Genomic DNA, 72,089 nt, shown 5'->3' on the forward strand with positions numbered 1-72,089 from the left:
GTTAAAGTAACATCACCATAGGAATAATTTGAACTTTCATATGGGTTATCCTAACTGCACTTAGGTTCTCTGCCAGTGAAGCGCATCCAAATGCCACTCTTGGATATTTTCCACGTTACAGCTCTCGAACTTTTATTTCCCAATCCTGCTCCAGTTTTGATCGTGCTGCTGTCCAAATCCGGCTCGGAACAGGAACGGGAGACCAAAATAGTCCCCCCTACCTATTAGCACAGATGTGCAGCATTCACCTCGCACTTTTCGGATTTGAAAAGAACAACTCAGATACCAGATTCAAGACTTTTAACGACAGTCTTGATCGAATTAACACCTCCACAGTGTGTGACACAGCTCACCCAAAGACCAAACAGGAAGTTAGTTCAGTGCCAGACTGTTTCTTGCTTACTGCTGCTGCTGGCTGGCAGCTTTGTGTTGGCTCATCAACTTGCGTTTATATAGCGCTGCTTCTGAAATAGTAACCTTTCCCAAAGCGCCGGACAGGAAGGTCATCAAACAGGGTTGGACGACCCTCCCTTTCAAAAATATAAGGATTCCCTGTTCCACTCCCACAGCACATTATAACACTAGCGCTGGGTTTTAGTCAATGGGACGTGCTGGGAAAAGACAGAGTACATCTTACTCTCACTGGGTCCACACACAGAGCCCCAGCCGATTGGTGCTTTCAACCAGAAACTGATTGGCTGGGCCAATTCGTCTGAACTTTATTGGTCAAATCTTTGTCCCGGTCAATTGCCATTGGTGAGTGCATTATTTTTCGTGCTTTCTGATTTGTTATGCCAAGAATGGGCTGTAATGGAGCGGAAGTGCTTTGAAACATTGTAAAGAGGTGGAAAGTCATTGATCCCTTTCATCCTGACAGGGGAGGCGAGCTCCTTGAACATAGGCGAAAAAAAATGGATTTGGAAAACAAAGTGAAAAAGGTAGGACGATTGAGCATTTTGTTTTATCCCCGCGATGAAAACGCCCTGGAGCCTCTCAGTCTTATCTGATCAAGGAAGGGGACTACACCCAGTTGGTCGTTCTGCTTGATTTTATTGAATAAAACATGTCTCAACCTCCGCTATAGGTGAATATGTTGTAAATGCCGGCGACAGCATATATACTAAGAGAAGCTCTGAGTCGTTAGATTGATGGTGAATAGGCTGTCAGGAAAGTATTGTAGGACCTTGAGAGGATTGTTATAGCTTTTTGAGCACATTTTTTTTCTACTCATGGACGTGCAAAAGAGCTACCTTTGAAACGGAAGAGATTGAAATAAAACAGTTAACTGCAGTTGCCCTCAATAGTGCAGTATCCTCTTCTGACTTTAGTTACTTCACTTTTTTTCCAGTTATTAGTAACTCCCTTTTCTTTCTATTTGTTAATCACTTGCGTCATTTTCAATCTGTTAGTCATTCATACCATGTTGGTTTACCTGAGTGGCAGATTGTAGGGTCAAGGTTTGCTTCAGGATTTGAGCATTTCCCTTTAGGCAGTTCCCTTTAGTGCTGCACCTCAGGGATAGTGTAGCACCAGAAGTGCAACACCTTAAATGAGACATCAAACCAAGTGCTGATTCATGTGGCTAAGATAAAACCTGTATTCATAACCTAAGGGTGTCCCAATGCACTTTCCGGCTAATTGCTGGAAAGCACTTATTATGTGTAGTCATTGTGAACTGTTGCAACTAATTAATGTGTAACAAAGGCATATAAAGAGTATTCTGATACTTTTCAGGTAATCCACTTTTAGATGTTCATTGAGGATATCAGGGAGAACTCTGCACCTCGGGGATTTTACATCAACTCAAGTGGTCAGACAAGACTACTGTTAATCTGTAATTGAAAAGTGCATTTCTGACAGTACAGCTCTTCCCCAGTGTGTTTGCACAAGAGTATAATCCTAAATTTTGTATTGAAGTCTGTAGAGGGGAACTTCAATCTACAATCTAGGCTTACAAGAGTTGATCTGTAATTAATACCACCAGTAAAACAAATTCATCGATCATTTATCTGGACTTGCTATATGGTGATGACAAGAATTACAAATCAACGTTAAAATTGCCAGAATGTAGCATTTTGACATGTTGTGAGGGCGTGAAATTGCAGAATAAAAGTAAATTCTTGATCTGTCCAATAAACCAAATTCCTAGTGTCTTATTTTAATATTCTAGCTATCAAATAATGGAAAAAGAAGCCATGTTAACTAGTTTATAGAAGTTTTGAAGAAAATAAGGAAAAGGAAACGTGAGCCATATTGAAATCAATGTGTGCTTAATAATTGTGATCTTAATTTGGATATTTCCACAAGCTAATATTTCAGTTTCCTGGATGTTCAGGATCTCCACCATTATTAGTATAATAGTGAGAAAAAGAAATGAATGCATTTAAACTCCTTGGGTCCATATTTTGGGGAATAATTAAATTATATTATACAACAGTTATAATTTTTCAACATAGTATCATGAGTATATTGTTATATTTCACTTATAATTTTTCAAACTTCAGTAAAAGTTGAATCTGGTTTATTCGTCTCAGTTCTTTACAATATAGTTTGGTTTCTGTTATGCATGATTCTTTGAAACATATGAAACTTACTTGGCTTTTAGAAGGTGTTTTAAAGCATTGTAAAGTGTCTCCTTATCTAAAAAGGAAGGGAATTGGTTAATGATAAAAATGATCACTACATGACTAAATTAGGATATATTGGCCATAAGTACACCCCTCACATCTGTGGACGTCATTATGTAGCTTGATAGATGTGACATATTGAAATGTGCCAACAAAAATAGAATAATAGAATATATTAATCTGTTGTAATTCATTTTATTCCTCCTCTGCCCCATTTCCACCACATCCCCCCAACACCACAACCCCCCCTATCCTTAAATAATTAGTCTGATTTACTTTAAGTCACATTAGTTGTGAAGTTGGGCTCAGTAGCAGCCACTGTTTTGGTAAATAAAATGACATCTAATGTGCATGCACACATTCACCAAGAAAGGTTTGGACACAAACTCAGTTTGGACATTACCACTTGTATATGACCAATATTCACCAGACATATATAGAACAGGTTGATAATGATGTTAGTCGTGGGAGTCATAGAGATATACAGCATGGAAACAGGCCTTTCAGCCCAACTCATCCATGCTGACCAGGTTTCCAAAACTGAACTAGTCCTATTTACCTGCATTTGGCCCATATCCCTCTAAGCCTTTCCTATCCATGAATCTGTCCAAATAAATATCTTTTAAATGGTGTAATTGTACCATTTGCCACTTTGTCCAGTTCATTCCATATATACTCCACTCTCTGCATGAAAAAGTTGCCCCTCAGGTCTTTTTAAAATCTTTCCCCTCTCACCTTAAATCTTTACCCTCTACCTTTGGACTCCCCAACAAATACTTTGGCTATTCACCCTTTCCAGCATAGTGGCCCACTCAACATGTGTTTTCTCTTGATTACTTACAGCTTGGACATGTGTTAAACAATGGGCAGGACATACTGAAAAAAATATTCTAATCAACCTGTTTAGTGATGCTATGGCACACCTCTGGAGGAGATAGGACTTGAATCTGGACCTCCGAGCCCAGAGGTCAAGACATTACCCCAGTGCCACAACAGACTTCCCATTCCTGCCAGTATTGTTTAAAGATTAGTTACTGATTGATTTCTATTGGCTATCCAACAACTTTACAAATGCATTAAACATTCAGGAGTTAGGTAAAGCTGCTAAAGGCTGCAGGCATTTTTGGGGTTAATACTAAGCCATTTTTGCTGCAGAAGCCATTTGCACCCTGTAACATAGCACAACTGAGAGATTGAACCAAGGCCATACAGACTATATAAAAGTGCTTAAGAAGAAGGAAGAGACAGTGGAGTAGTGTTCTCAGTAAGAGGCTGTATATACAACCAGGATAGTTAAGGAATAATTCTTCAACCTGAACCTTATCTAAGAACAATGTTTGAGACATCAGCCAAAATCACAATCTCTGAGCAGGAAAAGGATCATATTTCTACAACATTTTGAGCAACAGACTCCTTTATACTTGCAACATTTCACCGTTTGCCATCCACTTACATAGGGAGGTCATTGAGGATCTCTGCTGAAAGAGGATTAACTTTGTTATTTGCTCATCTTGGGAACCATAAATTGGAGGCAGGACACAGCTTTGGTAGAACTGAGGGCTTCCCATGATGTCACTGACTGCATTGACATCACTTTACAGGTGCCACATGTCAATGTAGTACAAAGCAATAGCAAAATATGCAAAACCATAGGTGATTTCTCAATGTACAGCTCGCGTGCAACCATAGCCAGTGAATTTTCTGGTATCCTGATGCCTTCATTCTGCTCACTAGCTGCATTTGTGCCACCACAGCAAACTGAGGGTGGCTACTGAGTGGCAGGACAATCCTCATTGTTCATGGGTGAAGTGCAGTTTCCCCGTGAGTATGCATACAGTAAAACCTGTTCTGCCTGACATGAAATCTGATAAAGGAAACCATGGACGGGTTGTACATTTCTATGACCCTAATGGTGAATTCTCACAGCAGTCTGAATTGCTGTGCGGTGCCTTGCATTACTGAACAGTGTAAGTATCAGTATGTAAGTCTGCTATATATTGCGCATTGCTATGATTGGGCAGTCTTTGCCACTGTCCGAATAGTGGGTAGTTGAGGAGGGGACAACGTAGATGACCCATTCCAGATTGTACTTTCTGTCATCAGCTCATCTGGCTGCTGTTTCGAACTACATTTTCCCATAGACACTCTCCTGTCTTACACCAACCATCACAGAAACCAATTGACCATAATTCAAAACTAAAAGCCTGTTGTAATGCTCCTGGTACAGTAGCTGCACCATGGTTGGTGGGAGGCTACTGACATTCAATAAGCAGCTCCGGATCTCTGTTCCAGCTCGGCTGGTTGACCAACAGGTAGCAGTGGAAACACAGATGTCGTGACAAGGTGGGAGAGTGAATGCTGTGAACCCAAGAGAAATCAGCAGGCCTGTTCTCTGTAGAACCAGTATCATTTCCTCCACTTCAGCGTGGTCATTAGACTTCAATCTAATCTCTTAACTTCCCTGGAGTATGAGTTTCCATTGCAGCATTTGAACATCACGTTTGTGATGGGGTGCAGTTGCTTGTCCTGCAGTAGAAGTTTGACATTGTGTTAGGTCAGGGGTTGGGTCCACAAGGTGCAAACCAAGTTGGTTACTATTCCACGCTGGAAAGAATAGGGACCTGGTTCTATCAAGTTAGTGGTGAATTCCTCCATTCACCATAACATTGAACAAAGGCTTTCTTCATGTTTTCCAATGCAAAGCAAGGGTTGGAGCGGTGCTAAATGTAGGAGGTGATTCTATGAATTTAAAGTTATGAATGCTGATTATTGGTAGAGGAGTGAATGGGGGATGGTGAAATGAGCAATGGTTAAGTCTAGTTCTGGTGTGCTGATAGCAGTCGTGATGCCTTCATTCTGCTACACCAGCTGCATTTGTGCCACCAGAGGAAACCCTGGGTGGCTGTTAAAGATGCAGCCTCTGACGTAATTTACATATGTAAAATCACTGAACTTGGAGGACTATATCTGCACAATTGTAGTGTCCCTACCTCTGGATCAGAAAGTCTGCATTCAAATTCCACGTGCTTCTGAGATGTATCATAGCATAGTCATAGAGTCATGGAGATGTACAGCACGGAAACAGACCCTCGGTCCAACTCATCCATGCCAACCAGATATCCCAACCCAATCTAGACCCACCTGTCAGCACCCGGCCCATATCCCTCCAAACCCTTCCTATTCATATACCCATCCAGATGCCTCTTAAATGTTGCAATTGTACGAGTCTCCACCACTTCCTCTGGCAGCTCATTCCATACACATACCACCCTCTGTGTGAAAAAGTTGCCCCGTAGTTTTCTTTTATTTTATTTTTTTTTATTTTATTATTTTTTCTTTCCCCTCTCACCCTAAACCCATGCCATCTAGTTCTGGACTCCCTGACCTCAGGGAAAATACTTTGTCTATCCATGCCCCTCATGATTTTACAAACCTCTATAAAGGTCGTCCCTCAGCCTCTGATGCTCCAGGGAAAACAGCCCCAGCCTATTCAGCCTCTCCCTGTAGCTCAAATCCTCCAATCCTGGCAACATCCTTGTAAATCTTTTCTGAACCCTTTCAGGTTTCACAACATCTTTCCGATAGGAAGGAGACCCGAATACCCAATATTCCAACAGTGGCCTGACCAATGTCCTGTACAGCCGCAACATGACCTCCCAACTCCTGTTCTCAATACTCTGACCAATAAAGGAAAGCATACCAAACACCTTCTTCACTATCCTATCTACCTGCGACTCTACTTTCAAGGAGCTATGAACCTGCACTCCAAGGTCTCTTTGTTCAACAACACTCCCTTATGTATAAGTGTATAAGTCTTGCTAAAATTTGCTTTCCTAAAATGCAGCAGCTCACATTTATCTGAATTAAACTCCATCTGCCACTTCTCGGCCAATTGGCCCATCTGATCAAGATCCTGTTGTAATCTGAGGTAACCTTCTTTGCTGTCCACTACACCTCCAATTTTGGTGTCATCTGCAAACTTACTAACTGTACCTCTTATGATCATATCCAAATCATTTATATAGATGATGAACAGTAGTGGACCCAGCACCGATCCTTGTAGCTTTCCACTGGTCACAGGCCTCCAGTCTGAAAAACAACCCTCCAACACCACCCTCTGTCTTCTACCTTTGAGCCAGTTCTGTATCCAAATGGCTAGTTCTCTCTGTATTCCATGAAATCTAACCTTGCTAACAAATCTCCCATGGGAAACCTTGTCAAACACCTTACTAAAGCCATATAGATCACATCTACTACTATGCCCTCATCAAGACTTCTCCTTTGAATCTCCTTAATTAAAATCACTAATATGCTCTCAAAACTACGCCACCCTCCCAAGTAACTGCAGAAGGAGCAACTCCTGCCCCATCACCACCTCTTTGCTCATCATCCAAGGGCCTAAACAGTCTTTTCAGATGAAGTAGCATTTCACCTGTCCCTCTTCCAATCTGGTAAATTGCATTCACTGCACCCAACGTGGCCTATTCTACATTAGAGAAACCAATTGCAGACTCGGTGACCACTTTGCAAAATACCTCCAAGGAGGCATGACCCCGGCCTTCCCATAGCCAGTCATTTTACCACAGCATCCTGCTCACAAGCCCACATGTCTGTCCTCGGCATCCTGCAATGCTCCAGTGAATCACAGCGCAAACTGGAGAAACAACATCTCCTCTTCAGGTTAGGCACTTTACAATCTTCTGGACTTAATACTGAGTTCAATACCTTCAAATTGTGAACCCACTCCTGTTCCTTTCCTTTACTTTAGCTTTATTTGTTACATTCTCTATCATCATGTCCTCCTTCTACCACCTCCCCATCCTAGTGGGCCGGTCTGTCCTTTTTCAGTTTTGTAGTTAGACACACCATTGTTCTTCCATTCTCACATTCTAATCACTTAATCCGTAGCCTATCAACAGCCTGTCTCCCTGAGCATGCCACCCCCTCACTATAGCATAAAGCTGCTCTCTCCACACTTCACTTCAGTTCTGATGAAGAATCATCTAGACTCGAAATGTCAGTTTGCTCTCTCTCCTTGGACACTGCCTGACAAGTTGTGATTTCCAGGATTTTCAGTCCTTTTGAGAGTGCTCGAGTTTTAGGTAATACCAGCAAGTCACAGTTTTGATTAGTCAAACAGGAGGCTGGATGAGTTATCTGAAGATCCCCTTGCACCCACCCCCAGTCCTGAAGAAGGGTTACACCCAAAACATTGACTTAATCATCGTTATCATATCACAGAAACCCTACAGTGTGGAAACAGGCCATGAGGCCCAACAAATCCATACTGAACTTCCGAAGTGTAACTGACCCAGACCCATTCCCCATCACTCTACATTTTCCCTGACTAATACACCTAACCGACACATCCTTGAACAAATGTGGGCAATTTAGCATGGCCAGTTCACCTAATTCACCTAATTTGGGATTGTGGGAGGAAACCGGAGCACCCAGAGAAAACTCACATAGATGTGGGGAGAATGTGCAAACACCACAGACAGTTGCCAAGTTGATAATCCAATCCGAGTCCCTGATGCTGTGAGGCAACAGTGCTAACCACTGAGCCACGGCTTCTCTACCTCCTGATGCTGCCTGGCTTACTGTGCTCTTCCAGCCTCTTGTTTGGCTACTTAGATTCCAGCATCTGCAGTTTTTGTTTTGTTTCTATTCAAGTTACAGTTTTGAGCCCCCTTCTGATTTGTCCAGTGAGTGAACAAGATGATTGTTGGCTGCATGCAGAGATCGCTATAACAGAAGTGCAGGAGCCTGCACATCAACCAACAGGAAAAGCTTAATTGTGCATTGTGATCCCCACACCCATTTCTGTGTTGTATCAATTTAACCCGCAAGTTTTAATTTCCATTACAAGGGAAGTTAATAGTTTCAGAGTCAACACAATTAAGTTCTGTTTCTTTGTCCAAAGTTGCTGCCAGACCTGTTGAGTTTCTTCAGCAGTTTGATTTTGTTTCAAATTTCCAGCTTCCACAGTATCTTGTTTTAATTATTGTTTCTAACCTCCCCCGAATCAAATTCTAACGATAGACTAAGGCTCTTGCTCTCTTTTTTGCCTTCGACTCAAAATAATTATTTCAGAAAATTTTGGGAGCAGTCATATTTGACGATAAAAGTCTTAACTGGCTAAAGTTCTAAAAGTATAAATATAACATTCTGAACTGAGAAACAGTAATACATACGTCTAACTGAAAAGAGAAAAGACTGACTTTTGGGACCTCAAGATATCCTTATTAATAACATTTCAAGTGTAAGAAGAAGTAATTTGTGCACACCATAGGTCTACACTTAGCATTGAGCTGGATGGCCAGTTATTGTGTCATAGTCATAGAGTCATAGAGATGTACAGCGTGGAAACAGACCCTTCGGTCCAACCCGTCCACACCAACCAGATATCCCAACCCAATCTAGTCCCACCTACCAGCGCCCTGCCCATATCCCTCCAAACCCTTCCTATTTATATGCCCATCCAAAAGCCTCTTAAATGTTGCAATTGTACCAGCCTCCACCACATCCTCTGGCAGCTCATTCCATACACGCACCACCCTCTGCGTGAAAAAGTTGCCCCTTAGGTCCCTTTATATCGTTCCCCCCTCACCCTAAACCTATGCCCTCTAGTTCTGGACTCCCTGATTCCATGGAAAAGACTTTGTCTACTTAACCTATCCATGCCCCTCATAATTTTGTAAACCTCTATAAGGTCACCCCTCAGCCTCTGACGCTCCAGGGAAAACAGCCCCAGCCTGTTCAGCCTCTCCCTATAGCTCAAATCCTCCAACTCTGGTAACATCCTTGTAAATCTTTTCTGAACTCTTTCAAGTTTCACAACATCTTTCCAATAGGAAGGAGTCCAGAATTGCACGCAATATTCCAATAGTGGCCTAACCAATGTCCTATACAGCTGCAACATCTCCTCCCAACTCCTGTACTCAATAGTCTGACCAATAAAGGAAAGCATACCAAATGCCACCTTCACTATCCTATCTCTCTGCTACTTCACTTGCAAGGAGCTATGAACCTGCACTCCAAGGTCTCTTTGTTCAACAACACTCCCTAGGACCTTACCATTAAGTGAATAAATCCTGCTAAGATTTGCTTTCCCAAAATGCAGCACCTCGCATTTATCTGAATTAAACTCCATCCGCCACTTCTCAGCCCATTGGCCCATCTGGTCAAGATCCTGTTGTAATCTGAGGTAACCCTCTTCGCTGTCCACTACACCTCCAATTTTGGTATCATCTGCAAACTTACTAACTGTACCTCTTATGCTCGCATCTAAATCATATATGTAAATGACAAAACGTAGAGGGCCCAGCACTGATCCTTGTGGCACTCCACTGGTTACAGGTCTGCAGTCTGAAAAACTACCCTCTGCCACCACCCCCTGTCTTCTACCTTTGAGCCAGTTCTCTATCCAAATGGCTAGTTCTCCTTGTATTCCATGAGATCTAACCTTGCTAATCAGTCTCCCATGGGGAACCTTGTCGAACGCCTTACTGAAGTCCATATAGACCACATCTACTACTCTGCCCTCATCAACTTTCTTTGTTACTTCTTCAAAAAACTCAATCAAGTTTGTGAGACATGATTTCCCACGCACAAAGCCATGTTGACTATCCCGAATCAGTCCTTGCCTTTCCAAATACATGTACATCCTGTCCCTCAGAATTCCCTCCAACAACTTGCCCACCCCCAAGGTCAGGCCCACCGGTCTATAGTTCCCTGGCTTGTCTTTACCACCCTTTTTAAACAGTGGCACCACGTTTGCCAACCTCCAGTCTTCCACCACCTCACCTGTGACCAACGATGATACAAATATCTCAGCAAGAGGCCCAGCAATCTCTTCTCTAGCTTCCCACCGAGTTCTCGGGTACACCTGATCAGGTCCTGGGGATTTATCCACCTTTAACCGTTTCAAGAAATCCAGCACTCCCTCCTCTGTAATCTGGACATTTTGCAAGATGTCACCATCTATTTCCCTACAGTCTATATCTTCCATATCCTTTTCCACAGTAAATACTGATGCAAAATATTCATTTAGCATCTCCCCCATTTTCTGTGGCTCCACACAAAGGCCACCTTGCTGATCTTTGAGGGGCCCTATTCTCTCCCTAGTTACCCTTTTGTCCTTGATATATTTGTAGAACCCCTTTGGATTCTCCTCAATTCTATATTCCATGTCTATCTCATGTCCCCGTTTTGCCCTCCTGATTTCCCTCTTAAGTATACTCCTACTTTCTTTATACTCTTCTAAGGATTCACTCGATCTATCCTGTGCTTTGGTGTTGGTTAATATATAAGTGATGGTCAGGGTTTTAGAAAAATTGCTGTGCTGTCTCTTTGAAAATAATGCTGTGGAATCTTTTACCACCACCTGAACAGTTCAGATGGAGTCAATTTTGATCATTCAGCCTTGGCTGAACACCCATATAGTGCAGATATCCTTCACTACTGTGCTGATGTGTTAGCCCAGATTGTGTACTGAAGTCCTGAAATGGGGTTTGAATGTGCAATCTTTTGATGCTGGCATGTGTGTGTTATCAATGAGTTATGGCCAACAACTAACATCTTGTGCACTCCTGTAACAGATAATTGAATGTGAAAAGCACTGTACCTAGTGGAATTCATTTTAACTTTTATTATCTTGCAGGAAAAGGGAAACGGTGTTTCAACTGTCAGTTTCATATCCTGCCTACTTAACATTTCTATTAAAGGCTTTGCGTGTAATAGTTTCAGTTTGTCCTAAGATTCTCAGCCACTGTACCAAGCCTAATCAGTGGTTAAGTTCCATCTTAGGAGTGTACATTGTAGAAAGAGGTGTCTTTGAAAAGAATTAGTTAGCTTGTACCTTTGGGAACGTTCTTGTTTTACAAGTCATTGGAGCCTTCAGCCCTAGTTTTGCAGAAGTTGTCGTACTGACTTTTTAAGTACAGCTGGGCCACAACACACAAACAGAAATTGCTGAAAAAGCTCAGCAGGTCTGGCAGCACCATCTCGCAGGACTCAAAATGTTAACTCTGCTTTCTTTCCATAGATGTTACCAAGCGTGCTGAGTTTTGTCAGCAATTTCTGCTTTTGTTTCAGACTTCCAGCATCCGTAGTTTTTTGGTTTAATTATTGTATGGTGCTGTGCAGTCAATGGGCCTTGGCCTGTGTAAATATATGTCCCTAGAGCCCGATGGGATAACTGTAACTTGAGCAGGCCACAACGGGGAGGTGCTGTCAGCAGTGATACTGTAATTATTCCCTTGAGATCAGTAGCTGAAATCAGGGCATAAAGTGCTGTATACGGTGTAGTGTGGTAATTTGACCTTAAGAAACCATAAAGCTAGTGAATTTGGATCGGCTGAGGAATAACTTGAATAATTTTCAATGTTTTCAGTTTGAAGCATATCCAGGTTGTGTTAATGATTTGCTAGTTTTCCCCTTCCCGACAGCAGTCTTTGTACTTTTTGTGAAGAAAACCTGTTGTCAAATAGGGAAATACTTTGGCTATGTGCCAGCAGCGTGTGCTTAAACTAAAAACATCAGTTAATTTCTGTCCCTTTTTATTTTAAACCGTTGATCACAATCCTATTCTTTTCAACAGCCATCCAATTTTAAGGGAAACAAAACATTTTTATTCCACGTAGTATTCACTTCCGATTCCAGAGGAAAACCAGTGGATCACATCGGGAAATTTTGTGTTTGACGTTGGCTTTTATTTAACATGACCCTAAAAGGAAAAATCCTGACTGCATTGCAGACTTTCAGACTAGCTTGTTTGACAGTTCAGTAAACTCTTCTTGTTTATGAAATAAACTTTCCATTTTTAAAATGGTTATATGACCCAAAATATAGACACGTCCATGCAATTTCACCCAAAAGAGACCAGCTGTAATGTGTTTTTGAATTTTTTGGGGGGAGCATTTTTCAATCAAGCATTAAATGTTCTCCTGTGGATAAAATTGGCACTCTGAAATTCTGCATTTAATAGGAGCTGTGGCAAATGCGAATACATGTGACCGAAGGGTCTGTTTCCATGCTGTACATCTCTAAGTCCTTATAAAATGTAAACTACAATCCACTTGACTCACAGAACAGAATCAAATTAACTGACCATTCATCTTATTGTTGTTGTCCTCACAGTGACTGCCACATAATAACAATGAATTGACAATCTTATTCATTGCGCATGAAGCGTCTCCTTCACAGCATATTCATTGATGCATGAACTCCTTCGGTTCATCAAAATTAATCCACCCAGAATAATATAACAGTTTCCGAATGCTGCATCTTAGTCTTTTTTGCCAGGATTTCTGCCTCAACCATTTTGCCTAGAAGTCCATTCAAAGAGTTGATTGTCCTTTGAATGGTCAAGAACATCCTGATGTCAGTCCTTTTCTTTTATAAATTTGAACATCTCTTGCTGTATCACACTGCCCACAGTTTAATGTCAAAGTAGTATTCTGGACAGTATTACCTCTCCAGTATAACAAGACTCTAAAACATAGAAGCAGAGGTAGGACATTCAGTCCATCAAGTCTCCTTCACCTTTCAATGAAGTCATTGGCTGATCTGATAATCCTCAACACCACTTTCCTGCCTTGATTGAGTTATGGATTAAAAATTTGTTAGTCTCAGCCCTGAGTAAACTTAAGAACCAACTTTGACAGCCAAATTCTACTTTCATTCATTACCACCTTGGAGAAATATAACACCTCCTGTCTCTCAAATGGGTAGTCCCTTACTCTGAGATTATGCCCTCTGGTCATAGAGTAAGGAATTGCAGATAATAAGATATCAGTGTCAACTTAAATGAAAAGCCCAAGGGTCATCTCTTGACCGGGACATAAAATGAGCAGTTATGGATTAGCTGCACATCCTGAATGTATTTTCTTTTTCACTGAATTTAATGGAATAGCAAATAGGACAGGGTGTGTGATGGACAGCTGCTCCGAATCAAAAAGCCAAACTGACTGCTATTAGGCAGATACTCACATTCATTCTTCATAATCAATTGTGTTACTTTACAGAAAATGTTGTGCAACTCTTTTCTTCCCAGTGACTGAAGTGTTTCTTTTCTATAGATGACCCTGGGCCATGAGCAGGGAGCTGGGGCCCCATGTCTGAAATGCAAGGATAAATGTGAAGGATTTGAGCTCCACTTTTGGAGGTAGTGTACATTTGATTGAAATTTTCATTTCCTCTTGATGTGCTTGGGAAAATCTAATGCGTTTAGTGTTTCAACTCTCATATTTTATCTGTTGTTTTAATAATAAGTGGGGTTTAGGTAATTGCTTCATTCACTCCTGTCTTTATAAGTTTTTAAACAATTTATTTTGGAACTTCGGAATAGATGTCATTTTGAAAGCATTTTTCTCTATTTTAAGTTTTTTTTGCATGAAGAGAAATTAGTTTAGTATTGATATGGTATAATCTATATTAAAAATAAAAATTCCTTTTCCTTGTTTCAAGATTTTAGTCAATTAAAGTGATCCAACTGTTCCTTCCAACTTGTAGAATAACTTGATCATAAAATCCAATGCATTAGTCATGCCTCAATTTTGTAGTTATAATTTGGATGGTGCCGAAATGTCTCAAGCATAAATGTATACCAAATGTTTGCAATAATTTGTTATAAAATTTATTTCCCAGCATATTTTGCTCTGAGGCCATTGTTTGAGTTATTTTGAATGTATAAAAGTTCTCAATTTTCACTTTTAATTTGAATATTTACAAAATCCGTAAAATTATTCCACTGAAACTTCATTGCAAGAGGAGTTAATGGTATTAATTGCTACAAATGATTGACAATAAACTTACCTCAAAAAATATACAGTTGAACCTTAAGATGGTCCTCTCAAAAGATCAACTTATGTTATAAAAATATATTCCTAAAATACTGCTCCCACCCCTTTCCATTTTAAGAATTGTGACTTGTGCTTTTGCTTTTATTAACATACATAATGTTTTTGTTCCCTTTGTTGCAGTATTTTCTGAAACTAGATATAACACCACATTTTTTTTTCATTTCATCACTTGTTGTTTACTTTAGGTGGCAAGGGCAGTCATTGATCACAGGGCTGATTTATTTTCTTGACAAATATATAGTCAGTAGGAAACAACACAAATGTACCACTCCTGAGTAGGTAATCAGCCCACAGTGTGACAAGTATTTATTTTCTTCTAATGGGATACTTTTCTTTGTCAAACACTTTGGGTTGTATGTAGATCTTAGAATTATAGATTGTTCCTACACTGTAATAAGTGGTTGGGCTCATCAAATCTTGACTTGTATGAGCTGCCGAATTTAATCACAGTTATACTACCTCTACCATAGTCTATTATTTCAATGTTATTCCTTTATAAGCAACAACTTACTTTTTAAAAAAAACTCTAAGAATACAGCCTCGGATACAGAAGCAGTCCATCACTGTATGCAGCAAGAAAACATTCAGGCTTGAGCTGATAAATATGCTCCAGATAAGTGTTAGGCAGTGATGATCTGCAACAGGGCAGAATGTAACAATCTCCCCTTGATAATCAGTGCCATTGTCCCCACTGAACCTCCCATCCTTAACGTTTCAGAGATTAGCATTGAGCAAACCTTTTGACTGAATCAGCCATACGTTTCCCAATTTTTTGGCAGTGTTTATTCAGTGAAATTGGCCCCCTCTTCCGTGGCTTTTCTCCTACAATCTTCTGCTGTTCAACTCATACGTGATGCAACTGACTTCATGTGGTAGGAGAGGCAGAAGTGCTCACTGCTGTTGGGACTTTGAAACATTCACACCATTGGTGTCATATTTAAACCCTAGCTCCACTGTACTTGGGCTAGCTGCAAGTCAGAATCTGCCCTTCACGCTGTGATGTTCCAGCATTATAACTCAGCAAGCTTGCACCCCATTTTGAGGTGTTGATGGACAAAGTGGTTGGGAAAAAAACTGTGCTTTCTGCTCCAGACCACCAAAGGAGGCAGCAGACACAGCCAATGTTAACAAATATAATGACCCAGGTCAGCGCAGTGTCCCAGGTTAAAATAAATGCCCAGCAATTTTGAACGTATTTCCATGCTCCATTTTCTCTCCCCTACCTCACCCACAGGGCCCATCACCACTTACTCTAACTCTGCCACTGTACATAGCTCTCACCAAGGCCCATGAACTGCAACTCTCACTACTGCATACAGCATGTCCACACCAAGAGGTTGAAGAATGGTGGTGGACCTGAGGCTTCTCAGCCCACAGAAGGAGAAGAAAAGGCTGGAGAAGAAGGTGACTGTTCCTCTGGAAAACCCATTGAGTGAGCTTCATTGTGCTGTGCTGCTATCCCGTTAATGCCAGTGCTAACTCATACTTGACTTAAAAAAGCATTTATTAATAACTAATTCCCTGTATTCTCTTCTGCTAGCACTAGTGGGATCCAATGAATGACTGTGAGAAAGAGATTTGCACCACCTAACCTTAGATGAACCTCCACCTTAAGTAGAACCCATACGTCCCTCAGAGGATGCAACAAAATGGCTTTCACCTGACCCTCCACCAGCTCAGAGACTTTCACTTCAGTGGGTTCTCTTTCTAGATCAAAAGAACAGTCTGGTGAGGATCTCTGCAGCTGCTCGGGGAAGAAATGCCTCCGGTCTATGCACTCCAAAGACTGCTAAGACCAGATATCTGCTTAGCCCTAGCCAGAAAGTGATCCCATGGTCTTAGCTGTTAATTAAACATTGACAAAATATGCAGAGAAGGTCATAGAACATCAGGCAGGTTTGTCAGAGACAGTAAACTAGATTAAAACTTTGGTGGATTTCCCCATTCTTTCAGTACCACACTGGCTCCAACATGAACTTACCTGACTGCCACAATGATTAGGTTGGTGACTGATGTGGGGACCTAGGTCCAGCATACTCTGTATCTGCCGGATACACGCGTGCACCAGCATTACATTGTTTTATTCATTGCTGCTCGGTATCCATGGCAAAGTGAGAGGGAAATGAGGGAACTCAAGCTCATGCCAGGTATTCCCTCCACCGCCCCCCCCCGGCTCCTTGAGATTGGATGGTATAGGCAGCCACTCAGAGGCAGTAGAAGACACATGTAGAATTAGAATTAGAACCAGAATTAACTTTGCTGTCAAATGCTGCGAAAAGTGTATAAGTCGCCACTTACAGTGCAAGGTCCCTAGGTACAGCTTCTTTCTTTATTAGAAAAATAGAGTAGTAAAAAGTCTGACATTGCAGATTTTAGGAATGCTCAGGGAATGTAGGATGCTCAGAAGCTTTCTTTTAAGGTATTTCACAGGTGCCCAATGCCTTTGCCAGCCCCTGCCTGTGATGCCAAAGCTGCAGAAGACTAAGCAGAGGGTAATGACCCTGCATCTGGGCAGGATTCTGATAGCAAGCCTGTGTCCTCTAAACCCAAACACCATGAGGACAACCAGCTAGGTCTTCCAACAGAACCTAACTACAGAGCAGCCTCTCTGCACCCCTGGTGTGGGTATCAGGACTGCACTGAGAAGGAGGGGAGGGGAGGGTGGGTGAGGAAGTAAGGGAATAAACCACTCTAGGTACATCAATGGTACAAATGACACTTTGTTGTAAGAAATCCTGCACTTTTGTAAATGTGTGCTCACTTACATTCTTAAAATGTTTCCTGTAGTTTCTTTGTCATTGTTTGACCTAGTGAAGTCGCATCCATGTGAGAGATGAATAGCATCTGGATGTTCCAAGGATGAAAGAAGTTGTATTGCCTCAGCTTTGCTCATCTCTGTCAAGCAATCAACTGCTTGACTGCAGAAAACCTCAGATATCACAGATACTTGAACCAACACATGGCTGACTGCTTCCATCAGCACAGCACTGAGGCTACAAGCAATGTGCAGACTTAGTGCCTGTCCTCCATTGCTCACCCGCAATTGGATCCGCCTTGTGAATGAGAGGACGCGATCAGTGATGAATGCACGAACCTCTGGAGGCAATGTTTCATTCTATCTTCCAACTTTTCAAGGGAGCACGCTGCCATTTAAGTCTGGGAGATGTACAGTGGAAGTTGACATCTTCACTATCTCCCATAGCACAATGGCCTTTTGAGAGCAGCTGCACAAAGCTCTCCCTCTCTCAGGCTAAATGCTGTCCCAGAAGATGCTTAAGCATTTCAAGTCAATTTAGCAGCTGAAGCCAACTCTGAAATATTGAAGGTTCATTGATGATGGAAAGGTGAGAAAGAAATTGGCTTCCAATCTACTGCCTATCATGAGAGACTCTACTGCACAACACTTGGATGTTGTATGCTAGCTGAAGTGTTGAAAGCCATTACCCCAGTGCCCAGTCTCAGTGACTCCTGCTTTCTTGCAAACAGTAAAGAAGACCTTTTTAAAAATACCAGATACGTTAAGGCAGTGTTAGCCAAGTTACCCTGCATACAAACATTTATTCATCAACAGAAAAGTTCAAAGAGTGTAGTAATTACCAAGCCCAAAAGTAAGTCCAAACCCAGCCGTTTCTTCCTGGAAGTGGGTTTCAATTAGGTTCTGTTTAGCCTCGTGTGCTTGACAGTACATAATTCTCTCATGGTGTCTTGGTTGTCCATCCCAGTCAATATCCTGACCCTCATCCTCAGAGGATTGTTAATTATCCCTTATTTCATTTACATTCAAGATCTCCTAATTGTGTCAGCTGCAACTGGGAAGGGCATAGCATGCCACAATAAATGTGGCACAGCCTTTCTAGGCTATACTGATATAACCTGGTGGAAATATGGGCTGCATTGTATCTTTGTATTGATCTCATGATTTCGTAAAGGTATCATCAAGCTATGTTTGGAGGGGAAGCACTTGTGTTCCAGCAATCGTTCCTGTATAGTCTGAGAACGATGGAATGACACAGGAGCCTGGAAGTTCTCCAATATGTACACATCAAGATAGTTCACAGAATATGTGCCACACAGATTCAAAATCCAACACAGAATATGACCATAATAGTAATAGAATTTTTCATTATGTTTAAACGTTTGATAGTTCATTCTGAAATAATGATGTTAAATTTGAATAAGAGGCATTGTAAAGGCATGAGCCACAAACTGGCTGAGGTGGATTAAGTAAATATATTAAAAGGGAATGGATAGTCCTTAAAGAACCATTACATGTCTTAAAGCAGCAATATGTTCCTCCAAGGTACACAAACTCAAAGAAGGTCAATCAAACCAACAAATAACAAATCAAGTTCAAGATTATGTTAGATTAAACGAAAGTTGCCAGAAGATACCATGAAGTTGCCAGAAATAGCAGTAATCTGAGGATTGTGAGGTTTTTAGAACACAGCAAAGGAGAACCAAGACAGCAAAAAGGAAAGTAAGAATAGAATGTGAATGTGATGTAGCTAAAATCAAAACTGACTGTAAAAGCTTCTATAGGTACATAAAAATAAAACATTTGGGTCCATTACAGGCAGAGTCACAGAATCTCTACAGTGTGGCAGGAGGGCATTTGACCCATTGAATCCACTCTGCCCCTCAGAAAAGCATCCTACCCAGACCCCCTCCCAACCATGCATTCCACTTGGTTAATCCACCTAACATATGGGCAATTTAGCATGGTTAATCTACCTAACCTCCACACCTTTGGACTGTAGAAGGAAACCAGAGCGCCCAGAGGAAACCCAAGCAGACATGGGGAGAATGTGCAAACTCCACACACAGTCACCCAAGGCTGGAATTGAACCTGGGTCTCTGGTGCTGTGAGGCAGCTTTGCTAATACTGAGCCACTGTGCCAGTCAAAGTAATAAGAGGAATAGAGAAATGGTTGAGAAGGTACATTATTATTTTGTTCCTCAATGAAAACAGAAACATACCAGAATTCTCCCAGAATTACATATCCTAATGACTAGGTAGAATGAGAAGTTGAAAGAATTTGTAAGGAAAATTGTACTGGAGAAATCAGTTATGCTGAAATGAAAGTCAATCAATCCTCAGGGCCTTCTATTTTACATCCAAGGGTGTTGAAGACAGTGACTACTTAAACAGTCAATACATTGGTACTTAACTTCCGAAATTCTGTAGATCCTGGAATGAGTCATGCAGATTAGATGGTGGCAAATGTAATCTATTTAAGAAGGGAGCGAGAGAAAACGGAGGACTATTGACCTGCTAGCCTTCTATCAGTAGAAAGGAAAATATGAGAAGCTATTGTAAAAGGTGTGATAAATAGCTACTATAATAGTAGTGATCTGATTAGGCACAGTCTGCAAGGATTAATGAATGGGAAACCATGTTTAACAAACTTGTTCGAATATTCTGAAAATGTTGCTAATAAGATTAATAAAGGATAACCGATAAATGTAGTATACTTAGTTTTTCAGAAGAGCTGTACTAAAGTTCCTCCAAGAAGGCTGGTTAGAAAATAAAAGTGCATGGTATTGGAGGTAATCCTATATTGGCATCAACTAAGGATTGGCTAACAGAAAACAAGGGAATAAATGGGTTATTCTCATGTTGGCAGGCAGTGACTAGTGAGATACTGTGAGGACATGTACTTGGCTCTCAAGCTGTTTATAATATATGTCCGTAAGTTGGATGTAAGAGCAAAATGCATTATATTGCGGATGATACCATGGTAAGTGGGGAACGTGTTATGAGTAAGTGAAAAGTGACTTCGAGAGGATTTGAACAGGTCTGAGTGAAGGGGCAAGAACATGGCAGATAGACTATCATGTGGAAAAATATGAGGTTATCCACTTTGGTAAGAGGAATACATGTGTAGAGTGCTTCCTAAAGGGTAAGAGCTTGAAATGTTTTGATGCACAAAAGGGTTCTGTGTATCATTATTGATAAGTCATTGAAGACTAATGGAATTTTAGCCTTTATTGCTTTAGGATTTGAGTGTAGGAGTAGTAAAATCTTGCTTCAATTGTATTTTTGTCAGACATGGGGAGAATGTGCAAACTCCACACACAGTCACCCAAGGCTGGAATTGAACCTGGGTCTCTGGTGCTGTGAGGCAGCTTTGCTAATACTGAGCCACTGTGCCAGTCAAAGTAATAAGGGGAATAGAGAAATGGTTGAGAAGGTACATTATTATTTTGTTCCTCAATGAAAACAGAAACATACCAGACAAATAGTGTGACAAAGGTTCTCAGGATCACAGGACAGTCCTATGAAAAGAAATTGATTGTGTTCTCTAGAGTTTGAAGATGAGAGAGAGTTCTTTGTAAATTTACAAAGTATTGTACTTAATGGGATAGACTGGATGGAAGCAGATAAGATGTTTTCCCAGGTTGGGGAAGTCCAGAACCAGGGGACACAATTTATAATAAAGGGGAAGTCACTGGACTCTGGGAAGTGTTTTTTTTAAACTCAGATGGTCCTGAACTTTTGGAATTCTCTACCATGGGGGGTTTTGCCAGCTCTATCTTTGTTTAAGATAGAAATTTCTGATTACAAATGACGTATAGGGTTATGGGGAAGGGTGAGGGTAAAAGGTATTGAAGTGTGCAATCGGCCACAATCGTTTTGAATGGCGGGACAACTCAATGGCCTGAGTGGCCTACTCCTGTTTCTGAGCTGGACATTGATAGAGTGGAAGATTTACAGCTGGAGAATTCGACACATTGGTGACAGGGTTCTCAAAAAGCAAACTAGTACAGTATATACCACCCTCCACCAGAAGGGAGTCCAAAATACAGGAGCATCCCACTGTCGGGGCAGCTTGCCCCCCACCCCCTCCCTTCACAAGAGAAGGATATAAACCAATGTAATCTCATTAACATGACGTCAGTGATACCCTGGATGTGTTTGTGACCAAGAATTGTCAGATGGCACACAAGTCACCAGTTGCTCCTTGGAACAAGCCACTTACATAAAAATTCATGGCCAGCGTGACTTCATTGGAAATGGAATAGGACGGTCACCCATTCCTTGCAAGCAGAAGTCCAGTTCCAGATAATGCACTTTGTTCTGATGGTCCAGGACATCCTTGGTCTTTGCCTACACTGGTCCTCTAAGAGCTGTCTGTAGCAAGGCCAGTGGTTTTGGAATCTGAGCATTCTTCTACTTCTCCTTGGGGGACCTTCCTCTGGTTGTTCTTCGTGCTGCTGTCCAGCAGCTGCTGGAAGTTGCTGTTCTTGATGGGTTTGGTGACAACATTGCAATTTCTTTGACATTGTCATTGTATGTAAGAATCCTCCAAGCACAGGTTCCATCTCACATGCATAAGCTGATATCTGTGGGGAATATCAAAATTAGAACACGAAATCAGTAAGGGTACCCCGATCATTCTCTGCATCACCATGAAGTGAGATGGTGCAGTGCGTTATGGAGGCTTTGCAAGGAGATCAATGTCATTCCTCGACATGGAGCTCTAAATTATGTCACCTTCTCCATATGTGTGTTACAGATCCAACGTGCTAATGCTACATTGGATAGTGAAATTCAGGCACTTATCCACCATAAAAGCACTCCCTTCCAAAAACATCCACCCTTGAACATCATTGAGCATATCATCCCATCCTTATAGTTAGGTGTGAGAATGTGACAGCTCTGAATCATTGTCTTCCAATGTCAGGTATGATAAGTGATGTACAAATTGCAAAGCAAGTTGAGACTTAAGCTTGTGTCTGCATAGCTTTATATATGTGACATGACAGGGGTCAATTATGCAAAATTATAATGGTCATAATTACTTAAGGCTATCATTTTTCATAATAATTGTTGTCAAAAAAAAGGATTTTCCGTTAAATGAAATTTGGTAATAGTTAGAGTTATATTAAACAGTCGGTAAACGCATGATTAATCCGATTACCTGGAACAGGGCCAAAAATCCACAGAATTGTTCTTTGTCCATGAAGTGAAAAACAGTAATTTACTCCAGCCAGTCTGCCTGTGATGGCATACGTTTTGTTTTTGCATGATTGGCTTTGGTGCAAAGTTGGCAAGATTTAAACCTACATTCTTGTCAATGTGTTGCTGACTGTGCCTGAGAGGACTGCTGATCTACACCAATCTTTCATGTTTCCCATTGTGTGCCTGCAGCTTCCTATCTCATTCCATGTCCTAAGATTTTACATTTTTATCTTGAATTGTCCCTTTCACTATTATCATTCCTTCAGTGACTCAGTCCAATGTACTCTTAGCATAGGACTGAATGGACTGACCATTTAATAACCAAACCTTCAGGACTGAACGTGTCCCGCTCCACAGACTGACTTGAAGAGGCCGCCCCAACCGAGAAAAGCCCAGCCCTGGCCTTGTGTCTCTGCATCACTCTGGTGTGCATGTGATTCCCCAGACTGATTGCAGTGGGACTGATCATTTTGCAACCCAGACTGCAAAGACACCGATTTCCAGCCTCTGGTCAGACTATGTGACTGACCATGATCGTCCAACTGGACTGAGACCACATGAGCCTGTTGACTTAGTGGTAGCATCACTTTACTGACCACAGTCCCTGGTTCACCCCACTTCACCCCACTTCACTTCACTTCACTTCACTTCACTTCACTAAGCACTTCAAATATGCTCCTTTGGTTTTGTTTGCTCTTAATTTGCTGGCGCATGCTGTAAGAGTGGTACAGATGGTACAAAGATCAGCAAGGTGGCCTTTGTGTGGAGCCACAGAAAATGGAAGAGATACTAAATGAATATTTTGCATCAGTATTTACTGTGGAAAAGGATATGGAAGTTATAGACTGTAGGGAAATAGATAGTGACATCTTGCAAAATGTCCAGATTTATAGAGGAGGAATTGCTGGATGTCTTGAAATGGTTAAAGGTGGATAAATCCCCAAGACCTGATCAGGTATACCCGAGAACTCTGTGGGAAGCTAGAGAAGTGATTGCTGGGCCTCTTGCTGAGATATTTGTATCATCGATAGTCACAGGGAACTATAGGGAACCTATAAGTCAGGGAACTATAGACCAGTGAGCCTGACCTCAGTGGTGGGCAAGTTGTTGGAGGGAGTATGAGGGACAGGATGTACATGTATTTGGAAAGGCAATGACTGATTCGGGATAGTCAACATGGCTTTGTGCGTGGGAAATCATGTCTCACAAACTTGATTGAGTTTTTTGAAGAAGTAACAAAGAAGATTGATGAGGGCAGAGCAGTAGATGTGATCTATATGGACGTCGGTAAGGCATTCGACAAGGTTCCCCATGGGAGACTGATTAGTAAGGTTAGATCTCACAGAATACAGGGAGAACTAGCCATTTGGATGCAGAACTGGCTCAAAGGTAGAAAACTGAGGGTAGTAGTGGAGGGTAGTTTTTCAGACTGGAGGCCTGTGACCAGTGAAGTGCCACAAGGCCCTCTACTTTTTGTCATTTACATAAATGATTTGGATACGAGCATAAGAGGTACAATTAGTAAGTTTGCAGATGACACCAAAATTGGAGGTGTAGTGGATAGCGAAGAGGGTTAACTCAGATTACAACAGGATCTGGACCAGATGGGCCAATGGGCTGAGAAGTGGCAGATGGAGTTTAATTCTGATAAATGCGAGGTGCTGCATTTTGGGAAAGCAATTCTTAGCAGGATTTATACACTTAATGGTAAGGTTCTAGGGAGTGTTGCTGAATAAAGAGACCTTGGAGTGCAGGCTCATAGCTCCTTGAAAGTGGGGTCGCAGATAGATAGGATAGCGAAGGTGGCGTTTGGTATGCTTTCCTTTATTGGTCAGACTATTGAGTACAGGAGTTGGGAGGTCATGTTACGGCTGTACAGGACATTGGTTAGGCCATTGTTGGAATATTGCATGCAATTCTGGTCTCCTTCCTATTGGAAGGATGTTGTGAAACTTGAAAGAGTTCAGAAAAGATTTACAAGGATGTTGCCAGGGTTGGAGGATCTGAGCTACAGGGAGAGGCTGAACAGGCTGGAGCTGTTTTCCTGGAGCGTCCGAGGCTGAGGGGTGACCTTATAGAGGTTTACAAAATTACGAGGGGCATGGATAGGATAAATAGACAAAGTCTTTTTCCTGGGATCGGGGAGTCCAGAACTAGAGGGCATAGGTTTAGGGTGAGAGGGCAAAGGTATAAAAGAAACCTAAGGAGCAACCTTTTTCATGCAGAGGGTGGTACGTGTATGGAATGAGCTGTCAGAGGAAGTGGTGGAGGCTGGTACAATTGCAACATTTAAGAGGCAATTGGATGGGTATATGAATAGGAAGGGTATGGAGGGATATGGGCCGGGTGCTGGCAGGTGGGACTAGATTGGGTTGGTATATCTGGTCGGCATGGACGGGTTGGACCGAAGGGTCTGTTTCCACACTGTACACCTCTATGACTCTATAAGTGACATGGCCACCCCCTTATCTGTTTAGCACTGTTAGCATGAGAAACTGCTTGCCTCCCACCTCTGTATGAAAGAACAGTGCAAGCCAGCGAAGCAGCCAGCCTGCAAGTTAGCACTGCAGAGCCTATGCATTATAAATCACTGTTGGCTACAGAGGCTGGCTGCGTCAAGTCAGCACAAAGTGAATGAGTGCTAAAAGCCATAAGATGCACTCTGTTTAGATGCATGCAATGCTTGTGTACCCCTGGGCAAAAGAAAGCTGGCAGAAGCAAGCAAGTCGTAAGCTCCTCTGTCCTCTGAAGTCAAGTCCTAGAGAGCTGCGGTTGTGTAGGATTTGATTTGTAAACAGCTATGTTGACATGTTGAGGCTAGTGTTTTGGTGATGCTGTCTTGTGTGGAGGAAGCAGGGGGATGACTTCTGACTTCCATACCAGGAGTTGGTACCATCTCATTTCTCCGGGAAGGAGAGAAAGTTGTGAGCTACATAGTAATGAGATGAGATTAGCTAATAATAAGATGCAAAATATAAAATTATGAAGAGATAAGATAGAAGCAGGGATGTTGTTTCCACTGGCAGGTGCAACTGGATCTAGGGGGCATAGCCTCAAAATAAGGGGGAGCAGATTTCGGACTGATTTGAGGAGGAACATCACCACGCAAAGGGTTGTGAATCTGTGGAATTCTAATTATTAGATTAGATTCCCTACAGTGTGGAAACAGGCCCTTCTGCCCAACAGTGATCCTCCGAAGGGCAACCCACCCCCCTCTGACTAATGCATCTAATACCATGGGCAATTTAATATGGCCAATTCACCTGACCTGCACATGTTTGGACTGTGGGAGGAAGCTGGAGCACCCAGAGGAAACCAGACATGGAGAGAATGTGCAAACTCCACACAGACAGTTGCCCAAGGCTGGAATCAAACCTGGGAGCCTGGTGCTAGCCACTGTGCCACCCTTAAAAAAGAAAGCATAGTCAGTGAAGCAGTTGAGTCTGCCTAGTTAAATGTCTTTAAGGCAAAGATAGATTTTTGAACAGTAAAGATATTAAGGATTATGGTGAGAGGGTAGTACATGAGGCTGAGTCCATGTAAAGATCAGCCATGATCTTATTGAATGATGGAGCTGGCTCCATGGGTCACATGGCCTACACCTATCTCTTATGTTCTAATAAGATCAAGTAATTGCTGCACACACTAGCAAGATTGAGAATCTGCCTTTTAAATCCAAAGGGCTTTTCTCAGTCAGGAATCATCTGATTTTTTTTCTCTTTTTCATTTTTGCCAGTTTCTCTCACCTTTCTTACCATTGCCCATCCCATTCAAAATAATAGAAAATTCTTGCTGTATCGAAGGTCAGATGCTGGAAATTCCGAGGTGGCGATCTTGCCTTTTGATTCCCTTGCCACTTGCTAAAAGGCTAATTTGAGTAGAATGACAGAGTACTCCTCACTCCTCACTGAATGATAAGGGAATGCCTGAATGATTGCAGCTCCAAAAGCACTCAGGCTCAATACAGAGCAAAGCTGTCTGCTTGATTGGCATCCCATCGACCAGAAGCAACAATGACAACATTGCATATCAACCACAGGATGTTCGACAGCAACTCACTGAGGTTCCTTCAGTGGCACCTTCCGAACCCTCGATTTTGACACCAATCTAACTTGCCAGTGCATCATTGCTCCTTCACTTCATTGTCCTGGAACACCCTCCCTTACAACACCACACCAATTTATAAACCTTCTCACTTCTCAATGCTAATAATGGATGGCCAGTAAGTGCTGGCCTTGTCCAAATCTCATGAACAAATCACCACAAACCATTATTCAGGCAGTATTTCTTTCAGAAAGATTTCAATAATGAAACCATTTTTTTCAGATGTGGTATGCATTTAAATTCCTCCAATACGTTTCCAGCAGGTGAAACCCATGACAAGAGTGACCATGTATCAAATTTTGCCATTTAACGTGTTGAAGATTTATGCCGATGGTATCCAGCTCTAACGTTCCACCTTCTCCCATTACTCCAATACTGCGTCTGAAGTGTCAGATTGCACATGAAACCATAAGAAATAGGGAGAGGAATGGACTGTTCAGCCTCTCAATTTTGTGCCATCATTCAAAAGGATCATGGCTCATCCAACACAGTGCTACCCTTTGCTACCCTTTCCCTATAATCCTCATTCTCCTACTGATCAACAATCTTATCTGTCTCAGCCTTAAATATTCACCACGATTCTACTCCATCAGCTCTACATGGCAAGGAGTTCCAAAGACATTCAACTCTGAGAGAAAGAAATTCCTTCTCGTCTCTGTCTTAAACGAGCACTACTTTATTCTGAAACAATGTCCTCTGGTCCTACACTCTTCCATAACCCGCACAGTGTTTACACTGACAAGTCCCTTAAGAATCTTATATGTTTCAATGAGACTACCACCTATTCTTCTTAACTCCATCTGGTGTTCAATCTTGTATTTCTTCTACTTAAAATTATGGTTAGCCATCATAACGTGTATAACAAAAACAGAAATTGCTGGAGAAAGCCACCAGCTTTGGCAGCATTTGTGAGGAAAATAAAGCAGAGTTAACGTTTTGAGTCTGGTGATTCTTCATCAGAACTCCTTTCTGAATCCTGATAACTAGCTTCATCACACCATATCACTGTTGGCATTGTTTTGTCTAATTCAGGGCTTCCCAAAGTAGTGTCAAGTAATGAAGTGGAGCTTAGAAACTGAAATTTTGGGGTTGTGAATTTTGAGGCAGCAATTGCTGAATCCGATTCCCTCTCTCCAGTGGGAAACACCTATTTAATTTGTTAAAGTCTTGTGTTGGTATGGGCATGGATTTACTTATTACCTAGTAAGGTAAAGAAACGTCTGGAAATGAACCTTTCAGCTCAGCAAGCAAACCTACATCCATAGATTTATTTTCTTCTTGTTTCCAATGCCAGTGTAATGAAGAAATACCTGGCAATGCTATCAATCCATTTTTGTGAAACAACTATACTCCAGTTTGGTCAAAATATTCAGCAGTTTGAAGTAAGCTATCAGACTGTGACCAAGAAAACAAAGCCACATCTTATCCTATTAACCCCCACACAGGCAAGTTAAACATCCACAATGTGCTCATTTTGTTGGCCCTTTCATATTGCTACTTTTAAGCTTAGTAATTGAAGAAACCTGAACTAATTCAAATAGCCTTTAGGACTCCATTCCATTTCTAGTCACTGACCACAATCTAAACAACTGAATTGTTGTACTAATTTGGCACCAGAACAGTTTCTCTTTGTAGTGTTAGACTAGCAGTCCCTCAGACAAGCAGAATATATCTGTCAGCAGATAATATTCTCCTTTGGGCAGAATAGGTTGACTGAAGAGACTTGTTGTCCCTCCTGTCCAGTTGTAATGCTCCACGTTTTGCTGCTAAATTAATACTGACTTTAATAACACTCGTATTAAATCATCCAACAACATGTGACAAGGAAAAGATAACCTGTGAATTGCGAATTGTTATAAACTACTGAATAATTTACACCACTTTGCTGTTTGTCATGCCAAAAAAGCAGCTCCCTGAGAGTTTCATGAAATGTCTATGTTTGCACACTGTTGGAATTTTATTTGACACCAGCCGAAGCTGCTGTTTGACAGTGTGAGTACCTTGCTATTGAGGATATTTTTGCTTTTGTAATGTCACTCAATCTCTCTGGCCTAGGAAGAAAATAAACAAAACTGTGGATTTCATTCTTATAGCTAATAAATAAATTGTTTGGGATTTTAAAAATTTAACTTTAATAAACTTGCATTTCATTTTTTTTCTCCTCCTTATCCAATTTTTATTTTGCTTTTTCTGGATATGATGACACTAATTCATTCTCCTTCCATATCTTTCATTTGTCTTTCTCCATCCCTTAAATCTCCATAAGACCATTGGAGCAGAAATTAGGTTATTTGGCCCATCAAGTCTGCTCTGCCATTCAGTCATGGCTGATGATAGGTTTTTCAACCCCATTCTCCTGCTTTCTCCATGTAACCTTTGATCCCCTTGGTAGTCAAGAACTTATGTATCTCTTTTTTTAAATGCACTCAATGACATGGCCTCCACAGCCCTCTGTGGCAATGAATTCCATAGATTCACCACTCTGACGAAAGAAGTTTCTCCTCATCTCTGTTCTAAAGGTCCCTTTATTCTAAGGCTGTGCCCTCAGGTCCTCGTCTCTCCTGCCAGTGGAAACTTCTTCCCAACGTCCACTCTGCTCAGGCCATTCAGTATTCTATAAGTTTTAATCAGATCCAGCCCCCCCCCCCCCATCCTTCTAAACTCCAAGTATAGTCCCAGAGTCCTCAATTGTTTCTCATATCTCATTGGTTAAGAAGAGACACTGTTGGTTTCAAATATTTAACAACAGCCTGTAACTGTCACTGGGTTATTTCATCTTGCATTTCTGTAAGAGAACAAGTCAAAAAAGATTTTGAGCTAAGTAGTGGGAGAAAAACTTGCAGGACCCACCAGAGGATACACCTCTCCTGCAAAACCCCCACCAATGTGAATGTGTCCATATGCTTTTAATTGAATTACAGCGGATTGCTACAGACCTTCACTAGACTCTGCAAATTTGAGCAGCTACAATACAAGGTTGACATCTGATTCCCTGAAAGTGTTACACTCTGTTCCTTAAAGTTATTTCACTGCTTACCCAAAATGATTTTTGCTCTGGTCATTTCCTACCTTCACTGGTAGGACATGTCCAGATCAAAACATTCAATTTTAGTCCAGGTACACCAGTGTACCATAGCCTGCTGCAAATGAGATTAGCCTTGCAGCTGTTGATTTGCAATTCCTGTCATCTTACTGTTGGAGATGTAATTGTATTTTCTTAGCAGCAACTTGTGCGATTTCTCTTTTATCGTATTGCTGAACAATCAACTTGGAGTTTAGTAAATGTAGAAAGAATGGCATTTAATGACTTGCCTCCATTACTTTCTCATTTACAGATGTAAATCCCTTCTCAAGTGGTTTCTACTGATACTGGTCAACATGTCAAATCTTCATTGATACTAACTGCCATATGTTAAGATTTGACTACGCTTCTTAAAGTGATGCTGATTACACTTTTTTTTATTAAACTGACTTCCTTGCAACAGTTCTTTCTGCTTCCTTATTCAGACATAAAGCTAATGAATTGTGCTGTCCACAAAACTAGGCAACCAATGCTGACATGGAGTATAATGCAGTGAATTGATGTAGCAAATTGTGCTTGGGCCTCTTTTATGCATTAGTGAGAAATCTCCTGAGAATTATGTTATTGTCATTGAAGTGTGTGGTACATTGCAAAACCACTTCCACAAATACATGAGAAGCTGAGTTAATGTGATAGTGTGTCTTTCTTAGGCAGATGCATGGTTATTTCAAACTGTCTTTCAGTCAGGCACAGGTTTATAAGCAGGAAGCCAAGCCATTTGCAACTAATGCATTGCAATAAATATAATTTGATACTTTGGTGTCACTGTTATCTGAAATAAATAGGAATATTGAGCATCAAGATACACCAAATATTTGTCATTAACATAAGTTTTTATTGAGAAAATTAGATGAAGAGAAGCTGTTTACAACTTTAGAATCAAATGACAAAATAATTATTAAAAAAAATTTAATATTACACACCTTCAACAAATGCTGAAAAAAATCATAATCCATAAACAGGAGGAGCTGCCTGAATGATATCAAATTGATTCCTTTTGGTTCATCATTTGACCAAGTCATTAAATTCTATTAATGTTGGGTATATTCATCATGAATTCCTCCCTCAGTTGTATACTTATCTCTGCTTGTAATAGACTTGAAGTCTGAATTATAATGTGCTTCTATTACACAACTGAGGCACTTCGTTACAAAATTAAAATATAAACCACTGTTAGACCCAGAGGCTGGACATTAAAAATATTAAAGGCTATAAATCTTGTAATGTATAATAATTTCCTCAATACAATACATTTTTTTTAAGCTTGTCAGTCCTTCTTTATCATCTTAACCATTTGTTTTATTTTGTTTGTGCTGTTCTATAATTCAGTTTTTAATTTGATTATCCTTTTATGTTTGGATACCTTTATTGAATTGTACTTTGTTTGTCTTCACCTGCTTCAGATCACTTTCTTTTTGCTTCTTAATGCCATTCCTTATGTGAAGGGACTGAAGTCCTCTGTGACCTCTGCTTATTAACAGTTACTAGGAGATACTTGTATGACCCAAGCAATTTTCTAACAGAATCGACAAGATTCCCAACTACTTGTGTATGCTGCTGAACTATAACAAGCAACTCTGCAAGCATCTTTCCTGAAATGTATATGGATAACTCACTATTTCTAGAGAAGTAATTTAAAATAAATGGGGTCAAAAATTCAGCAAATTTAATGCCAACCTTAAATTCACAGAAAGATCTGTCGTAATTGTAAGTGTGGCCAAGAAGAACATGATGTCCTCACTGGTAACGAAGAAGACAAGAAAGTGGGCAAACTTTTTGAGGATACAAAATACACAAGTCTCATTGCAAAACTTAAAACCGATGGTATCCCTGTTTACAAACGCAATACGGTAACACTCACCAACCCGATAGCAGCCAAGAAAGATGTATCCATCAAGACTGTTACGTATGAGTGGGCTCCACCGGTCCAAAATCAAGCTTTGGTAAGTGCATAATAAATAAATGTCACTTTGTATGTAACTCTATCTATCCTCAAAAGTGGTATCGTTAATTACTTCTGTTGTAAGTGAAAGAAAATTCTGACTTGTATACTCTTTTTGAAAAGAAATCTTCAAATTGTCATTATGGTTTACTGGTCACTAATAACTCTCAATTTTTTTTTGATACTACAGCAGTGACCATATCAATGATTACATGCATCTCAAGAAATTTTAGATTAAAAATTATTGTGGCTTTGGGGGAAAAGATTTACTCATCTAACTGTATTTGATAGCATAACAATGTCCTTTAACTTTTCCGTGGAAGCCAGTATTGTTTGGCTTTTTGCCATTCCAGAAGTACTTACATCACAACAGCTGCAGATTTTATCTTGTTTTATCTAGAGCTGGAAAATTATCATCTAATAAAAATGCTTATGGAAGGTTTAATTCAGTCAGTCCAGCAGGGTGATGATTTGGAAAACCGCTTTGTTTTATCCTTGGACAGTGCAGTTAGTTGCTTTGTGTGTTCCTTCGGAGGCAAATAAGGGAAAGACTTGTCTTGCTTGAGTCACAAACTTGGAAAGCTGTGATATCCAACTAATTCTTTCCTTTTGAAGGCTGTGCGATACATGGAACTGCTACCAAAGGAGAAGCAGCCGGTTGCTGGCTCAGAGGGAGCTCAGTATCGAAAGAAGCAGTTGGCTAAGCAGTTGCCTGCACATGATCAAGATCCTTCAAAGTGCCATGAGTTGTCTGTTAATGAGGTGAAACAGATGGAGCAGTTTGTGAAGAAATACAAGAATGAAGCTCTTGGTGTTGGCGACATCAAACTCCCAGATGAAATGGAAGCACAGTCTAAAGAACAAGGCAAAACTGATGCTGGTGAAAGAAGTACCACAGTTGCTGTTGGATCAGTGGCTGGACAACCAGCGACAAAATATGTAAGTATCAAAATTATATCGATAAGGTGGAGCTTAACAGTTATAGACATTACCTTTTCAGACTGGCTCAATATTTTTAAGCTGCAGAGTTCTAAACAAACTATTCTGAATGGAAACTCTAGCATCTGTCCGTAAATAATGAGTCTAGACTATTTTCTTTTCACTGCAATGATATAAATCTTCTCAAAGGATGTGGTATTAAAATTCAACTGTTTTAATAACCTGAAGTATTTTGAAAATATTTACATTTACACTTGGAACACCATGATTTTAAGTGACTCCTGTTTTAACAATTACAAAATGATCTGCCCTCCTATTTTCCATGTGTAGGTTTGCAAATAGTGTGCTTTCACATTTTAAGGCTGTATGTATATTGTGTCAGAGGATGATGGTAAGACTTGGTCCAAAGTTGATTTGATTTCTTTTGACAACTTATTTTTCTTCCAGCACTGCCTCATTAATGCATGTTTGAGTTTCATGTCTGGGTTCTAAGACAAAACTATACTTTGACTGTCCCTGTAAGTGCAAATATCTTTAAAATACCTTGATTACCCCTTTTTATTTAGTTGCATGATCAAGTGATTGTGTTTCACCATAGGGCAATAATCTTGCCTCAGGGAGGCATTGGAAAATAAAATTAAATCTTGAGTTCACTTACCTGTAGATGAGGCTGATGGCAAGCCATCTGTACGTCATGTCCTAACTGAAAGGTTAACAAATGTAATGTAGACACTTACCCACACCACACAACAGCAAGTAAAAGTTGATATGTGTGAGAGAGAAAGAAAAAGAGAGAGAGATATAAGGCACTACATAAGTACAATCTCCTATTCAATTCACTTTCTCTTGCTCTCCCCTCTGCACCCAGTGAAATAAATAAACTAGCTGATTCTAATTACATTGCAATTGAGATATTGGACTTCTTAAACAGTAAGGGCTCTAGAAAACATTCACTGGACAAATGACACGCAGCTGCTGTTTGTTTCGTGTTCTCAGACTCAACCTCTCTATTTTCACTTTCTTTATCTTTTCTTGCTCTCTTTTCCTTCCTTCGTTCCTCTCTCTCTCTCCCTCTCTCTCTCTCTCTCTCTCTCTCTCTCTCTCTCTGTCTGTCTGTCTGTCTGTCTGTCTGTCTCTCTCACACATACACACCTCCTGGGTGAGGATGGATGAACAGGCTCCCCTGCTTGGTCAACTGCCCCCAGGGTTTGTCACAACATGTTTAATTTTAATTTTACATAAGTGTCCTTCTGCTTGAATACCTTCCTCACAGATGAAAACAACCTAGGTTTTAAAAGGCATCATTTTAATTGGGCTATCTTGAGTTAGCAAAAGAGGAAATGTGTTACTTACTAAATGTGAGAAGAAATAAGAACAGAATATGCATATATAGGGATAGGAATAAGAAGTGACTCGAAAACAATGTTTGAAGCAGGATATACAAATCAGTTTCTCAGTTGTAACTGCCAGTAATATTGCATGTGTCTGGTAGCATTCATGTTGACATTCTGAGATTCTCAGCTTTGCAAATTGATTGAAATCCCTTTTTGTCCTGGTTCATTTCAACAGTGGCTGGCTGGCAACCTTTCCTTACATGCAGGGCAGTGCTGTTTAACGGGTGTTCTTAAAGCTATGACCTTCAAAATACATTAATCCACATACTAATATGTCAGGCCACCAACATACACAGGCCAGGGTTGAAATTCATTTTTTGTACATCCCTGGATGAGCAAAACAATCCCTGTAGGGATTGCTTCTGTGAGGAAAGAGTTGGGTAGTCAGTCTCTCATTATCTCTTCCTTTTTAATCCTTCTATTTGAAGTCTGCTTGCCTCTGTAAAGGTATGATATTCCATGAATCTGTACAGGACTCTGCCAGATAGTCACTAAAATATCTCTATTTACTTTTTCATCTCCTTGAAAAGGTGGCTCCGTGGTTAGCATTGCTGCCTCACAGTGCAAGGTGCCTGATTCCACCCTCAGGAGACTGTGTCGAATTTGCACATTTTTTTTCTGTCTTTGTCTGGCTTTCCTCCAGGTGCTCGGGCTTCCTCCCACAGTCCAAAGATGTGTGGGTTAGGTGGATTGGCCATGCTAAATTGCCCAGAGTGTCCAGGGATGTGTTGGCTAGTAGGGTTAGCCATGGGAAATGCAGGGATACAGGGAAGGGATTGGGAGTGGGGTGGACTCAACGGGCTGAATGGCCTCTTCCAGACTACAGGGATTCTATGATTTTCTGAAATTACATCCCGTGTTATCTTTTGGATATACTTTACCTCTTTTTAAAAAGAAAACATGAGAATTACAAGTTTAACATGACCAAAGGTGAACCAGGAATGTGATCCTTCATCTTAACACCTGCAAGTATGATGGGATCTTAGTTGTACATAAATATAATGTGTTGGTGTGTATAGCTATTAACAGAGAACCTAAACAGTCCTACTACTTTATGAAATTTAAATCGTTGTAACCAAAAATCCCTGTTTTTAGATGTTTTATTTGTAGTGCTGATAACACTGGCTTGAAGTTGCAGAAAGAAATTAAGGGAGTTGAATGACACTCTGTAACGTTCAGTTCATGATGTGGGTTATGCCAATCGAGTAAACAAGAGGAGGGCAAGCTTGGAAAGGGAGAGGGTTGTAGGTATTGGAGGGTTGGAATCATAGGTGATGTGGGTGGGAGTTGCTGAAGGAATTTAGGGATTGTAACCAGGAAAAGTGTGGTTAGGGTCCAGGTTTCAAATATGAATTGCAGTGGAGAAAGGGCAGCCTCCAAGCCCACAGACAAATGCTAATATAGCATCAGGTCACTATAGTAAAACCAATGCCATGGAGGCTACTTTGGGCTTGGTCAATGATCAATGATAATCTGGCAGATGGAGTTAATATGCATTCATGTGAGTTGCTTGCCTTCCTTGTTGACAGTAATCCATAAACCTGGTTTCTCTGAGCACAGACTGATGGTGCCAGCTACCTTTCCCTTCCTTTCTTGTAGTGCAGTGGTGTTTAACGTCTGTTGTCAAAGCTATAAACTTCAGAGCACACTGGTCCACATACTAACATGTCAGACTGTTAATGCACACAGGCTACCAGGCAAACCTATCTTGGAAAAGATATTAATCAACTTTTAGACCTCTTATTCATTTTTTGCAAAATGCCTGTTGCCTGACTCTGGTTTGGAGAAATGCCACCTCTATAACACCTTGATTAATTTGTGAAGCAGCAACCTTCAATCAGGATTGTGTGTGTGTATGCTTCCTACCCCAATTCTGGGGATGTGCTAGGCTGTTCTGGAAGCCTGCAATGCAGCCCAATCTCCAGGTGTTAATCTCTAATCTCATAGATTTCTATGTTCTAACTGAAATTAAAAGCTTTTGTAATGGAAAGCATAAGGTCATTTTCAAATTCTTTCCTTAGGAATTTTTGTTTGAAGTTGCTGCTGTGGAAGGAGCATTGAACCAGTAAATTACTTTTGGTTATGTCTCCTTTTATAGTTGTAAATTGGATACAAAGCAACCAGAGTTGATTCAGGAGCATGAACATTTCATTTATATACTGTAGATAAATGAATAATTCCATTGCTTTTTTTTCATTTTTCAAACAAAAATGGGATTGCTTGTTAGAACGAGGCCTGCGCTGCTAATTCATTTTTACTAGAACTCAAAAAATTTGTTTTGAGCAATTTTGTGAATTCACTATACCCACAACTCTGCATTCTAATTTCTATTTAACATTATATCAGGACTGTGAATGGCTGTCCCATTTAATTTGTTCTGATTCAAATCCAAGGGCTGATTTAATAACTGAACAGGCAAATGTTTTACGTGGTCAAGTGAAATGCTTCATATTTGGGAACAGCAGTAATGTTTCTCCATTACTAAGAGGAGAATGGAAAACCATCTCCCAGCTTGATAGAGAAATTCTTGTTTATTGTTCACTCTATTGTTTGCAGTGTCAGTGATTGATCCTTTCCTCCAATACTGCTTCAGCAGTGACAAATTTTCCACATTAAAATGGCACTCTTCTGCATATATATGTTCTAGCCCAAAAAAGAGCATCCAAAATGAGGTCTTGAGCTGGAATGTGGTTTATTCTGCCATTTGGAGCAAAATGTAATCTTGACAAAGGAGTTGATGTTTGCTTCAGGAACAGATGCTGAAAAATTATCACGGCTTTGGCAATTAAATGACCTAAACTCGTGAAGAAAATGCGTGATATTTATGTGATTCATGTCTCAAATGCTGACCTCTTTACTGGTCAAAAGTAATTACCAAATGAAGCTATCAAGTCTGCCCTTCTAAGTGTATTTTGTTTTTAAATGCCCATTATGATTTTTTAATAAGATGTTTTGCCATTTCATTCTGTTGGCATAAGCCTGGGCACTTCTATTGCTGGATTAGTGCTGCAGGATTTGTATCCTTGCAATTTCTCACTTTAATTGACAGCTACAAGTGGTTTTAGACTCTTTGAAGTGAGACGATGAATTCCACTGTTTGTTGTTGTAAGGTTGTATGTAGTAAAGGATTATAAATTGACTTTTTGATTTTTTTTTCTTTGTAAAGTTGACAACAGACACTTAATAATGTACTTTATAGAAGTTTATTTTGCATCCTGTCTGCATGGGACCTGAGGTCTGACTGTGGCAGAAGGGAAACGGGTTGTGGATGAGTGCACGGGTTGTTATGTGTTGACATTATATTGTCGTAGAGACTCTCAATGAGAAAAGAAGCATGATTTGGCATAGAGTGTATGAAGAGATATCAGCTGGCATTGAGATATTGGGAGTGGGGGGTGAAGGAGGTAAGGGATGGCAGAAAATTTGAGTTTTAAAATATCAAACTTATACATAGTGCCTGTGCACTGTAGCAAGCCTTCCACCTCACAGGGAGCCACACCACCCTGGTATGAAAATCTGATATTCCGGGGTATTATTTTCCTCAGATCTCTGTTGTGGGCTTGGGAAATGTCCCAACTCTGTTGAAAACGAAAATCCAAACCAATTTTGCAACCTTCTGGAAAAGGCAAAAGTAGATGGCTGTATGAGTTGCACTCATTTCAGGAATGGACTTGCACCTACTCTTTGTAAGCATAGTTTCTAATGCTAGAATTGAGGGCTGGTCTTATTCGATTGTCTGGGCAGATGCTTAGAAACAGTGTTAGCTGCCTTCTGTGGGTAAATAAGGTGCATAACGTTTTTTTTTTAAATTTGGCAATGAAGTTTTAGTATTGAGCCTAAACAGTCAAGATTCTTGAACATTCCTCATGAAGTATAATAACAATAAAACTCTTGTGTGGAGCTAGAAGTCACAGTTGCTAAAACGACCCAGACTAATTTTTGAGCCAAAGAAACTGCCTTAAACACTTTTTGGCTGAAAATGGTAAAAAGAAATTCTTTTGTAGAAACGGAAAAACCATTATCTCTATAGTGCACTACCATGTGTTATAGATACAGTCCAAAATGTTTTTCTCACAATGAATTATTGTGAAATATAACCATAAAAATGGCAATGAGATAGCAAAATGGATCATCTGTTTTGATGGTGGAAGTGGAAAGAAATTTGGTCTGGAAATGCAATTGGCATTTTTTCCTTCTGTATGGTACCATTTCCAGATTCAAAAAATAAACAAAAAGCAAAATTAGACTGGACCAATCAAGGGGTTTCACTTTAAAAGGTGCCAGAAGACAAAATGGACATTTGCAGACTAAATAAAGTTGCAATATTTATCCAAAAGAGATTTTTACCTTGTCAAATAAAACATTCGATAGGAAAATACAATGGGGGAGAAATATATTCATGTCTTACTGTTTTTGTATTTGATTCATCAGGGGAAAGTAGTTCAAAAACTGCTACCTATGTGGCATTTTTTGATGTTAGTAATGAAATATGCCACCCAAGTGAAATTATACCATTATATATTATTTTCCTTACAAGGCAAAGAGTTTTCATTTTGCAAGATAATATAAAGCCTCTGATACAGAACCGACCGCTAATTTTCAATCTCTCACAAACTTGACTTCAAATTGAACTAAAGATCTGTGTTAACGTTTCAGGTCCAGAGACTCTTCTTCAGACTGGACCCAAAATGTTTGTTGTTTCTCTCTCCACAAATTATGTCAGACCTGCTGACCTTATCCATCAATTTCTGTTTTTATTTTAGATTTCTAGCATCCACAGTTCTGTGAGCTTTTTTTTAAAAACCAATTTGCTGTCTTTCTTTTTATCAAATAAAGTCCCATTATCACACTGAGCTATTGAGCTAAAAAAAGTTCTGGGATAAGAGAGTATAAATTTATAGCTAGCTATTTCTTTTTAAACTGATCAGCAGATTAACCAAGCTGATGAACATATCTTAAAAATTATTAATTTGACAAGTTAGAGCTCACATACTTGGTAATTGATTTTATTACATTGAAGAAAAAAACACACAACTCAATGAAATTGCTGATGAATGTTATTTTCCAAGTGTTCCAAGTTTCCAAATATTTGTTGTATAAAACATGAAGGAGTTATCAATGATATTTTCACTAGATTACACCTTGGTGGGAGGGAAGAAGAAGTGGCTCCATGTTCTTGAAATTTATTTTTTCTGATTGATAATCTTCTTGGGGGGGTTATCTTTCAGATATCGAGCAAGAAATATTGGGCTGGATTTTACCAAAAAGCAGCTAATTATCAAGTGCTGAGATTTTTATTGACTGTTTCTCCCCTTGAGCTTTAAGTGAGTTTTTGCTGCAATTCTCTGCTAAACATACTGAGTTTCGAAGGAATAAGAAGGATAACTCTATTCTGTCAGAAGGTTGAGCCTTTGGAACTCCTTGCCAAAGAGAGCTAAGAGGACAGAGTCCTTGTGTTTATTTAAGGCTGAGTTAGATAAATGATCTGTCTGTCTATCAGTAGGGAAATCGAGGGTTATGGGCAAAGGACAACAGAGTGGACAAGAGGAGTGTCGGATCCTATGGCTGAGCAGGTGCAAGGGGCCAAATGGCCTGCTCCTGTTCCTGATGCTTATGGTCTTGTGTATGTACCAGGCCCCTCTATGCCATGCTTGCACTGCTGTGGGCACACTAGTGGCGTAAGCACTGCTGTGACCTTCTGGGATTCGTGCAGTTGGTGCCATGTTCAAAGGTCAGCTGTGCACCAATTCAATCACTGGCAGTCACAAGCAATACACATAGTGTGAGGGAAATGAGAAGACAGGCTTCTGAGGGCTTGTAGGTGGCATGGGTGATACTTCATCGTGAAACAGAAACACATTTATAGATGCATTACTTTTTGCATCATTACCTGTCTGATCAACTGTCATTGTATCTGAAGTTACAAGAAGTTACTACCCATCTATCTGAAGTTACTACCCATCCTTAGTGCCATTCCTTGTTGGAATTATATTTAAGGAAATGCTATTCTTTCCATAGCAGCAATATAGCCTCATGTCTTCTCATCGGTTAATGTGGGATTATCGCATGTTGGAAAGCCTTCAAACAGTTGAAAATGTTAACTTGTATTGGACAACAGGAAAAGCAAAGATAAACAATCAAAAAAGGCTGCATCTGGGAACAAATAAGGACTACTTTCCTTTCAAGCAATCACAAATTTAGTTGATGAACAATCATGGTGTTAGTTCAGGCCTGTCTGGCTTATTGCACCCAATGCTGCACCCACCATAATATCATCTTATGAAAGATTATGTTCTACCCCCTCAAAGTCCTCATCTTCCTCCTTGGAGTTCTGTTGCTAGTCTCCCAGCTCTTCAATATCCATATCATCCCTCTTTGCCTATCCCAGTTGGACAGGCACACCATCCAAGGATTATAGAATGTGCTCTATCTGGACCAAACTTGCAGATCGATCCAAGCGCTGGAAACTCATCTTTAGCAGGCCTAACATCTGCTCCAGAATGGCCCTGGTGGAAGAATTGGGCTGCCTTGTATGATTATGTCTGCTGAATTTTGATATAGTTCTCTCAACACAACAAGTGTACAGACTATAGTTCCTGCACTTGGAGGAATTTCACATTGACCTCACCAACTTCCCTGCCACAGCAGCGGCTCTTGATAACTTCTCTTGGCTTTCAGTGAGCAGACCTTCAAGACTATCCATGGTTGCACCACCACCCCCTGGGCCAACTTGGGAAGGACAGCCTGACTGACCTCTGTGCTACTTCCCAAACGACCAAGCACTAATCCCATATGGATTACACTGGACCTGCAGGACTGACATGGACACTCCCTGTTTTAAAAAGTTGAACCTGATTTAGAGACTTAAAGTAACTAGAATCCAGCAGCTAATGAGGTAAAATGCAATACTTAATTATTGATTCTGTAGTTAACTGGAGACAAAGGGTGCTAAGTTATGTTGGCTGTTTAAAAAAGAGCCAAGATTTTAATTTGGAATTCAAGTTTTTTTAAAAATTGATTCATGTATAATCATATACACACACCAGAATTCCTAAGACATTCTGTATTTGATTTGAATCCCATGAAGCATTTTTGAGCTATTAAAGCATCCAAGAGCATTGCCAGATACGTAAACTGCTCTCAACATGCCCATTTTTAGCAGGGCCTGAAATACCATTTGTGTCAGGATTGTGTAATATTGTCAGCTAAGTCTAGAAAGTATGATGCAGGGAAAACCAATACAATCAAAAACTGAACTTTGCGTTAATCTGCTCAAACCTTTGAGAAAATATTTACACATGAATTGAATGACAGAAAACTTGAATCAGCAGTTTTTACAGGAGTTTGTTGTGTAACTAGAAATCATGTACTGTCATAGAGCCTGTACAGGTGTTGTACACTGCTTCAACAATGGGCTCACTTTTATCATTTGGAGATGCCAGTGTTTGACTGGGGTGGACAAATTTAAAAATCACACAACACCAGGTTATAGTCCAACAGGTTTATTTGGAAGCACTAGCTTTCAGAACGCCACTACTTCATCACAGCCACTTGATGAAGGAACAGCGCACCGAAAGCTAGTGCTTCCACATAAATTTGTTGGACTATAACCTGATGGTGTGTGATTTTTAAATTTAATCACTTTTATACTGTGCAAGACAGCAGTCAGGAAGACTCCACGACACAGAAATGGTAGACAGTATCCAGGTGTCCCATTTAACTTTCTGACACATTCAGTTGTTGCTGATAGGGAAGTGGTTAGGGTATAACCAAAAGAGGAAGGAACTCCAAGCTCAAGACATCTATTTTGTCCTGAGCTCGAACAGACGCCCTTTTGGCTGGTCTGAAGGCCTTAACTCAGTGTGAGAATCCATGGATTTAAACTGGAGATAGAACATAGAACATAGAAGAACACAGCGCAGTACAGGCCCTTCGGCCCTCGATGTTGCGCCGATCAAAGCCCACCTAACCTACACTAACCCACTATCCTCCATATACCTATCCAATGCCCGCTTAAATACCCCTAAAGAGGGAGAGTCCACTACTGCTACTGGCAGGGCATTCCATGAGTTTACGACTCGCTGAGTGAAGAACCTACCCCTAACATCAGTCCTATATCTACCCCCCCTTAATTTAAAGCTATGCCCCCTTGTAATAGCTGTGGACTCTCTCTCTTGAAGAGATGGATAAAATAAGTGTCACTGTCTGAAGTTTATTTTAAAATTTCCTAGTCTTAAACATGAAAATCACAGACTTGAGACTGTCAATGAGTTATTCTTTTTAAAGAAAAAACTTTGCTTGGCTGTTTTTGTTGATGGGCCATTGGTATGGTTTAGGAAAGGAAAAACATTACCAAATCTTCATGCATTTTCAGTCAGTGTTTGACATTTCACAAATATTATTATATCATTATGAAAGCTTAAATGAGTTTCAGTTATCAATTCACTATTTGATTTGTACTTTAACAAGGCACTTAAAGGATTTTTTTTTCAATCAAAGTTTAGCCACTCATGGAGACTTACAAGTTTTGAATGCGTATCATGAATGAGTTTGTTTAACAGTCATATCTGTGTGTGAGACCTTTTATGTTGTCAGAAGTGTATTTTCTCACTTCTGCATGTCTGCTAAGGTTGATGCTGGATATGTGGCTATGGGTGTGGTATTAGAATATGAAGTTGGGGGAGCTTTGGTTGGGTATATGGGGAGGGGAGGGTCTAGCAACTGATGGAACAATTAAGTCCATGTTCTACAGAAGTGAGGCTGGCCTTCAAAGCAGTCCACTTCAACACTCACCACATTTTTGTCATAGAAGCAGATCCTAGGTGGCCAAGAGTATGTTGGAGCCCTTCAAGTCACAAACAGATTTGCCAAGTCAAGAAATTTTCCAACTTGCATTATTCCCGCCTCAGTATATTATTTTACTCCTGAGGTTCTTACACACTTGATGCAACTACAACCCACCAACTTCTATGAACAAACAACCAAATTTATTAAACACAGTACAGTACAGGCTTTCTGGAGGGACCTTTAACACACACCTAGCAGAGCTTATGGTGTCGTGGCAAAAGCACTCTCTGAACAAAGGAAATAGTTTATTAAAGTTTGTACAAGTTAGGTGACCCCCTTTGACCCCCCCCTTGCAGCCATGCAAGGTTGAGTCAAAGTGAGACACTGAACAAAAGGAAACACATCCCCTTTATGCAGGTCAATGGCAATGCCTACAGATACTCAGGCCACTCCCCACAGTCACCTGCCTCTCGAGACAGCCCCCAGTTACTCAGTCGTGTGTTACCCCAGGTACAATGACAGGATGAGATCCTCTTCCACGATAATGCTAATGCCATAATCCTGGGGAATCATTATGCAGATGATTTCCTGACTCCGTGCTTTCCCAAGACAATACAGGTGCGACATACCTCTGGCCAAAAAGCATTTCTGAATGGAAGAGGTTGAATTGATAGTTTAACTTGACAATAGCAGGAGAGTAATGTCTAAATGAAGTGTAAATTACAATGGATAGTCATCTGTATTCTTTAATGGCTTTTCCCCACCCCAAAACAGTGCAGTTTAACCCTTTAACATTACATTAATGTCAGAGAGTCCTATTTAATTTTTTAACATTACAAGTAGCCAAATTCTGATCTAAAATCACTGCAGCCAATTTGTGCACAGCAAAGTCCTCCAATAAGCAATTAACTAAATAAAATAATCATCTGATAATGTGCTATTCTGATATTCGACTGAACACTCGGAACTTCACTACTTCTCTTTAAATTGTACCATCGGATCTTTACATCCATCTGAAAGGACAGAAGAGTCTTTTATTTGGTAACTTCTCCAGAATACAATGTGGCACCAGAATATAATTAGCACTGAAATGCTGGCATAGATTACTCTGAGGTGGGACTTGAAGAGACATCCTGATTCAAGTCAGACTGCTACAGAACTGACACATTAGTATCTAAATTATGTGGCTTGCCAGAACAAGTAGTTGGGAATTAAACCAAGCCTAGGAAGTATGGAATGGAGATTTGAAGACGCATAAACTCCATGCAGATCATAAGCTCTCAAAATAGTTACAGCAATTTATTCACCTGAATACAGGTGATAGTACCATTATATTCAATGGGAGATGTGTCATAGATACATGTTCCTAATATTCCTAAATAGAATTTAAAGTATATGAGAAATAAAGCTGGAAAAATGAACTAGCACAACATTGAAGTGTATGTCCTGCATCACACAGCCAGGATGTTCTAACCTCATTATTGTATCCTATTGTATCACTATTTACAAATGCTTACTTTAGGGTCAGGGAACGCTAATTCAAATTAGATGATGAATTTAAACAAAAATGGATGAACAGCTTATTTAATTTATATTAATTATTTGAATCGCTAGAATAAACCTATATAAAACAATTAGATTGCCAAACTTTTCCCTTGTTCTGAATCCACTGTACATATTCGCTCTCTAACACATTCACTCCTCTTCTCCCAGTATGTTTGATCAGGGTAGGTAGCTTTAAAAGACCATCATGTCAAAGTTTATGTTCTGTATTGAAGAGGAGACTAGATTGATGAGTTGTGGATCCCCTAGAACCTTCTATGGTAGTTGTCATTCACACAATGAAGGATTTTTCCTCCTCCATTGTCTTTTTCTTCCATGTGTGTTTTATCTGGATAGGATTCACAGATGTCTTTAAATAGACTATCAAAAAGGCCCCATTGCTCAGAGAATGGAGAACTTCTAAAATTACTTTTGTAACTACTTATGAACTTCCACTTTTTTCAGAAACCTTTTATCAGCTGTGGTGAAATTCATGGCAAGACTGACTTATGAAGAGAGATTGAGTCAGTTAGCATTGTACTCACTGGAGTTTAAAAGAATGGGGAGAGACAAGAGTGGAACCTCATAGAAACCTATAAGACGCAGACAGGAGGGATGTTCGTGATGGCAGGGTCATAGCTTAAAGATAATTAGTAAATCTTTTAGGACTGAGATTAGGAGAAATTTCTTCACCCAAAAAGTAGTGAGCTTGTTGAAAGTGGTTTGAGGCTAAAACATTGTGTTTTCAAGAAGAAGGTAGATGTGGCTCTTGTGGCTAAATAGATCAAGGGATCCAGCTGGATGGTAGGATGAGGGTATTCAGCTGGATGATCAGCCAAGATCATGTTGAATGGTGTGGCATCTTCGAGAGGTTGAATTGCCTACTCCTGCACCTATCTTCTATGTTTCTGTGTTTACAGATGCAAAGCCAGGAAACTTAGCATGGTTTTAGCCACCTCAATCATGTCAGGTAGGGTAGTCTTTGCTGAGAGGGTCTCAGCACAATAAAGTTCAGGGCAGCCTCCAATACAGAACCAGTGTCTTGGACACCATCGTCTAGGTGCTCAGGATGCTGTCCACATAATCGGGCATTCCAACACTCATCTTGACTCTGCTCGGCCTCGAGGTGAGAATCCCTCCAGAAAAAAATCCCTGCACTTGAACTTAATCAAGTATCTATGATTCAGCTCATAATGGTTTTTGTGTTTCTTCTCTATTCAAAAAGAAAGTTATGTAAAAAATGTATTTTCAGAACAAAATAAGCCTTTTCTTTTGATATTATAGAATGATGTGAAGTGGAAATATTCACCTAGTGCAAAAGTAACACCGTCCTCAATCATTGCAAACTATCATCCTGAATATAAGAACAAACTTAAAGTAATTACTAGTAGTTACAACGGATCGTCAGCAGAGGGGGCACTTCGCTATCGTTCAGAAAAGGCAGTCCCAGTGAGTGGAAGTAGAAATCTGAACAACCCAGAATACTCTTCTGCCCACGCCCTTTATTATTTTAGCTGTATTTTTTTTAACAGCTGAAAATAAATCCAGTACTTTGGCATGTATACAGCATCATCCACATCTAAACAACACAAATGGCAAATCTGACCCGATGTTAGAAGCTAACTACTTAGAAAGAAAAGCATTTAGATGGAGAATTCTTCAGTTAGTTTTTAAAGTATTGCTTTTAAAAGTTATTAGTTTTATGTGATTTTCTCCAGTCTTTGGAAACGGATTATTTCTTTAAACAGGAACTGGTTACCTTGGGATTTGGGTGGACTACATTGTTTCCATTATTTTCTTTGCAATTTAGCCCTTCACTATGGGAAATCAAATTTGGTATTAGCATGCTAGCGAGAACCTTCTAAAATTAGCAAACTGACCTGTTCTCATAACAGCCTTTTTAATTTTCTTTTAAGTTGTTTTAATGGGGTGTGGAATAAAGGCTTTCCATTTGTTAATGTTTTTGCTGATGTATTTTCCTATTTTTCCCTAATTTTGTCCATATTCCAAATTGTCACCACCTTGATTGGGGTATGATTCCATAACCCCTCTTTTACAGTCCCCCTGACCACCTATTTGTTTTCTGCTGTCCCACAAGAGGGTCAACATGAAATGTCTCCATTGAGAGTCTCAATTGTGAGTGAGACAATTGTTCCCCAAGTGTGCAAATCAATTGAACCTGATGCCTACTGGCATTTCTGGAATGAATCACTGGATATGGATGTTAACCTCTGTTTGACCTTTAGCAGTAATCAATTTTAATGAGACCTCAACAGATTGTTAGTGTTCTGTAAAAGTATTATTGAACCGTTTCATTGGAACGTTTCAGTATTGGACGTGTAACAATAGTTAAGCCTATCACTTGGCTGATTTGGTGTGATTTAAATTGAATATCATAATGTGATATTTTCATGCTAAAATAGATTACACCTTATAAAGCTGAGCAAAATTGGAATACTTATTGACAGGCTCACTGACGTCAGGATGTCTGTGTTTATGCACACTTTCTGGATGGCACTAAATGAGCATTTTATGAAAGCTTCTGATCCAGTTTGAAATTTTGTAAATTGTTTGCATAGCCATATTTAGATTGGTATACATTTTATCAGTAATTAGGCAAGGATTGTTTTCATTGGTATATAATAACATAATTATTAAGACTTCGGCTGTTAAGTTGTAGCTAGAATCCAATTAATGCTTTGTCATTGTCAACCCCAGAACTGACCAACAGTGTAACCAAGTTTGAATCCAAATTTCAAGCACCCAAGCCATTTATGTGAGATCACTATTTAGCTTTTTCAGATGTGCTCTACTGCCTGAGAGTTATTTTTATGAGGGTTGAGTGCTGATATCAGAAACAAAAACACAAGTTGCTGAAAAGCCCAGCAGGTCTGGCAGCATCTGTGAAGAGAAATCAGAGTTAGCTTTTGGTGTCCGGTGACCCTTCCTCAGAACTGTATTACTCTGACTGATTCTGCATGAATTATTGTTTTTAAGGTGCCCAAAAGCACATCACAGAAAAGGAAGCAACTTGCCTCCATATGGATCATTTCATATCCTCATGACATTGGAAAGTACTTTATCCCCAATAAATTTTCGAGGAATGGTCACTGTTAGTAAATGCAGTAGCTATTCTGTACACAGTAAGGTGTATCAAATCAAAATGAGATAATTGAGCAGTTAACCTTAAACATGGGAAACTCCCTTCTTTGAAGAATAGCAAAGAATTTTTTTACACTTTCTGAAGAGACAGATAAGGCAAATAATCCCCAAACTTAGTTTCAATCCAAAAGCTGGTGGATCTATCAATGCAGTATTTCAATCCCATTCTGAACTGTGAACCTAGAAAATCAGGTTCAGGTGTCAGTTGCTGACCTTTTCCCTCAGCAGGAGGAGGTAAGATGGTGAAAGGTCAACATTGAAGGAAACTCCTCCCTCTGACTATAATCAACATTCTTACTACTTGTAGCTTTTTTTCATGTTTGAAGACCAGTTGGTAATTTTGTTGTGAACGAAACCATAAAGATTCGGAAAATCTTGAGTTCAGTCCTTACCTCGTTCACATGTTTTCACTAGAAGCTAAACTTGACTGAGGGGATAAAGAATTAGCCAGGATTCCTGCTTCTCGATCTCTCTTCAGTTAACTGGATGTAGTTGTCCCAATGTACACATGTCTGGTAAGGAGAGATTTTAACTTGTCTGTAATTTTTTTTCCTCTCCCTGTGACATCTTCCTCTTCCTCTTCTCTGTGATTGAATAGCCTTACAAAACTTGCTATCTGGGTTTTGATGTGCGGTATTACAATGACAACAAAATACTCATTCCCTCCCCCCCAACCACACACTATACCCTAGTTCCAAGCTTCCAGCTCAGCACTGTCCTCATGACCTGTCCTACCTGCCAATCTCCCTTCCCACCTATCTGCTCCACCCTATCCTCTGACCTATTACCTCCATCCCCACCCCCATTCATCTATTGTACTCTTTTCAACCTTCTCCCCAGCCCCCCACCCCCCCCCAATTTATCTCTCCAACTGGTAGCTCCCAGCCTCATTCCTGATGAAGGGCTTTTGCCCAAAATGTCAATTTTCCTGCTCCTCGGATGCTGCCTGACCTGCTGTGCTTTTCCAGCACCACTCTAATCTAAACTCTGGTTTCCAGCATCTGCAGTCCTCGCTTTTGCCTAGCAAAATACTGAGGCATGTATTGGTATAGTGTCAGGTACCCGATGCATTCAAGCCTCTATATGGTTTTGATACCATACGGTCTTTTTTATTCCTTCTGAAGGCCAAGGTGTAGAATCTGTTTGGCTGTGGATAGGAATTAGCAAGTGAAATAATTCACTGTGAATAAAGATGGATTGAACAGATTAAATTGCTACAAGTAGCCTTGAGGATAAGTTCATAAAACAGTGTTTAAACTAAGATCATTCCTGAAGAAGGGCTTATGCCCGAAACGTCGATTCTCCTGCTCCTTGGATGCTGCCTGACCTGCTGCGCTTTTCCAGCAACACATTTTCAGCTCTGATCTCCAGCATCTGCAGTCCTCACTTTCTCCTCCTTAAACTAAGATCAGGCTTGTGGGGCCATTTGAATAATTTCCTCTATTTGTATATCTGTGTCATAAGTTTATTTTATCGCGTTGTCACGCATTTTCAGTTATTCTCTATTGTCTGCTGAGATCACTGAGAGTTTTGTTTTTGTTCTAGGCATGCTTTCGTTGTAAATTGAGCATGAAGGAGGGAGACCCAGCTGTATACGCAGAGCGGGCTGGTTATGACAAGCTGTGGCATCCTGCTTGTTTTGTCTGCTGCATCTGCAGTGAACTGCTTGTGGATATGATCTACTTTTGGAAGAAAGGAAAACTATACTGTGGACGTCACTACTGTGACACAGAGAAACCACGTTGTGCTGGCTGTGATGAGGTAGGGAAAAACAATTGTCAAAATACTAGAAAATGTATGATTTCACCATTTTTCATCACCATACTAGGTAACATCATCAGTGAGAGATTCTGGTGAAGCTACATTGCATACTTATCATCCAACCTGAGCTACAAATCTTCTCAACAATTGCTAATATATATTATATCACAGTAAACCAGTTTTTCATGAAGAATCTAGCCTGGGACTGTAATGGAGGAGGTTTTAGCTTGTATGCCATTATATAAATGTACAAAGAATAACTTCTGAATGCCTAATGATCTAACTTAACAGCAATCCAATAGCTCTTGGGATTTAAAACTGTAAAATATTCTTTATGAACATCTTGATTTTAAAAAGGGTGGCACGGTGCCTCAGTGGTTAGCACTGCTGCCCCTCAGCACCAGAGAACCGGGTTCAATTCCACCCTTGGGTGACTGAGTGGAATTTGCACCTTCATTCTGTGTCTGCAGGTGGTGTCTGCTGGTACTCTGGTTTTCTCCCACAGTCTAAAGATGTGCAGGTTAGGTGGTTTGGTCACGCTAAATTGCCAAAAGTGTCAGGGACATGCAGGTTAGGTGGGTTAGCTATGGGAAATGCAAGGTTTCAGGGAAAGGATACTGGGATGTGTCTAGGTGGGATGCTTTTTGGGGGATCAGTGTGGACTCAATGGTCTGCTTCCACACTGCAAGGATTCTATGACTCTGTGAAAAATAAGAAAAAAACCTATCAGATTGCAATTTAGTTGAAAATAATGGAATAAATGCATGAAAGTATATCAAGGAAGCAGTCAGAAACATTAGTGCACTTTGTCTGCAGATCTTGTAATTTGCATTTTATAACACAATTAAAAAATACATAGAACTTTGCTCACTATTCTATTGAATTGTAACTCTTAGATGGAGTAATAACAATTGACTCTACAAGAGCACTTCTGCATAGCTTGTGGTATAGAGTAGAACTGAGCATATGCTGCAGTCGATTTCCTTTGAAAATTAGAGTATAGGAAATCAAAAAGGTGCCTTCCTTAGTTAAATCAACCAAAATCAAAAAACTTACAATATATTTCGTTCATCCCTATATATGGCCACAGCCCAGTTATATGCATTGAAAACACTAACAGTTTTCAGAACAGACCTCATAATTCATGTAAAGTTACTTCCACTTTGTTTTGAATTCCCATGCAAATATACTAGCATAGAATAGTGGCTTTTTAAGTATTATTTTGCATACTGGGCAGTAATGTGTATTTTTGTGGAGAGCCAGCCAGTAGTCACTAAACAAATGAGCCAGATACTCATCCAGTCAGCTAAAAGTTTAAACTTTCTAATTAATTCCCTCATTCTCACAATGAGTGCAAACTACATAATTCTGTATCATATTTGAAAGTCCTTTTTCCCACCATTTTATGTCCTTCACTAACCTGAGGTCTTGAAGTTAGATTTTGTAGTATAGGAGCATTTTTTATTTAAAAGACAAGTAATTGTAAGCTTAGTTGTAATTTTATTTGCTAATTAGGTATATGCTTAAATAAAAATCTCTAGACTAAAACCCATTGTGATTTCCAGAGTTGTCATAGCCTGCTGGCAAACTTGTCAGATTCCAAGCTAGAGTTCCCAAGCATGTTTTACTCTTCTGCAGTACTATGTATTCACTTAGGTGTCAGGATTCCTGCACAGTTTTTTTTTAAATCTATTAATAGAAAATTACTCTCTGTGAAAATCCACAGGGAAACCATTTTATAAGCAGTTTTGTTCAGATGTTGTTTCCTTTGAAGTATAAACCGCAAAAATGTGTTAAACTAAGATCATGTTAGCTTTCTTCTTAGGTAATCCTGAAAGGGGAAATTTATTGGGCACCCATTTATTAGCCAATCTCCCACAATTCCAGTGAGAGTCAAACAGAGACAGAAAAAGAGTAATGGCGTGGACTGGTATATTTTAAATTGTGTTTTATGTTATTATAACCATCTGTTCTATTTTTACCTCTAGCTGAAAGCACTCATTATTCATAGATATCGTAGTAAGTTGTATAGTTGGGAAAAGGTTCTGAATAAAAGGTCAGATTTAATCAGAAGTATTGCAATATAGCATTTCATAACAATAAGCACTAGGAAATTCTATAAAGAAGCAAAGACGAAATGCTCTTTATCTTTTCATACATTACTGTTTCCAAAATCTCTAAACTAAACAGAGGACAGTAAAAGTTCCTCATTGTATAGAAGATTTATTTACAGTGATTTCCTAGATCTGCATAGGAAAGAAGAACTTTCATTTTCTTATCTTAACCCCTGCCTGTATAATGTTACGTTCTTTCTAAATTCTACCAGGTGGATGGATATTCTTTACCTGCTTCTAAAGTCTCTCCCTTTCTGTAAAGGAGCTGGTGAAATGTTAAGAAGAGCACCAAAAGATAAGCATCTTCCTGGTTTGTGATGCTGATTAGCTCAGATTTTCAAGTGAAACCCAGGATTCTCTAACTTGCAGTGCTTCCCTCAGACTGTAGGTGTCACTGTGGTACATGTTCTGTTCCTGTGTCAGTTGACGTGGTGATCTTGAAGAGATTTTCATAACTCTCTGATTTCCAACCTGCCATGTGCAATCCACTAAAAACATGCCCCACTTATTATTGTGACACAACGCTGCAAAGAGACATTCATGTGTATAACTTTCTGAAAAGGTTTTAATGAAAAAAATTATGACATTGGAAATGTGTGCTGAACTCCACATAATGAAATAAAGTAAGGATGTCTCCTTCAGTACAGTCAGCTTGTGCATTTATAATTTTTTGATTCTGTTAGGCCTTTTTCTAGTTTCAAATCACCTCAAAAATATATTCTGTGCTTTTTAAAGACCTCATGATTGGTTCTAAAATACATAGTAAAGATTATAAATTCCTCGTGAAACTGTTGTGCTTCATACTGCTTTCACTTTCATTGCACAATGTGTTGGATTATTGAAGCTTTCAGAAGTGACTAAATTCTGATACTTCCATTTCTGTAATTTTAATCCATCAATAAGATTTAATGACACTGTACTGTGAGCACAAAATTGAACTGTAAGTTGTGCATTCACTGCCTTGTGCCTTGATGTTTTTCTCACTCCCTAGTTAATATTCAGCAATGAATACACCCAAGCTGAAGGCCAGAATTGGCACTTGAAGCATTTCTGCTGTTTCGAGTGTGACTGTGTCCTTGCCGGAGAAATCTATGTTATGGTGAATGACAAACCTGTCTGCAAACCTTGCTATGTGAAGCTTCATGCTGCGGTAATGTATTTTGCCAAAATACTTGAGTCTGTAATTGGGAGATTATAGAGCTGCAAATGGTCATATCAAGATTGATTCCACCCTTGGGCTTTACTTATTCTTAGAGATGTTTGGGATTTTCAGTAGGAGTTTTACGAGAAGTACAGCTGCTACAACTATTTGTGCACAGATTTGTTTGGCCCAGCGGGCCTTCTAATTATAGTTATTTCTTTTGAAACCAGCCACTATATTGATGAGAAACAGCAAACAGTAATGCCGATATTTAAAATATTGTGTTTTGGTAAGAACCTACAGGCTAGATTTTACAGGTGTAATCTGCTCACACCTCATGCACTACACAGATAACTGGGTGGCCTTTAACCTGAGAGTTGGAATTTAGTAAAAGAAATTGCTATCTGTTGAGAGCTGCCCTTGCAGACCCAATAGTGAGCTCTGCCAGGGATGCAACCTGTCCCACAAAGGAATGTCCCAGAGGGGCTAGGTACCCAAAAAGGATGGAAAGGAGGACGGTTGAGCCAAGAAGGATGTTACAGGCCAGGTGAGGGGCACGCAGAGGAGTGTATAATCTTAATGGGGCTGCCCAAAGCAGGCAGGGCAACTCCCCTAAAGGATTCATTCCCACTTCCTGTCAACCTTTACACCAAATGGGTGGGGAAAATAGCCTTTGTACTTCAATCATTCTGCATTTGAGAAAAGCAGCCCTCCTGGAAGGGCTTGTTTGTATTTTAAAATCTAATGACTTTCAAAAAAAATAAGCAAGTGTCAATTTATGGCATTTTTTCGACACTGTTTCTTTTGAGTTGAAGAGGTCAGAGTAAAACATTTTGAACGCAAGCAAATTGGCAGCAGGGAACAAGCATGCAGTCAGGAACTAATTATCCAAATTTTGCACAACGCTACCAGATAGGTTATGATAGATGTCAGTGTAAATTCTGTGCAACTGTGAATTTCTTTGTGTGTCAATGTCTGATTTTAGGTGTGCCAATGTTGTCACAACGTCATTGATCCTGAGGCCCAGCGTGTTACATATGGGAAATACAATTGGCACGCTACACCTGACTGCTTCCTGTGCTCTTGCTGTGGCAAGTGTCTGATTGGCCAGAAGTTCATGCCTGTGGAAGGAATGCTGTTCTGCTCAGTGGACTGCAAGAAGAAGCTGATGTCTTGAACATGATTAACCGCAACAAATTTAAATGCTGATCACAACATTCATTTCTCCAGTTTATACAAATTTGAATTCTATTACTTGTGTGTTGTGGAATGAGGAATCACTCTTTTATTACAAATGTTAAGCATTTGCTAATAAGTGAAAGTTTCATTGACGAGACAAAAACGTGGTATAATCAAAACTAAGAAATCTAAAAATGGCATGTATTACAATGTGCTCTTTTTTAGTAAAACTTCAGTTTATATTTTATGAAAAGCATGATTCAAGTATCAAAGTTAGAAATCTCATGTAACATTCTAAAATGGCATTCCCTTTTGGTACTTTGGAAATAGTTATCCTATCCAGGCAAAAGCAGAGCTTTGGTGTACTTTTGTCAGCTTGAAAAATAAAATTCTGCTTGATCTGTTTTTCACTGAGTGTTCTATAATCCAGACTTGTTTTTATTTTGGATGTTGTTGTAGCTTAAAAACCCGAGATTGAAAAATTCAGTCACTCCTTAAAACCCGGTGTGCTGGATCACCTATTTGCAAAGATCGTTTTGAGCTGATGCTGAGAGCTCAATGGCTGTTTCCTGATTTGTTGGTTGGAGGGAGTGAGGAAAAATCAAGTTTCACTGAATGCTAAAAGGCGCCCAGTACTTCATCGAGGCACCATGGCTGGTAGCAGCACTAATGGAAATGTCACATTTTGGTTTCTTCACATCTTGCCCTGCTTTCTATCTTCCCCTCCCTGCCACCCCACCCTTTGTCACCCCAATCTCACTTCACTCATTCAGCAGGGCAAACTATATCTGCTTTCACCAATCACTTCTTTCTTTGTGTCTCTGTTGAATAAACGTTAAACAGTTCATGTACTGAAAGTGTAGACCTCTGAGGATGTACTTGTTCTGCCATGAGCAACCTATCAGTTTAGAAATCAGGGACCTCCTTATGAGCCTGCTCCAGGGTCTGGTGAACGTATAGCCATGATAGGTCCAGGCAATGAGTCATGGAGGGAGCCACAGGTCCCAGCCATCTGCCCCTCTTCCGTGGTTACACACACACACACACACACACACACACACACACACACACACACACACACACACACACTCTGGGGTGGAAAGGGAGCATGTGGCGTCCACCTCCACAATGGAGGCTTTTGGGGAACTGCTGGGCTCAGCTGGAGCTGGGCTACATCATTTCTGCTTCAATTTAAGGATGGGGTTCAACTAGAGGAAAGCTTAAAAAAGACTTTAAAGAAACAAGATGGCAGGAGAGTGAGGAGACAAACAATAATGTGTGACATGAAGAGTTAAGAAATACACACAGAAAAGTGCAGCAGCAAAGAACCAGAGTAAATAATAATTTAGATCTGCACCATTTTCCAGTAGGAGTGCTGAGGTATGTGACCAGAAGTTTGGCCTTGGTTTTATAGGTGGGAGACCTGCTGTCCTTTGAAGACTGTGTACCTCTTCACCTGTTAGCTGTTTCAGTACATTGCCTTTCAGTGCCACAGAGACAGTTGGCCCAAGTTGCCCCAACCCTTGCAGCAGGGACCTCTGGAGGCTGTCGACCCTCAGGGTCTGAAGGGACCCCAGACAATGGTCAGCATCCTGCTACTATCTACATTATAGCCATGAGAGAATATTTCATTAAAACTGCTTAGATAAATACCAAAAAGTAAGCACAAGTGGAATGTTTCATTCTTCTTGGTAGACCATTAGATATAGGAGCAGAATTTGGCAAATCAAGTCTGCTCCACCATCCAATCATGGCTGTCAAATAGATGGAACTGAGTTGCTGTTTTGTTTTTCAGGTTTATATTGAAGTGAGGCTGCTAAGATTCATGTGAAGGAATACATTTGGATGATGGTAGTCATGTGGTTGATGCCACTGGTGATCTTCTTCATGGCCCTTCTCCATCTCTACTCCCTGTTGTCCATTTGAGGGTCAGTGCAAGTCCCTCATCATGGCAATGTCATACAGCACAAAATCTCAAGTTGCCAGAAATGTTGGGGCTGTAGATCTCAGAGTTGTGAAAGTGGGTCAGTGATTTGACTGTTCGATGATGTTTGTACCCCAGCTCCTGTGTCCTGACAGGAGTCTTGAGCCGTATTTGAAGTGAATAGTTCTAGTTGCCCAATAATGAGATTCGCACAACAACCTGCTTGGGAAAGCTAGGACATGGACCATGAGTGCAACCAGAAAAAAGGGCACAGACCAACATGATGCAATGCAGGTTTTGATACCTTGCACTCCAAGCGAACATACGATGCTAGAAAAGTCAATTGCTTTCTCATGTTGCTTTACTTAATTCCTGGGTATCAGGTGTAGGTTTTCCTCCTGTCCGTGAGAATTGTCATACTCTCCCAATGCAACAATGAACTTCAAATCAGGAGATGTTACATATTTCCCCTGTTGCAGCCCGAAAAGACCACGTTGCATAAAAAACTTCAAGCCTTGGTGACAATTTGATAGAGACTAGACTGTGCTGTCCATCGCTTGGTTTGAAGCATGAACTGTACTGCAACAGATGCCTTATCTCAGTGGCAGCTTCCTCGGGAAAATGACACATGTAAGACCCAGATGTTAATGAATATTTTTAACATTTCTGGCATTTGCCCTAGCTGTCTATGGAGGAATCTGATCCAATATAACACCAGCATGATGGACCCTCAGTGGAGCACCATTCTATACTAGTGTAGCAACTGCAGCCCAATCTTGAAGCTGAAATATCTGTATAAATTTTCAGCCTGTTTTGCTAAAGGAGGACAGTGTGATTGTAGGATTATTTCATTCCAGCTGCCAAGCCTACACTATTTATGCGTATCTAATATGAGAAAAATCTGGAGGAGTTCATTTTAACATAGCTAAATTTAGTGAATAACCTTACCTTGTCCCTTTGAGGATGTATTGCTATACCTTTGGGTGCTCTGCTCCTCTACCTAAGAATCTGATCATCTCCCATTTCACCCAGGCACTTGGAAATACATAGAGAAAGTGAATTTGTCAGGTACTCATTCTTGTAAATAGTGATGTGGTGCAGCCATGTATCTGTCTGGTTAAGCAATAATTGAGTAAACAATATTCCAGACAGAGATTTATAAACATTTCAGACAGGTTAGAGTTCAGAACACATCAGAAGAACCAAGCATAGTTCTGCTCAGACATAAGTACAATATTCATGAATGCATTTATTTTACAAACTAGTTTCCTCATTAACGCATGTGAGTTTCTAAAGCAATGCACCAAATAAGTCAAACCTGGTTTGAGAAGGCCAATTCACACCGGTTGTTTTCTTAGTTGCCGAACAGGAATCTTATTCACTTTATTCTTTAATCTTGAACTTCTTCACGATATTCAGTTTCATTAATGAGTTTCTGTCTCTGAGGAATGAATTAGACTTCAGAGAAAAGATTTAGATTTAATACAAGAAACAGTGTAATTTAAATACAGCTAAGGCAAACAAATGAATGAAATGAAAACTATGTCCCTTTGTAGCAATTCAAATCTCCCTTTTTATCTCTATATTTTTACATTTCTTATGATTTTTTTATTGTTGGCCCAAGTTTTATCATATGTTCCCCTTTCAAGGTGCATTTCAGTTTTAATTGGTCTATTTATCTGCAGAATTCTATCATTTGATGTACTATTTATCACCTCATAAGAATGTATCTACTTTGTAGTCAACTCATCTCATTTAATGATTCTTTACTATTGATCTGTAATTTTCAGTAACTTTTGCAGCACCGTTTAATTCTTGTAAAATCCCTCCTTATCTCACAAATGTTGCCTTCTCCCAGTATCTCAAACTCACTATTTACTATTGATAACAGAAAATATAAAAAGAGAATCTTATTGCACTCTACTTATGATAGGTGTATAGTGTTATTATGGACAGTGTGTGTGCTGTAATCTAAGCTTGTACTAATAATGCATAGGTCAATATACTGGACACATCACTGTTTCAGAGATTCTAACTATCTGAAAATGTCTTCATAAAAACGAGCACATCTTACATTAGCATTGTATCTCTCTAATGTGACAATTAATGATTTATTTTGATGGTGAAAGATATGCAAGTTAAAATCAAGGGATGGAATGCCAGATGAAATTTGGACATGAAATGTTTTTCATCATATTGTAATAATTTCTGTGAGCTGCTATTGCAATAATTCATCTTTGTGTTTGCTGAGTATCAGATTAGTAGCAGACGATAAATTTCTTAAGAAGGGTGCAAAGTCTACCGACGTCTATCCCATTGAATGTGGTATCTGTCATGGTAATGTGAAAAGGCTGAGCCCCAGGCAATTTCATTACAGAATGAAGTCATCCCTTTACCATCCAATCTGCTTAAACAAACACCAATAATCAGAGGTTTGAGAGGCAAAATTCATTACCTCCAGAAATATGAATGGACATCAGAATAAATTATTCACCAGTAACCCATTCCTTCTAATTCATGAAACAATCAAATATTTTGTGGACTTCTCACTGAACTGATTTTAACATACACAAAGTCCAAGGACAGTGTAAGTTGCTATCTTCCCATGTAGGCAGTCCCATGAGAGACCACATGTATACTGCTTAAAGTCAGCAAGCTCCTGAAAACAGAAAATGTATTTTAGTTGGAGCAGGGGCTTAAAATCATTTTTGAAGTGAGCTTCATCTACAAAAGGCACAAGAGACAAGAGTAGCTTTATTTGTCATTTCTACCATATACAACAGATACAGTAAAAATGAGACAGTGTTCCTCCAGGACCAAGGTGCTACATGGACAGCACAAACCACATGATTGTACACAGGGTGGCATAAAGTGCATAAGAAGTGCAAAACACACAAGACAGCACAGTAATTCCTGATGCATCAAGACAATAGGCACAGTGGTGTCCAAATTATAGTGTAATAAAAGAATAATAATTAATAAAACATTGTTCAAATAGCAATTTGAAATGGTGCAAAGAGTTTCAGATGGAAAAGAGTCTGATCAAATAGTGTTAAGGAGCCTGATGGCTTGGGGCAAGAAACTGTTGTACACTCTGACCATGAGAGACTGAATGCTCTAGCATCTACTGCCAGATGGCAGGAGGGAAAAGAGTTTGAGTGAGGGGTGTCTGGGGTCTTTCACAATGCTCTTAGCCTTTTGGATTCAGCGTGTGGTGTAAATATCTGTAATGGAGGGGAGAGAGAGAGACCTTGATGATCTTCTCAGCTGTCATCACTACCCGTTGTAGGGTCTTACGATCCAGGACGGTACAATTCCCGAATCGGGCAGTGATGCAGCAGCTCAGGGGTACTCTGGAAGAACCCTCTGTAGAATGTGGTGAGGATGGGGGGGAGGTGGGCTTTCCTCAACCTATGCAGAAAGTAGAGATACTGCTGGGCTTTCTGAGCCTTGGAGCTAGTATTGAGGGACCAGGGGAATGCCAAGAAATTTGGTGGTCTTCACAATCTCTATGGTAGAGCCGTCAATATCCAGTGGAATATGGTCGTTCCATGCCCTCTTGAAGTCAACAGCCATCTCTTCTGTTTTGTCCACCTTCAGAGACAGGTTGTTGGCTCTGCACCAGCCTGTTAGCTACTGCACCTCCTCTCTGTATGGTGACTCGTCGTTCCAGCTAATGAGACCCATTACAGGCCATCCATGAACTTAATAATATGATTTGAGCTGTGCATCGCTACACAGTCGTGTGCCAGTAGGGTGGTCAGCAGTGGACTAAGCACACAGCCCTGGGGGGGGTGTGCTCATTGTAATGGTCTTGGAGATGCTGTTCCCAATTGGGACTGACTGATGTCTCCCAGTCAGGAAGTCCAGGATCCAGTTACAAAGTGAGATATTTGGAGGAGGTGTGAGAGAGCATACTTCATTGTCCTCTGATGTAATACTGAAGTCTCACTGCAGGTGGTGAACAGAGAGAGGGTGGTTTTATATCCATAGGTGGAGCATGAGGCCTTCTGGAGAGATGAAGTAAGGTCTTGGGAGTGAACCGCCGTGGCAGTCAATTCCAGAGGTGTAGCCTCTAGGATTTAGATACACTGTTGCAGGTTCAGTGATCTCAAGTATATGTCCAAGGCCAGTGACTACATCTACAAATGTCATATCTCACCTACTGCAGTGTGAGCCTCACATGCTGCTTAATTCACCACCCCCTTTGAGTCACCTTTCCACAACCACTCATCAACTACAATTCATACTTTGCATACAAGTCTTCACCTAAGCGTCATATATTTAATATTGCTGCTTTCTTCAAACTCACATTTGACAGCTTGTACATGATGCCAACTATCCAAATGTATCAAACCCAATACCTAAACACTTTGCGCCACACTCACTGACATAGTTCCCTCTGTCTAAAAGTCCACCTTAAAGTGGCACACAACCAGAGGCTGTAGAACCCAACTGACATGGGGACAGGCACCACATATCTGAGCCTAGGAAAGTGAAGGGGCTAAAACCAGTTTGCTCCTGGATTTGACCTGAAACATTAAGTACAGTAACATATGTGCTGAACATTGAGTAAGTGGAATTGTTGCAGTGTATCTGACCTTACAAGCTACACCTGCAAAGCAAAGCATGTGTAGTTAATTGTACCCAGGAGGTTAGGAAAGGCTGCTATCATTGCCAAGTGAAAATGAGAGGTTTTCAGCTGTTTTGGGGTACAGAGCCTGAATAACTTCCTTTGTATAATAGCAGACTGTGAGCATTTGAAAATGTAACTTCTTCACCACCTGGAAGAAACCTAATGTGAAAGTATTCATGACCAAAGTTACCTTCACAACCTCTTGGAATGCCTGGTTCATGCTGCCCTGAAGCTAAGGGTCTTCATGCATTCTTTACTGAAATGGAGACATACGTACAATTTGTTGCTATAGCTCAGACAGAATTACTCGCTGAAACCAGAGGTGACTAGGCCTCCTGCTGAGAGGTCTTCACCATATCCTCCACCTACTCTAGGAGTGTGTAGCTTAGCTTGCCTTGGTAAAATTGAACCATTGAATTAAAAACAATAAGGCTTTTGGGACATAGCTATCGACAAACCAGATTATAGCAATACTTCTTTTTATTAACCATTATTCGATGTTTCCTCCTGCTTTTTGCAGCTCCATACACTGGGGATGTTCTGTATGGCAGCTAAAAGCAGACCATGTAGAAGATTGCAATTAAAAAAGCTCAATCTCAATGACAGGGAGGATGGGGCAACCACGGCTGACAAAGGGAAGTCAGGGACAGCACAAAAGCAAAACATAAAGAATACCATTTGGTGAAGATTAGTGGGAAGCCAGACATTTGGGAAACCTTTAAAGTCCAGCAGAGGATAACAGCAAAAGTAAGAAGGGGGTTGAAGTTGAAATATGAGGGTTTAGCTAGCTAGTAATATAAAAGAAGTTTGCAAGGCTTTTCAGATATCTAAAAAGTAAGAGAGAGGCAAGGGTGGACATTAGACCGCTGGAAACTGAGGGTGGAGAAGTAGTAATAGGAAACAAAGAAATGACAAAGGAACTAAATAGGAACTTTGCATCAGTCTTCATGGTGGAAAACACCAGCAGCACACCAAAACTTCAAGAGAGTCAGGGAGCAGAGGTGAATGTAGTGGCCAATCAAGGAAGAGAAGATGCTGGGAAAACTGAAAGGGGTAACTGTGGATAAATCACCAGATGAATGACATTTGAAGTTCTGAAGGAGTTAAGCTGAGGAAATTGTGGATGCATTAGTGGTGATCCTTCAGGAATCACTGTGCCAGAGAAGTGGAAAATTGCTAATGTCATATTCCTGTTTAAGAAGGGTGGGAGGCAGAAGACAGGATACTATACGCTGGTTCATCTGACCTCGGCCATTGGTAAGATTTTCAAGTACATTATTAATGGTGAGATTGCAGAATACTTAGAAGTGTGTGATAAAATAGAGTTGAGTCAGCATGGATTCATCAAGGGGATATCATGCCTGACAAATCTGTTAGAATCTTTTGAGGAGGTATGGAGAAAGTTAGCCAAAGGAGAACCAGTGGATATGACCTATTTTGATTTCCACAAGGCCTTTGATGAGGTGCTACACAAATGGAGTTCCGCAGTTGCCCATGTTGAGACCACAACTATTCATGTTCTACATTTAACAATCTGGATGAAGGAATTTAAGGCATTGTTGCTAACTTTGCAGAGGACACAAAGATAGGTTGAGGGGCAGACAGGTTTGAGGAAGTGGGAAGGCTGCAGAAGGACTTGGACAGGCGAAGAGAGTAGGCAATGAGATAGATGGAATACAGTGTGGGCAAGTGTAAGACTATACACTTTGATCAGAAAAATAGATGTGTAAATTATTTTCTAAACAGGGAAAGGCTCTGGAAATCTGAAGCATAAAGTTCAGGATTCTCTTAAGGTTAATATGCACGTTCAATTGAATGTTAGCATTCATTTAAGAGGGCAAAAATGCAACAGCAGAAATGTACAGCCAAAGCTGTATAAGGCTCTGTTCAGACGGCATTTGGAATATTGTGAGCAGTTTTGAGCTCCCTGTTTAGGGAAGGATGTTTTGGCATTGGAGGGGTCCAGAGGAAATTCACAAGCAGGAGAATAGGATTGAGAAACATACCAGCCATGATCATTTGGCAGAGAAAATTCAATGGGTCAAATGGTTTAGTTCTCCTCCAGTGTCTAATGGTCCTATGAACTTAAAGAGAAGATGGATCAGTCACATCTCCTAGGACAAAGAAGAAGGGGTGTCTGATATAGGTACAAAGAGAGCCCAGCACTGATGCTGAACGAGCCAAAACAGTTATGAGACAGACAAAAGCCTGTGAGATCCTGATAGCATCTTGATTTGAGAATGAATGACTTTGCATGAATATTTATGAACACTCAGAAGTAACAAAAAACATTACTGTCTTCAAGAGAATGCTTGGTTTCTTATGGTGAAACTTTACGTTGCTCTACACATGCCTTACTTTTGAATCCAAATTTACAAATTATGAGAATAAACTATGAGCCTTTATCACACAAGAAATTTTGACCATTATATTGAAACTTCTGTTGGAAACACACATGATACACTCGTTACAAAATCAGAAGGAATGAAGAGCAGGTGGCAGAGCACTTTGTATGAAGTTTTGAACAAAACTGTTTCAAATAGTAGAATTGAAAGCTCTATTGGAAAAGGGACTGAACTTGATGTTAAATGTGAAACCTCCGTATGGGAGCTACTTTCCACCAGAGCTAATTTAAGGATCAAACAACAATCCATAATTTGTGAGGGGTTGGTCAAAGTTAAGGGAGATGAGAATTTGGCTAGCACTTTATGTCTGTTTGTTTAGTTTGGACAGAAAGAAGAACTGTAAAAGTTTGGACAAAAGGAATGATCGTCAGATTTCCTAAACAGAGGAATGAATTTGATTGTGACATCTGCTGTGGTATAATGTTACTGTTCTGGATTAGTGGTGCTGGAAGAGCACAGCAGTTCAGGCAGCATCCAAGTAGCTTCAAAATCGATGTTTCGGGCAAAAGCCATTCCTGATGACAGACACCTGAACTGCTGTGCTCTTCCAGCACCACTAATCCAGAATCTGGTTTCCAGCATCTGCAGTCATTGTTTTTACCTCTATAATGTCTGCTGCAAATTCTTCTGCACAATTAACCTCAACAAAATTAGAACAGCTATTGATAACTAACTCTGAGAGGTGCGAGCTGTTTTTTGTTATTTTAATCTTTAGTTTTTTTTTATTCTTTGCTTTGCTGAAAAAGTTATTAGTGGTTCTGAATTTAATTGAAGGTGGTCAGTAGTATTTACAAAGATTTGCTGTGGCCGATTTTCAAAATACATTGGTTATTTAGGAAAATTATTAGCATAATTGGGATTGTACATGAAGAAGTACAATGTATATTGAGAATTAGCAATGAGTTAACTTATTGGCTCAATATAACAGTTGGTGGCAGATGTTGCACAGTGTTCTCTATATAATTTAGGGCTGTGATTGGTCTTGCAATGAGATAATCTCATCAAATCAGGCATTGCATACACCGGTGGAGAAACTGGGGATCTGAAGTTTGTAGGCGCCATTGGTCTCATGAATCATGCAAACGAAGATAAACAGTCTTGCCAATACAGCCAATAGAATTGTATTATATGTCAACAGTGGAAAATTCTGACAAGCAAATGCACATAGAATTCTGGATTAGTGGTGCTGGAAGAGCACAGCAGTTCAGGCAGCATCCAAGTAGCTTCAAAATCGCCGTTTCGGGCAAAAGCCCTTCATCAAGCCCTACCTCGTTTTTACCTAAATGCACATAGAAGTTGATTATTGGAGAACAGCATATTTTAACTTATTCAGACAGTCTTGTGTTAGACAATGGAGAGAAATGCAAATCAGATGTCAGAACTTGCATTGGACCAGCTTCTGTTGCTTCTCTCAATATAGAAATCAGCTATGATTGAAATATGATACAAATACAAAGGCCTAACATTATTCCAGTTATCTAAATTAAAAATTGACATGGCTGGAATCTTCCCAGGGCCTGACAGCCATGGGCGATGGCAAAGACCTTGGGAGAATTGCGAGAGAAGTCAAGCAAGGCCTTTCTTAAAGTTGAGACCATTTTTCAACTAAGCTGTGCGTGTCAAGACAAGATCTCATTAGTCAGCTGCAAGAGGCCTATTAGCAGGAATTTTATCATTCATTATAATTCTGATTATTTTTCTCATATGTCCTCATTCCATTATTATAATATCTGGCGGACAGACACCAGACACCAGGAAGTAGCCACAAGGATCGGTGCTGGGTCCACTACCTTTTGTCATTTATATAAATGATTTGGATATGAACATAGGAGGTGTAGTGAACAGCAAAGAGGGTTATCCCAGATTACAACAGACTCTTGATCAGATGGGCAATGGGCTGAGGAGTGGCAGATGGAGTTTAATTTAGATAAATGCAAGGTGCTGCATTTTGGGAAAGCAAATCTTAGCAGGACTTATACATTTATTAGTAAGGTCCTTAGCAGTGTTGCTGAACAAAGAGACCTTAGAGTGCAGGTTCATAGCTCCTTGAAAGTGGAGTCACAGGTAGATAGGATAGTGAAGAAGGCATTTGGTATGCTTTCCTTTATTGGTCAGAGCATTGATTATAGGAGTTGGGAGGTCATGTTGCTGCTGTACAGGACATTGGTTAGACCACTTTTGAAATATTGCGTGCAAGTCCGGTCTCCTTCCGATTGGAAGGATATTGTGAAACTTGAAAGGGTTCAGAAAAGATTTACAAGGATGTTGCCAGGATTGGAGGATTTGAGCTGTAGGGAGAGGCTGAATAGGCTGGGGCTGTTTTCACTGGAGCGTCGAAGGCTGAGGGGTGACCTTACAGAGGTTTACATGAGGGGCATGGATAGGATAAATAGACAAAGTCTTTTCCCTGTGGTGGGGGAGTCCAGAACTAGAGGGCATAGGTTTAGGGTGAGAGGGGAAAGATATAAAAGAGACCTAAGGGGCAATGTTTTCATGCAGAGGGTGGTGCTTGTATGGAATGAACGGCCAGAAGAAGTGGTGGAGGCTGGTACAATTGCAGCATTTAAAAGGCATCTGGATAGGTATATGAATAGGAAGGTTTAAAGGGATATGGACCAAGTGCTGGCAAATGGGACTAGATTAGGTTGGGATATCTGGTCGGTATGGATGAGTTGGACCAAAGGGTCTGTTTCAGTGCTGTACATCTCTATGACTCCGTATCATACATTTTATATTTCTTCATTCTATTTGCAAAGATGAACTCCTGTTCACTTTGATGGGCAGATAATGGGATTCTACAGATTTACACAGAGTCATAGAGTCATAGAAATGTACAGCACAGAAACAGACCCTTCGGTCCAACCTGCCCATGCTTACCAGATACCCAACCCAAACTATCCCACCTGCCAGCACCTGGCCCATATCCCTCCAAACCCTTCCTATTCATAGACCTATCCAGTTGCCTTTTAAATGTTACAATTGTAGCAGCCTCCACCACTTCCTCTGGCAGCTCATTCCATACACGTACCACCCTCTGAGTGAAACTTTGCACCTTAGGTCTCTTTTATATCTTTCCCCTCTCATCCTAAACCTATGCCCTCTAGTTCTGGACTCCCCACCTCAGAGAAAAGACTTTGTGTTTTGATCCTATCCATATCCCTCATGATTTTATAAACCTCTACAAGGTCACCCCTCAGCCTCCGACACTCCAGGGAAAACAGCCCCAGCCTATTCAACCTCTCCCTGTAGCTCAAATCCTCCAACCATGGCAAAATCCTTGTAGATCTTTTCTGAACACTTTCATGTTTCACAACATCCTTCTAATAGGAAGGAGACCAGAATTACACACAATATTCCATCAGTGGCCTCACCTGTACAGCCTAACATGATCTCCCAACTCCTGTACTCAATATTCTGACCAATAAAGGAAAGCATAACAAACACCTTCTTCACTCTCCTATCTACCTGCGACTCCACTTTCAAGGAGCTATGAACCTGCACTCCAAGGTCTCTTTGTTCAGCAACACTCCCTCAGACCTTACCTTTAATTGTATAAGTCCTGCTAAGATTTGCTTTCCAAAAATGCAGCGCCTCACATTTATCTAAATTAAACTCCATCTGCCACTTCTTAGCCCATTGGCCCATCTGATCAAGATCCTGTTCTAATCTGAGGTAACCTTCTTCGCTGTCCACTACACCTTCAATTTTGGTGTCATCTGCAAACTTACTAACTGTATCTCTAATGCTCTCATCCAAAACATTTATATAAATGATGAAAAGTAGTGGACCCAGCACCGATCCTTGTGGCACTCCACTGGTCACAGGCCTCCAGTCTGAAAAACAACCCTCCACCACCACCCTGTATCACAAAAAAACTTTTGTTTGTGAGGAACATTCATTTATCACCAACATGTAGACAGGTCAGACCAAATTGGTTCATTCGTGGGACACAACTACTGTGGCTTATCTATTTCTCAGAGAATATCCGCCTCTTGTTCGAGATTGGTGCATGATAGTATCCATAATCTTCACTTACCTGAAACATGGATGAGAACACCCCTCCGTGTATTTGAGAGAAAGTGCAAAACTGTTTGAAATATAAACAGGTTACACAAGACCACAGGAATTTAGAAAAAAAGGTTGACACCTGTATATCCAAAGTGACATCCACATTCTTTCAGCTTTCTCTTTCTATCACTGATCTGGGTGGTACCTCAGCAACAGCAGTTGATCTGGTCAAAACATTTTGACTACTTTGTCAACTTGCCACAGATTACCATGGTGAGTGTTCTCTGATGCCATGGGACCTAAACGGCTCCAGCCTGCTGGTAGTGTAGATGCAATCTCCTTGACCTGACCCAAAGGAGGTATTTGGCTCTCTGGTTGAGAGAGTTGGTGCAGCAGGTCACCTCTCAAGTGCCCTAAGAGGACTATCACTCATCCTCCCTGCTATTGACACCTCATTCACTTCTTGAGGGAATGAACCACTTAGAGTGAGGTCAGCATCCCTCGGCCTCCTCGGAAAGGCAATAGAGCTGTGATGCAAGCAGATCAATCTAGCTATGTGCAATGAGGTGACAAATATTGATGGCATGTGAGGCTTGTAATGAAAATATCTGGTAGCCACTCTTGTGTCTGACATTCCTGTGCATGGCTAACTCATAATGCCAACTCACACTTATAAAGAAAAGAGGCATTAAATAGGCAATGGCACTTGTGCTGGTGGATCTCAAGAGATCATTCATTCTCTTGCATCTGCATCTAGTCACTCCTCTGGGCACCATGGGCATTGACCACCACAGCTCCCTTCATCCAGGCCATCTTCGCTACTTGGAGTAATTTCCGGTTCCATCACATGGAAAGGCCATCTCAGGGAGTTCCAAAGAGGTGTCATATCAAACTTGAAAACTGAACTCCTTTTCTTTCCCCACACAAGCTGACAGACTTGCTGAGTTTCTCTAGCACTTTGTTTTCATTACTTATTACAGCACATGGGATTGTGGTAACATACCAGCATGGATTGAGAATTAGTTGACAGGCAGAAAACTTTGACTAGGAATAAATGGTTGGCACACTGTGACAAAAGGGCTTCCACAAGGATCAGTGATTGGACACCAATCATTCACAGTCTATGTTAATGATTTTGTTGTGGAGAGTAATAATAGTCTTTCCAAGTCTATGGATGACACAAGACTAGGTGGGAATGTGAGTTGTAATGAAGATGCAAAGAGGCTTCAGGGAGATTTAGACAGGCTGGATGAGTAGACAAGAACATAGCAGATGGAATATAATGTGGATAAGTCTGAGATTGTCCACTTTGGTAGCAGGAATAGAGGTGCACAGTTTTCCTTAATAGTGAGAAATCGGAAAGCATTGCTGTCAAATGACCTGTGGGTCATTTCTCATAAGTCACTGAAAGCTAGTATGTGGGTGTGGCAAGCAATTTGGAAGGCAGCTGGTATGCTGACCAATTTCACAAGAGGATTTGAGTACAGGAGCAAAGATGTTTTACTTTATTTGTATAAATAAGTAAATAAAGTCACTCTAGTCCCAGAGGACCATAAAGAACACATCTGGAGTATTGTGTTCAATTCTGATCCTTTTGTCTAGGAAAGGAAATCCTTGCTGTTAAGGGAGTGCAAAAGAATTACACAAAATTGATTCTCCAGATAGATGGGAATGTCCCAATGAGAAGTGATTGAGGACACTAGGCCTATATTCTCTGAAGTCTATAATAATGAAACATGATCACACAGAAACTTATGAATTCTTACAGAGCAACAGAGTAGATGCAGAAAGGATGTTTCCTTTGGCTGTGAGATCTAGAAACAAGGGACATCATCTCAGAATAAGGGGCAAATTGGATTGAGATAGGAGGAGCGTCTTCAATCAGAGGGTGGTGAATATTTGGTATTCTCTATCTCAAAGGGCTGCAGACATTTGGTCATTAAGTAAACCCAAGACAGATATTGATGGATGTCTAACAATTACTGATATCAAGGAATATGGGGATAATGTGAGAATATGGGATAACGTGGGAATATGGGGATAATGAGGGAATATGACATTGATGTAGATGACTGCAGATGACACAAAAATAGGTGGGAAGGTTGAATGGTGAAGATGACAGAAAGTCTTTGCAGAGCATTATGCACCATTTCAGCAATTGGGCAAAGACTCGGCAGGTGAAAAACAATATGAAAAATATGAGGTTATGCACTTTGGCATGAAGGATAGAGGAACTGAATATTATTTAAATGGAGAAAGACTGCAGAAAGCTCCAGAATAAAGGGTTTGTGAGTCCTCAGGCATGAATCACAGCAGTTAGCATCCCAGCCATGAGGATGAGAATCCATGAAACTATATTGATAACGAGAATCCAGGGAAAGTATATTCCTGTCAGGGTGAAAGGAAAGGCTGGTAAGTAAAGGGAATGCTGGATGACTAAAGAAATTGAGGGTTTGGTTAAGAAAAAGAAGGAAGCATATGTCAGGTATAGGCAGGATAGACCGAGTGAATCCTTAGAAGAATATAAAGGCAGTAGGAGTATACTTAAGAGGGAAAGCAGGAGGGCAAAAGGGGGACATGAGATAGCTTTGGCAAATAGAATTTAGGAGTATCCAAAGGGTTTTTACAAATATACTAAGGAAAAAAGGCTAACTAGGGAGAAAATAGGGCCCCTCAAAGATCAGCAAGGCGGCCTTTGTGTGGAGCCGCAAAAAATGGGGGAGATACTAAACAAGTATTTTGCATCAGTATTTACTGTGGAAAAGGATATGGAAGATATAGAATGTAGGGAAATAAATGGTGACATCTTGCAAAATGTCCAGATTACAGAGGAGGAAGTGTTGGATGTCTTGAACTGCATAAAGGTGAATAAATCCCCAGGACCTGATCAGGTGTACCCTAGAACTCTGTGGGAAGCTAGGGAATTGATTGCTGGGCCTCTTGTTGATTAGGGATAGTCAACATGGTTTTGTGCATGGGAAATCATGTCTCACAAACTTGACAGAGTTTTTTGAAGAAGTAACAAAGAGGACTGATAAGGGCAGAGTGGTAGATGTGATCTATATGGATTTCAGTAAGGCGTTCGACAAGGTTCCCCATGGGAGACTGGTGAGCAAGGTTAGATCTCAAGGAATACAGGGAGAACTAGCCATTTGCATACAGAACTAGCTCAAAGGTAGAAGACAGAGGGTGCTGTGGAGGGTTGCTTTTCAGACTGGAGGCCTGTGACCCATGGAGTGTCCCAAGGATCGGTGCTGGGTCCACTACTTTTCATCATTTATATAAATGATTTAGATGTGAACATAAGAGGTATAGTTAGTAAGTTTGCAGATGATACCAAAATTGGAGGTGTAGTGGACAGCAAAGAAAGTTACCTCAGATTACAACAGGATCTTGATCAGATGGACCATTGGGCTGAGAAATGGCAGATGGAGTTTGATTTAGATAAATGCAAGGTGCTGCATTTTGGGAAAGTAAATCTTAGCAGACTTATACACTTAATGGTAAGGTGCTAGGGAGTGTTGCTGAACAAAGAGACCTTGGAGTGCAGGTTCATAGCTCCTTGAAAGTGGAGTCGCAGGTAGATAGGATAGTGAAGAAGGCGTTTGGTATGCTCTCCTTTATTGTTCAGAGTATTGAGTACAGGAGTTGGGAGGTCATGTTTTGGCTGTACAGGACATTGGTTAGGCTACTGTTGGAATATTGCGTGCAATTCTGGTCTCCTTCTTATTAGAAGGCTGTTGTGAAACTTGAAAGTGTTCAGAAAAGATTTATAGGGATGTTGCCTGGGTTGGAGGATTTGAGCTACAGGGAGAGGCTGAACAGGCTGGGGTTCTTTTCCCTGGAGTGTCGGAGGCTGAGGGGTGAACTTATCGAGGTTTACAAAATTGTGATGGGGATGGATAGGATAAATAGGCAAAGTTTTTTCCCTGGGTTGGGGAAGTCCAGAACTAGATGGCATAGGTTTAGGGTGAGAGGGGAAAGATATAAAAGAGACCTAAGGGGCAACCTTTTCATGCAGAGAGTGGTACGTGTATGGAATGAGCTGCCAGAGGATGTGGTGGAAGCTGGTAAAATTGCAACATTTAAAAGGCATTTGAACGGGCATATGAATAGGAAGAGTTTGGAGGGATATGGGCCAGGTGCTGGCAGGTGGGACTAGATTAGGTTGGGATATCTAGTCGGCATGGACGGGTTGGACAGAAGGGTCTGTTTCCATGCTGTACATCTCTATGGCTCTATGACTAAACATTGAGTTTTCTCTAATTGCAAATAACCCTCCTACCCATCCGCAGCTCCCTCTCCAGCCCCATCTCCTCCCGTTCATTCCATCTACTGACCCTTCCTTCCAGCTACCAACCAATTTCATCCCTCCCATTGACCAACCAGGTCATACCCACTACCTCACATTCTGCTACTCTACTGCACCCATCCATACCTCCCTTCATCTATAGCACCCCCTACCCCGACCTCCATTGCTGAGGGTGCGTTATTACATTGACATCTCCACCTCCTGATCCTACCTGACTTGCTGAGTTTTTCCAGCCTCCTGTTTGTCTACTTCGCACCCAAGTTCAATGGGTGGCAGGAAGGGAAATGGAATGTCGGTCTTTATTTCAAAGAGAATATAATATAAACGTAGGGAAATTTTGCAAAAACTACAAGGCACTGGTATCCAGATGGAAGATGGTGAACAGTCCTAGGCCCTTATCTAAGGAAAAGCATTGGAGGCAGTCCAAAGAAGTTCACTCGGCTGATCTGGTGGGACAGTCTGGGATGAAAGGTTGAGTAGGTTGGGCCTATACCCGGTGGAAATGAGTTGAATGAGATAAAACCTTATTGAAACATACAATATCCTTAGGGGACTTAACAGAGTCAATGCGAAGAGGTAGCTTCCTCTTGTTGAAGAGTCAAGAACCAGAGGGCATAACCTCAAGATGTAGGATCACATATTTAAAACAGAGATGAGGAAGAATTTCTTCTCTCCATCTATGGAATTCTTTATCAGGCGTGATGATGCTGCACCATTAGATGTATTCAAGTTTTGAGTTAGACAGATTTTTAATTAAGATGGGAATGAAGAGTTAATGGAAAAGACAGGAGAGTGGACTTGAAGATTATCAGATCAGCCCTGACCTAACTGAATGGCAGAGTGGACTCGTTGGGCTGAATAAGACCATAAGACATGGGAGTGGAAGTATGGCCATTTGGCCCATCGGGTCCACTCTACCATTCAATCATGGCTGATGGGCATTTCAGCGCCACCTACCAGCACTCTCCCTGCAGCCCTTAATTCCTTGCAAGATTAAGAATTTATCAATCTCTGCCTTGAAGTCATTTAATGTCCCGGCCTCCACTGCGCTCCGTGGCAATGAGTCCCACAGGCCCACCACTCTCTGGCTGAAGAATTGTCTCCTCATTTCCATTTTAAATTGACCCCCCTCTAATTCTAAGGCTGTGCCCACAGGTCCTGTATCACTGCCTGACAGAAACAAATTCCCAGCGGGCGCCCTTT

General features: G+C 40.5%; 1 protein-coding gene across 1 annotated transcript; it reads left to right on the forward strand.

Annotated features, from left to right (window-relative positions):
* Positions 1-784: 784 nt before the first annotated feature.
* tes (testis derived transcript (3 LIM domains)) lies at positions 785-54,006 on the forward strand. The gene is made up of 7 exons (XM_072551488.1): positions 785-938; positions 13,709-13,794; positions 31,331-31,583; positions 32,198-32,521; positions 48,952-49,167; positions 52,273-52,431; positions 53,408-54,006. Exons 1-7 carry the CDS (start codon positions 912-914, stop codon positions 53,597-53,599), a joined length of 1,257 nt encoding a protein of 418 aa, XP_072407589.1. The 5' UTR covers positions 785-911; the 3' UTR covers positions 53,600-54,006.
* Positions 54,007-72,089: the final 18,083 nt, after the last annotated feature.

This window comes from Chiloscyllium punctatum, chromosome 32 (genome assembly GCF_047496795.1).
Source record: "Chiloscyllium punctatum isolate Juve2018m chromosome 32, sChiPun1.3, whole genome shotgun sequence".
NCBI classification, from domain to species: Eukaryota; Metazoa; Chordata; class Chondrichthyes; order Orectolobiformes; family Hemiscylliidae; genus Chiloscyllium; species Chiloscyllium punctatum.

Bases quoted from the DNA above. Each gene is read 5' to 3' on its own strand.
- tes (XM_072551488.1), top strand. From the start codon at position 912: ATGGATTTGGAAAACAAAGTGAAAAAG. The intron at 49,168-52,272 runs GTAGGGAAAAAC...CTCACTCCCTAG, and splicing joins GTTGTGCTGGCTGTGATGAG to TTAATATTCAGCAATGAATA. The intron at 52,432-53,407 runs GTAATGTATTTT...GTCTGATTTTAG, and splicing joins ATGTGAAGCTTCATGCTGCG to GTGTGCCAATGTTGTCACAA.